The sequence below is a fragment of the Pinus tabuliformis genome, chromosome 7 (assembly GCF_031772625.1).
Source record: "Pinus tabuliformis cultivar Carrire ecotype Pingquan chromosome 7, CPIR1, whole genome shotgun sequence".
NCBI lineage: Eukaryota > Viridiplantae > Streptophyta > Pinopsida > Pinales > Pinaceae > Pinus > Pinus tabuliformis.
Window position 1 is genome coordinate 1,657,447,068 of NC_142293.1, and position 72,089 is coordinate 1,657,519,156.

The 72,089-nt window shown below is 36.9% G+C and overlaps 1 protein-coding gene across 1 annotated transcript; it reads left to right on the top strand.

The window, feature by feature from the left end:
* The first annotated feature begins 28,863 nt into the window (after positions 1 to 28,863).
* On the top strand, positions 28,864 to 39,780 carry LOC149254817 (thiol protease aleurain-like). Its single transcript, XM_089460230.1, has 8 exons — positions 28,864 to 29,173; positions 29,403 to 29,524; positions 37,426 to 37,538; positions 38,047 to 38,120; positions 38,250 to 38,514; positions 38,666 to 38,797; positions 39,162 to 39,300; positions 39,437 to 39,780. The coding sequence occupies exons 1-8, from the start codon at positions 28,983 to 28,985 to the stop codon at positions 39,472 to 39,474; spliced, it is 1,074 nt and encodes a 357-aa protein (XP_089316356.1). The 5' UTR covers positions 28,864 to 28,982; the 3' UTR covers positions 39,475 to 39,780.
* Positions 39,781 to 72,089: the final 32,309 nt, after the last annotated feature.

Here is a 72,089-nt window from a genome sequence, read left to right on the forward strand (position 1 = left end):
ACGCGTCAAACGGAGATCGTATGCCAAAGTTACAACCCCGGGAAGTTGATGTACCAACTTACCCAAAATGGGGCCCACAATTTGGCATTTCATCTTCTAGGGTTAGGTTTTTGGATGTTAAGGGTTTTCCATTGTTTCTCAACAATAAATAGGCCTTCGAGCCTCATTGTAACACAGTTCAGAGGCATGTAGCCGCCACATCTCTTCTCAGAGATAAGCTCATCGCCCTAGCTAGTCTATTTCCATTTCTATTTGTAAGCCTATTTCAGTATTTTACATTAATGAAATGAAGTATTATTTCCGCTACATCTCTATGTTTATGGTTATCTCTATAATTTGTTGCATTCCTGTTTAAATCCGGATCAGTGGTATCAGAGCGGTCTGCTTTTTTTTTCTCTGTTTTTCTTTGCATGTCCCCAACGAGGTCAAGATATAAGGAGTTAGGGCTTGAACTGGTCGAACCTTTGCAAGACTAGCCTCGCAAATCCCGACAGCCTCCCATGGTGGATGAAAAGAAAGACGAGGGGTCAGGAGATCCTATCAAAATATTGCTCTAAGAAGCCCTCGAGTGACAAAGGAACTCGATGATGGACAACTTTTCCCAGATCCTTCAGCGGCTACCTAGGGGCAACACATCGGCTTCCGACAGCTACTCTGGAAACGCCACACTGTTTAAGGTACAAGTCAACTTTGAAATCTCCATCTTCGAGGGTCAAATAGACGCAGATGTCGTAAATAAATGGTTAAATATTCTAGAAGGGTATTTTTCTGTTCATGAATATTCGAGTCGAGAAAAGATTGTTTTCACTCTTCTCAAAGCAGCCCCCCACGTCAAGGACTGGTGGGAAACCTACTGCGAGCAGAGGGATGAAAGAATAGGCTCACTATTTTCAGCCGCACCCACTTGGAATTCATTTCGAGATGCTGCAGGGAAGGGACCAAAATTCAAAAAGAGTGAAGGGATATTTACTTGAATGGTTTAGGAGGCATAATATTTGCTAAGGTTTTGCAAATGGGGTAGCAAGCTAAGTGGGCCTGATTGTGGGGAAAACTCCACAGTTAAGTGCGCTTGAGCCAGAGGTGATCTGGGATGGGTGACCTCCCGAGAAGTCCTCGTTATCGGGTGCAAGCCCCGGAAGTGATGATTGACGCAATGTGATTTATTTCACCAATTTCAATCCCACTTCTTCACCCCTGTGAGCATCACCTGATGCAATGAGTGCTAAGTGAACTATTCAAATCATGATAAATTAGTCACTTATGACTACCTCTCATGGAAATGGTCATACGTGAATGACTTACTTAACGCAGTTGAATCCCAAAAATGATATCTAATATAATGCACTGCGTAAACCCCTATACTTAAATTTAAAAAGAATGAAGGGATCTCTACTTGAATGGTTCATGAGGCACAATACTTGCTAAGGTTTTGCAAATGGGGTAGCAAGCTAATTGGGCTTGATTGTGGGGAAAACTCCATAGTTAAGCGCGCTTGAGCCAGAGGTGATCTGGGATGGGTGACCTCCCGGGAAGTCCTAGTTACCGGGTGCAAGCCCCGGAAGTGATGATTGACGCTATGTGATTTATTTCACCAGTTTCAATCCCACTTCTTCACCCCTGTGAGCATCACCCGATGCAATGAGTGCTAAGTGAACTATTCAAATAATGAGAAATTAGTCACTTACGACTACCTCTCATGGAAATAATTATTATTAATGTTATGAATTATTATATAATATTATTTTTTAAATATAACGCCTTAAAACATATTTAATAAAAATAATATATGGTTTTAGGGAACATGATAGAGCATGATCCAGTGTGTTCAACAATATTATTAAGCTCCCAAATCCATTTGGACCATGTCTTGTTGAACTCATTGTTTTGCTTGCATATGTTTTACCCTTCAAGGGTCTGTGGCTAACCCTCTGGTCCAAAGATTTGATTGAGACATTCTCGTGATTAAGGGATATAGACATGAAAACATATATCAGTTGTGTGGTAAGAAGTAGTCGACCTATTAATGTTAACAATTGTGTGTGCTAAGAAGTAGTCGTCCTATTAATGTTAGTGTTTTGGCAAATACAATTTCTAAAAATAAATAGAGTATGTTTAAAAACTCTAAACCTAAGCTATCTTTGCATTTTTCACATTATATAGCCCATCACCCATTAAACACAATAAACTATGAAGAAAAATATCTTTGATGTGTATAAAAAAGTTCAATTTTTATTTTGTTTTTAAGAAATGATTAAATATTATAAAAAATATAATATGACTTATAATTTTTACAAAAACCCAAAAAAAATTATAAATAATTTCATAGTCAGTAAAAATTAAAATAAATTGTCGGCTGGATGGCCAGATATCCAGGTATTCAACCAAAAAACAAAAAGATCAGATCAGCATGGAGTGCTCTGCCAAAATTTACTAGTTGGCAGGTTTGGTTAGAAAGGAACAGGAGGATATTCCGTAACAAAGCCCAGGATCATAAAATAGTAGCCAATTCAGTGAAATGCCAATTAAACGAGTGGTTGGAAGGCATAGGTGACGATTCAAATCTTAGTCAGCAAGACAGAGAGCTGGGTACTGCCCTTAAGCTTAGCTTCCATAAAACAAGAAGCTCACCCCCAGCTCTTGAAGTTTGGCAAATCAGGAAAAACGAGATTGAATTTCAGGAATGGCTGTCCAAACAATTAATTCCATCTCTATTTTTTGATGGAGCAGCTAAAGGGAATCCAGGGAAGGCAGGGGCAGGAGGACACATTATTATGCCAGACAACACTTCTTCTCATAATTTTGCCTGGGGTCTAGGCCACACATCTAGCATGCAAGCCGAGGCGCTGGCCCTCTTGCAAGGGGTAATCTTCCTCAAGGAGCTGGGAATACGGGAAGCTAATATTCTTGGAGACTCCCAAGTAATCATAAGAGCTATGGTGACCAACTCCAACCCAACTGATCTGCACCTAGCAAGGCTACTTACCAGAATCAAAAGCATTTCAAAATCCCTACACTTGACATATTTTCATGTACTGAGAACAAATAATAAAGCAGCAGACACCCAAGCAAACATTGCAGTCCACTTAGACGCTGGAACTATTCTCAGAAACAAGGATTCTCTGTGGGCTCCTATTCCGTGAAAAGACATGTTTTACTGTTTTCTTTTAAATCAGTTTGTCTGCATCTTTCATCTAGGACAATCAGCATCAAAAGAACATTTTGAAAATTGTAAAAAGAGGAAGTGGATAAGAGCAAAAGCCAATCCCCTCCTGGTAGAAAGGCATGCTGAAAATTGCTCCTCATTTTGTAACCGAATATGTGGCCATTTGCCAAGCAGATAATGAAACACTATAACCGTTCTTGTAAAAAAATTAAAATAAATTGTCTTTAACTTCATAAACGTTAAAACAATTTTCTTTCTTTCCTACCCTATCATAACCCATTAATATAAATATCTTAAGTAGATGCAATACAAACCGTGAATAGGGACATCACTGAGCCAATTACCCTTCCTTTATAAAAATATCATTAAAAATCAAACGTCATTGCACATGTACATTATTTTGTCATAATTACATTTCCAACACGCAACAAATTAAGAAGACTTTCTCTATGAAATTCAGCAAGTTGCACCGATGTTACGCGATGATATGATTCTACAAACATTTGTTTATATGAATATGAATCTTACACGTGTCAACTTCTAAAATGGTAGAAATATTCACATACTACCAACTTGAGCAGATTTTTAATATGAAATCTGACCAGTTGCAATTATGTTACGATGATAAGATTCTACTAGCATTTTTGCACGAATAAGAATGTTACACGTGTCAACTTCCAAAACAGTTGAAATATGGTGAAGAATGATAGTGATTTGAAAATAATAAAATAGTTCCAGCTGTCCCTTCCATACTTCAATTATTATACGAATTTGGCATTTATGAAGGTTTATATGCTAGCAATTAATGAATGATATTTCTAAAAAAGATTCCATCAGTATCTTTCACATTTTTCTAAATGAATTCTGACATTTAGAAAAGTTATACATTTTTGTTTTAGACATATTTTAAAAAGATTCCAATTATCTTTCTTATTTTTCATTATTATAAGAATCTAATAGAATTTTTATTATTATACTTGTCATTATTATAAGTAGCAGTTTTGTATGGACTAAGTATTATTTTTTTAATTTATTATTTTTAAACAATATTTAAGTTTACATATGTAGAATATTATTGGTTCAAATCTTTATCTTATTATGTTGGTTCAAATCTTTATCTTATTATGTGATGATGAGAGAAGATTGCAATGTATTTTATCATTAATTTAATTAATACAAAATATTGTAAAACTCACTCTCCCCTCTGTACTCTGCAACAATAATGATTAGTGTTTGTAGATTTTTGTGGGGTTAATCACGTGATTGTGTTGTTGAAAATTGCTCCACAATAGATATATTTAATTGTCGACGTTTCAGGTCTACAACAAGACCCATCGTCAAGTCATTTTCAAATATAAATTTTAAATGTACAAATGTGTATGGAGGCAAGTGCTTTCGTTTCTCTGAAGTCTAAACAAACATGCTAAATTACTTGCTACTAGAATATGAGTATTGGGCATGTTGTTAACTCAAAGAAACATGAGAAATTACTTGCTACTAGGTTAATTCAAAACACCCACATCATTGAAGTCTAAACAAACATGCTAAATTACTTGCTACTAGAATATGAGCATTGGGCATGTTGTTAACTCAAAGAAACATGAGAAATTACTTGCTACTAGGTTAACTCAAAACACCCACATCATTAAGGCAAAGGAAAGCGAAACAAAAGAGTTGATTCAAATAATTTATGTGTCGCTAAGATGTAGCTACTAGCTATTGGACATGACAACCCTCAAAGTTACCTACCTTCTTACCATTTTATTATAACTTTGTAATAGTATGTACTACAACAAACTTAAGATTTCATATATCCTAACTCAATATTTTGTTTATCAAAAGTATATTTTGTTTATCAAAAGTAAAATGACCCTTTCACAATTACCTAACCAACACATAATTATTGCAAATTCGTCAATTATATATCATATTTTTAACTCCACGACCGTTTTATTATATGAATGTATTGGAATTGGAGAAATTTTACTTAATTGGTAAATCTTTATAAATTTTAAAATATTGACTTTCATTTTATATATTGGTATTTAAGAACATTTTAATTTGTAATAAGTAACATATGCTTTTATTATATGAATTGAGTGGAACTGGAGAAATTTCACTTAATTGGTAAATCTTTATAAATTTTAATATATTAACTTTCATTTTAGATAAATTGTATTTAAGAACATTTTAATTTTTAATACGTAACATATGCTTTATAAAATTTAAAGAGAGATTTTGATAATGATATTTAAGATTTTGAATATCTAAAATATATATTTAGATTATAAAATAGATATGTTGTTATTATAATATATAAGTGTTTAATATATTATATTTTTATGTTAATAGATAAGTCTTGTTTTATTAGTATATTGATTAGTTGGTTGTTGTTTATATATATATATATAATTTAGGTTGTTATGAGTAGTTGGGTGGAATGGATGTTATTTTTCTCATTTAGATTCAAGTCTCCACTAGTGATATGATGAGTTATAATGCCTTGATAAATATTATTTTAATGGCTTTCTGTCTATGAATATTGTTGTATTGGTTTTGAGCCTTGTGAACTTTTAAGTGAGTATACTTGTGGGTTGGCCTAATACCAACAACCTCATTCTAGCCTTCGGGCTAAGAGGGAGATTGGTTTCTTTCTTCAAAAAACTTATATATAAGCATATTGTATGCAACTGCATAGCAAAATAACAAGTCATTCATGAGTAGCAAATTGAGTCTACATTTTTTACGGCATAGTTGAGAGTTACTTATCTCCTTTGGTCGAGATAAGTGGCAGACATCCATCAAAACTGAAAAATATATAGTCTATAACATATACTTATTAGATAACTTTTGGCTAACATTTATAAAATTTGAAAGAAAATAATTAAACTAATCATCTAAGATTATGATATCTGCAGTGAAATCTGCCCGATTCAGATCCAAAAGTTTCATTGGTGCTCCATATTTTTTTTTTCTTCAGAATATGTCATTGCCTTAGATTTTTTAGCTCCTCCTTGTTCCTTTGCCTACATTTCTACTAGTTGTTGCTTCAGTCCTTCAATTTCTAATTCCAACTCATATGTTTTGTTCCTCTCGATCATGACGTTGCACAACAGAGAGTCCAATTGGATTGAGAGGCTTTCCACCCACATGCATAGGATAACAATTTCCACTTTAGTTGACACTTCTAACCTGTCCAAATCTATCCTTGGAATTCAATCATTGTTTCCTTTATCTGCCATTGCTTTTGAAGGAGAAAAGTCAACATTTGTTGCCAAATTTCCCCAAGAGTAGACAGATTAATTTGTTATTCCTCCCAAGCTCTGCAATTCTCGAGAGCTAGAGAGATGTCCCTTTACTTAGTCATGATCTCCTTTTGATTTCCCAAAGAATAAGGAGGGGTTTTTCCCCTGCTATTCCTCCTTTGATACTTGGATTGATTAAGAGGGGTATCGACTTGATCATTATATTTATTGCACTTGTATTTCCCTTTGAGCCCCCCTACTCCCACGCCTTAACCTCTAATTGGCGATGAATGACATGAGGGAGCAATGACCTAGCACTATTATGATTGAGTCCCATCATCTTCTCATGGGTTTCCTTGTTTCGAGCTTTAGAATATCTCTTGCCATTCCCTCATAGTTATACTTCCATCAGGTTAAAGGATGATGCATAAATTGGGTATGACTTTGATTTATTGCACTATTAAAAATTCCCTTGTCCTCCCATGACTTATCTCTTTTGCGTGTGGTATGAGACCTATACCTACCACCTTTTATCCTTGACATTATTATAATGGTTATGGAACCGAGACCTCCCTTAAGGTTCCATTCACTCTCATTGTTCTATGGTTAAGGTTGATTGCTAAATTGCCAAGGAGTCAAACAAGGTGTTGAGTTCTCTTAACACATGCTTGGCATAGAAGATGGCAAAAGAAGGAAAAGTATTCATAGTTTGTTTGTACAAATATTTTGGTCTAAAGTCCATTGGAGAGATGCTAATGTTTACGTGCTTGATTATTGTTCGGTCAATTTAGTGTCCTAAATTGCTCTACATAAATTATCAATCCAGGTATCGTAAAATGATGAAGTGTAGTGCACTATATGTGCTAGATGGCCCTTCCTACTTCAGTGTTTTTGAGTTTTAAGTTGTTTTGGGGTTTTGATCTTTTAATTCCTAACAAAATCTTAAATCTATTGATGCTAAGAAAATAAAATGAGAGCTAAAAGTGCTTTAAGCCAAATTTGGAAGTAAAGTTTTAACTAAGAAAGTGAAAATAGAGTTTCTCTTCTTGCTATTATGATTGTTTCCAAAACATAGACTGAAAAGGACTTAAGAGCAATCAATTACAAAACCAAAATTTAAATGAGATATTAAAACTGAAAATAAGATTGCAGCTATCTATGAAATAATGGAAAGGAGATTACAACCACTATCTAGTCTATTGCAGAATTAAAACTTAATGAACAACTGAAAATGGAATTACAATTAAATGAAAAACTATGATTGAAAATGAAATTGCAATTAATCTAGCATAAAAAATAAATGAAGTGTTGCATCACTCTGCTATACAATTTTGGGAGAACTACCTCCTTGTGATAGCATTTGGAGGGATTCAATACTACATTGTTCTAAAAATGAAAATGAAATTTAAATGAAAGACTAAGACTAAAAGTGAGATTGCAACTAATCTACTATAACAGCTAAATGAAGTGTTTTATCACTCTACTATACAATTTTGGGAGAACTACCTCCTTGTGATAGCATTTGGAGGGATCCAATACTTCATTGTTCTAAGAAAAAGTAAACATAAAAATGTAGAGAAAGACTCATTCATAAATGAAATATTTCACTACTTAGTTTTAAGATGTACCATCAACTGAAAGGGCTTCCGGAAATATTCATTTACAACATGAGTTATCTAACTAACGACAAAATGGCATTGATCAGTCAAATTCAAAATCCAAAGACTAATGACAGTAAATGAAAGAAACTAGACTAATGGTCAACAAATCTAAATTACTCTATGCTACTGACATCAACTTCAAGCTGCTGATAAGAAACTAGAAAGTAATGAAACAAAAGAACTATTCTGTGCTAATGAGAAGATGACACAAGCTGCGTTATAAACGGAGTTAGAGAATGGTATGAACATCATGAAAAGAACACAGTGAATTTACAGTTAATCATGAAAGACAAAACATAAATAAAATATAACCTTGACCAATGCAGGGGCCCTCTGCAAAGGTCTTAGATTCTCAACACTTAATCAACACTTCAACAATGCTTCGGGTATCCATTGAAACAGAGAGCGAGTTCTTCAATCTACAGAGTGGAAATCTTAACTCAATACATAAGCAAAAACTGAACTTGTTCTACGTTCTCCACACCGGTATTTATAGGAAATTATACAACTGTTTTAAAGAGAGAAACAAGCTACAACAAAACACGTAGACAGGCAAGTATGCGGACTTCTTTTCCTTGGTTGCTTGGAAACATAAATCTTATGGTAATGGTTGTTGGATTCTGTTTGTGCAGGTGGCAGATGAAGTCTATGGCCTCAAGAAACCGCTTTGAATCCCTATCTCTGAGAAACGTGTGCAAAACAGAGTCCTGTTTGCCATAGGTTTCTATGTTTGACTTTCCTTTGACCAGCGTCTTCTTCGTCGATCTAGACCAAATGAATAGGACACGATCCATGCCCTGATGTTTTCCAAGCTACCCATGTAGTCCTTTTCCTCTATTGACACGTGGAACCTGCAAAAGCGTGAAAGTAGCTGTGGAACAGCCGATTAGCTGCAGAATGTGGCTGCGTTCCGTAGCTAAAAGACAAAAAATTATTCAAATAGAAAACATAAAAGTATAACCTGTAAATCACTGAAATATACTCCTTGAGGCAATATGTAATGGTTTTTTATGATAAGGATGCATTTTTCATGGAAAAATAGAGAAGGAAGGATGAGAAAAGTAGCTAAGGGAAAGACAGTTTTGGATCTCAACAATTATGTTGTTAGAATCACCCACAATTACAAGGGAATGAATGGATAATTGCTTTACCACGTTGATTCCCTGAATCAAAGTGTACAGTTTGCTTGAATGTTGTTCATTATGCCTAGGCTTCATAAGTGCCTAGTTTCAATTTGTCCATCATAGCCATAGGGTACTTGCCCACTCACCCACGCACCTAACACCCCTGAAAAAATAAAAGCATTTACTAACAATATTCCTTAGTACCCTTTTTAATTGTCTTATTAAAAAATGCCTTAAGTCAATATGTTTAAAATCTACACATCCCTAAATTGTTTTTATGATACAAATTTTCTTTTATACCAAAAAAATAATTCCATCTTGGTTGAGAGATGTGATTCACAACAATATATAAGTTCAAATATACCCCAATCTTATGTTGATATGGGTAGTGTTAGGGTCCTATAATAATAAGATTCATAATTTTGAATTGACTATGATTAAGTCTTGTAATATTGTACATACTTTTGCTTTCTGCAAAATGTTTTCCCATATTAAAAATAAAAAATGTAAAGAGGGTAAGTCCTAAAATAAAAATCAAAGGACTAAAAGAAAAGGATCAAAAAAGAAAATAAAATATGAACCCCACCAAAAAGAGATAAAAAATAGATTTTGAAAGTGATGCAAATTCAAATGCCACTACTTTTTACTTTGCCTTGCAAAATAAGATTGTGTGCAGCTTGTCAAAAATGCCACAATCCATGATGGTCAAATAGTTTAATCTTGATCCATTCATGCTTTAAATTTCATGCTGATAGATAGAGAAGAAAGATTTAGCCAAATTGTTTAATCTTGGCAGATCAGTAGTTTGGTAGAGAATAATAATGAGATCATCAGTTTAATCTGAGCCATTGGAAGTTATAAGATTAGAATTAGATAGTTTGCTTATCAAAGAAAAAGAAATAAAGGGCCAACAAGTTCAAATGCACCCAATAAATGAAGAGAAAATGCTAGGGTAAATAAAGGGTAGGTAAAAGAGGTTTTGGAATGCATAAGGTTTCTAGCTCAAATGCATCTTCATCATGATTAATCATGTGTTTCATGTGCAGGAGGAATTATCAAAGAAAGAGGACATTCACAAAAGTTGTATATTACTTTGGGTATTTACCCTAAAAGTTCTATATAATTTTAGGCCTGAATACTAAAGCTCATTCACTAATTTCCTCTCATTTCACTAAACCCCTTACATGTCTAAATTATTAATTTCCCTTCATTACCCCTTCATTACTTTTCATTCCCTAATATTTTTCCCCTTCTTAATTCCAAAGGACCCTTCCCTCTTCATTTCCCCTTGTAAAAATATCCCTTCCCATTCATTTTACCTTTTCCCTTATTTCATCTCATTTTCCCTTGTAAACCCACTAAAACCCCCTTATCCTAAGTTTAAAAAAGTTAAAATGTATCGGGCCCCATTGAAAAACCCTCCCTGATACCCTTTTAACTCATCCCAAATGTTTTTCTAAACACCCGCTCTCGTATTCCCCAACCCTTTATATTATTCTAACCTATAGTTTTTATACATTTATTCCCACTTTATATATTTCACCCTCCCACTATATTATATGCATCTGGGTTATAATCCTCCGTCATATAACCCATGATCCCCACTTCTATTTTAATACCTATCGCATCACTTATCCCCGGGTCCCGCCAATCAACATCCTGACTCATCCCTCGCAACTCCGCCATGCAATAACCCTCCGATCACCCACCTCCAGATCCAGCGGCCCGTGTCCCATATCGCGCACTCCAATATCCGACTGGTAATATCTCAAAAGCACGTGAGATTCACGGTTTTCCCCACCCACCTTTTTACTACGTGTAGCCCCACATTATATCACATCCTCTAAAAAAATACCACCATACCACTCAAAAGCGGTGTGATGAACCATAATACTGCTTCCTCACGTAAGATGAAACCGCCTACTATTTAAACTTAACCCCGCACCCAAAGGTTTACCATTGTTGTTTAAAAACCAAAAAGCTGCCCTTTCTATCCTTTTCACTGTTATTCTGTTGCAAAGAACCTCTACCGACCAATTCTAAAGCCCAAAAACTCTGCTCAATTGTTTTAACCCATTTACGACCAGAAGACGCTGCAGACTCCGATTTGAAGCAGCATAAAGACCATTGAAGCCTTAGAAAGCCTCCGTTGCCCCCAGAGAACCTGTCTGCATACCAAATCTTCGTTTTCCAGAAGTACCAAAAGGCCTATACTTAAGCTTTGCACAACATTTTTAATGAGTTAATCAATTAAACCAATTAAAAGCCTGGCCAACCTAAAGCAAGCCATTGTTGCATCCCAAACCCTTTGTTGCATACTGTATTCATCTTTCCAGAGGTCCTAAGCCTACTCCTTAAGCCAGATAGTGATTAATTCAATAAAATAAACAAATCTATGGCTTCCCAAAGCATTCTGAATGAAAAACCCCTGCAAACTCCTCACCTGAATATTGACCACCTCCCATTGGCCGACAAAGATTTCTAGATCAAAGACACAACCTCCCCTAACCATCTATTGAAACTCCACTGCCGAAGTAAAGTCAAATTCCTCAACCAGAATGATGATATTCAGTTATGGGAGTCTAATTTACCCAAATACTTGTTCCCACAGGTATACCAGTTCCCTGAAATCATCCACCTATGCCAACTCTGTTATATCCCAAGTCAAAGATCCATAATCTCTCCTAACCAGCAAATTTTATTCACAGTCACTGCAGAGTCAATAAATGAAATGTTGCAGATCTAGCCAAAGCCTAAGGAAACCCCATTTTCTATTGAAAACCTACTTGATCTGTACTTAAAGTTGGACCTTCCCAAGAGATTTCAAATTTTTCAGACTTTCATCCTAGAAGAGGCTCATATTCCTATAGATAGTCCTCCATACTCTGCCACCATTTTCTCTGAGAGGGCCAGACAGATTGTAACCATGTTGTCTTGTATTCTAGGATATACCACTGATGAACATGTAGATGAGCCTATACTTGGTTTCCTTTCTATTTTTTTCCCAAGCAAGCCTCCAGCTACAGTTTTCAATTTTGCCCAGTTCTTAGCAGACAAAATCTATGTTCAATTGATTAGATTTCCAATTGAAAGAATATTCAAATACTCTTCAGTATTGTTCCATATGTTTCTATACTTCTAGTCATAAATGTTTACAGTTAACATCCAAAAACTGGACACCAAGGGCCATCCTAGATCCGTTATCTTTTGGACATCCTTAATCCAAAAATATTCCACAGTTTTCAACTACAAGGAGTTCATTGATTCATTTGTTCACCCAGTGGTTAACATGCTAAACAATAGCAATCAACCCAGGGTCAGTGATGAGATAAAGAGAGTTTTGCAGCTGTCCAAACATAGTAGAATAGGGGATCGGTATTTATACCAGAACCACACTGAAATTAGGGTATATGGATGTCAGCTCACTCCCTATAAGCTGCCCAAATATCTCCCCATGAGGATATTTGCATTAGAGTATATCAGGCAGATCATAAATTCAGATGATGTGAACTTTCTATCAACGAGGAAGAAAACACAGTTTAAAATAAAAAACCAGCTTGGTCCTTTTATCTGCAATAATAGGGAGGTTGGAGTGGAAGCAGAGAGATGTTTACAAGAGATGAAGTTTAGTGATAGTTTTAAATGGCAGTATGATCTTTTGGGTGTCATAAACAAACTAAGACTCAAATTTAATTTCAACCCTTTTATGCATGAGTCCAAGCCAGAGATTGAAAAATATTCCAACCAATCAGAGTGGTTGGAAAACACCTTAATGGATATGGAGAAATAGATGGATAATAGTTCCATTCTACATACTCTAGCGCTACAGGATAGAAATACAAAAAGGACTAGGGAAGAAGCTTCTTGCTAAAACAAAGATACAACATATGCCAAATGTGAAATTATGTACAAGAAGAAGCCCAAGCTAAATCCTGTAAATGAGCAAGAAGAGACAGCTGAGACAATTGAAATCATTGATACTGACACAATGGTTAAAGAGAATACAGCTCCAGCAGTTTCAGAGGAAACTCAATAGCCTTCAACCTCTAATACTCAGATTATTCAAAAGCGGCATAGTATTGAAGTCTCTTCATCAAGAAAACCAATGGATAAAAAAAAGACATAAATGAGAAATATAAAGAAATCAAGTTAAGAAATGAGGCATTGAAAGTTGAAACCTATTCCCAATATTTCAAACAGATTCCTAGTGATCAAAATAGGTTACTTTCAGCTTTTGACCTTAAAACAGGGAAAATGCAAATGACCTTTTTGCAGCCCACAGTACAGCATCCTAAGTCATCAACGGATTACAAAAAGACAGAATTTGAAGTTTTGGCCAAGAGTGTTCATCCTATAAATCAAATTGAGTTTCAGAAGCAAGCAGGAGAAATGATATACTCAACTATGACCAACAAAGCTATGAGAGTACAAAAACTTCAAAATTCTCTAGAGAATATCACAACGCAATTTAAACTGGAGAAGGCATCCTCACAAGCAAAGGATAACATAATTAAATCACTAGAAGACTTGGTTATTGAGTTCGGCTATAATCCAAATGACATCAAGGCAGCAGAAAAGCTCATAAAAAAAGAAAGAAGACATTGCTGCATTGAAGAAGCAACTAAAATTGCCTCCTTCTAAACATCCATAGAACAAGGAAGTTCTAGAGAATCAAAGCCAAAAAGATGAGATGATGAGCCTCATTCTTCAGCTAAAAGCTCAATTAAAAGAAATGGAAAATGAGATGGATAAGTTAGTGCAGGAGAAACAGGCGAGCATGGAAGCAGTTACTGTCACTACTATTCCTATAGTTACTACAACAGTTCCTTCTACTTTGGCAGCTTCAGTGGCCACAATAGCTCTAGTAGCTACAACACTTCCCACTGCATCAGTAGCTACATCAACAATAGGTTCAACAACAACAGCAGCTCATCCTAATGATGAAGCAGATAAATTAATCAAAGCTATGCAGAATATGTCCATCCAAGCGAATGAAATAAATAGACTTAAGGAACAAATAAAAGATCTAGAGGATGAAAAGAAGTTGGCACAAATCATGCATAAAAATGAAACGCAGAAGTCAAATAGATTGACTGAGAGAATATAGAAGTTATAAAAAGAATTGACATTGAAAGAACCACTTGCCCAAGCAAAGCAGCAGCTATGGGCCAATATCATTAACTCTGTTAATGATATTTTGCCTTCTATACAAGTGATATTTGAGCAAAATGATTTGGTCAAAGAAACCAGTGAGGCAATTCAAAGGGTAAGAGTCGAACTTGGGAATAAGCCAGAAGAAGCTTCAAGGATAATCCAATTCCTTAACTCAAAGAACAATTATGAATTGCAGGAGCTTGGAATAGTTGACAGAACTAAGACCATACTAGAAGTAAAGAAGGTAATCACCAAGAGGAACCTTATGACACAGCTTGAGGAGAAATGCCAAACAATGGAGCTAGCAATAGCAAGGTTTATGGTGAAATTTGATGCTTTGAGGCAGAAAGGTCTACCTAATCCATTGGTGATTAATGACAGGTTGATGGCACATGAAGACTATGATAAGAAGATCAGAGAAGAGGCAAAAGAACAAGCCAACAATTCCTCCATGAAGGGGATTCCTACAGGAAAAGTTCTTTATCAGACTTTTGAGAACCTCTTTTACCTCCAACATGAGGTAAAACATCTCTTTATAAACAAGCCTACTTTTGCAAAATACACAGAAACTGATGAAATCTACAAAAGAATGGTAAATATTAAATTACCAAATGCAGAGCCTTGGGAAAAGTTGAATGATTTACTATGAAGATGAAGGTAAAACAAAGCAGTCAATAGCATTCAAGGTAAAACAGTAAAGAGTAACAGAGTTTAAAGATGAAAGAGTATCAGTAAAAGGCAGTATAAGAGACAGTTAGTGAGAAAGCAAACAACAAGAGAGAAAAAGCAGCATAATATCAAAGAAAAGCCAACAACAAACAATAAAAGAGGGACAGCTTGCATCAGTTACATATCTGTCTCTATCTTCTTGCATGAAGATATTTATTTTTCCTTGAATAATGCCTAAAACAGTTTAGGATATTTTGTAATAGTTTTTTGTATAAATACTTCATAATTTGAAGTATTAGGGATGGATTGCTGAACATTTCTATAGTTATATTGATCTAAGACCTAAGGGTTTATTGTAACATTTTCAAGTTAGTAGACTGGACTGATTAATAAAGGCATTGCTTTAAAGGATTCATGTGTTGGGCCACTTCAGTGAAGTATCTTTCATTTGTTAAATTGTTATTTTCTTAAGTATTTCACATACTTACATGTTTTCCAATTCGAATGAAATAACTGGAATGTTACTATAGAATTTGTTTAAGTACACTCTGCCTTGAACAATTATTCATTTTGATGGTTTCTTCTGATATCCAAAGTAGGGAATTCTTCATTGCTCCCTAGTTTCGATTGACCTCTTTCATTTCCCTCATTATCTGGTTTGAGAAATTCTTAACTACTCCTTGAACCCGATTGAAAAACCAATTCACCATCTAACCTAAAAGATCTAAATTTACTCAGCTACCTTTCCCTGTGAACACTATATTTAGAACTTGATTCAGTCCTATTTTCTTGACATTTGGACTCCATGGCCCAATGGTAAAGAGACATTTATCTATCCATCTAAATAAGTGATTCCACCACCAAATCAAATCAAAACCCAACCAAGCTTAAATAACTAGCCGAAAATCAATTAATCCAACAAACTTAAATAATCAAGAGAGATCCCTCTCTGAGCATCAGGAAGGCTAGATCCTAATCGCAAAAGTAGGTTTGTGGTTACCTCTATTATTTCTTTAAACACAACATGACAACCCTAGGGAAATTTTAGAGTGATAACATAGCAACGACCATACTGGGGAATCAGTCCTCAGTTTAATAAACCTTAAAGGAAATCTTAAATCTCATCTTCTCACCTTAAGGCCATTTTAGGGTTGTTAAAAAGTTTCATTAAAAAATTAAAATTTTGGCTTCCAAAAGAACATACTATACCAGGGCACATTGAGATCCAAACCGTGCTATAATTGTTGATAATCCAGACAAAATATTAAGAAAAAACAATAAAGTAGAAAGTCAAGAAAGCATTAGTCAGCTAATCAAAGCAAATTCACTTCCTAAAGAGTTATCAAACTTAGAGGATCTTCAATTTGATTTATCATTTGAGCATTCATTGTTTCGTACAAAATTTGAAGCTTCAGTTCATGATAATGTAATAGACCCTACTTTTTTTCAATTTATTGAATCAAAGAAGAATACTATACATCCTGATTTAGATCAACATGTTCTAGACACTTTTGACAAACTTGATGCTTTAACCTCAAATTTGATAAAACACATAGACGAATCCTATTTTCAATAGTCAGTTGAATTAGTTGCCCTAATTGCTGCTACTCCTAAGCCTTTTACCATTCCATCAGAGTCTGTAAATTCATCTTTATTTAGTACCACCTCATCTATTATTTCCACTACACTTCATTCCACAGAATCATTCATTCCCAGGCTTCATCTTCAGCCCAAAGTTTTATTTCCATCTCCAAATACTTCAAGTTCATTTTCTAACACTTCTACTACATTTTCTAGCACTTCAAGCTCATTTGTAAGCCCTTCAAGATCGTCTTCAAGCACTACCACTTTACCTCCTAGCCAAGATAGAATCTTAGCCATGGCTGCCAGATATGCTCCTTTGACCTTACCAGCTCAAGTACATGACCTGCCCAAAGACTACCAGAGTAAAATCTTTCAGTTTGATGGTACTGGTCAATATATTGCACAACAACTTGTAAATAAATGAATGATTACTTTGAATTACATGAAATTGATGAAGAGTATGTACATATGAGATTATTTACACGGACACTAGCAGGAGATGTCAAGAAATGGTTTAAATCTTTACCTGCTAGTCAGATTGCTGATTTAATTGTTTTCCATAGATTGTTTATCAATAGATGGGAAAGAAAGAAAAATCATTTACAAATATTGTCTGAATATGAAAACATTAGAAGAGCTCCTAATGAATATGTTCAGAACTATTGTACTAGATTTAACAATATTTATAATGCAATCCCTGCAAATATCAAACCTCCACCAGACTTAGCACTAATCAAATTTCCTGATGGTTTTGACACTGATATGTCTTACCAATTGAGAGAAAGAAACCCTCCAACTTTAGAATAGATGTAGAGTGATGCAGTTAGTGTAGAAGCTAACTTGTTGGCTAAAAGAGCTAGAATGAGAAATGAGAGGAGAGTTACCATTAAGGAAGAACCATCCACTTCAGATGTTAAGATAGATACTTTGGCTAAAAGTTTAGAAAATTTAGTGGATAGATTAGAAATTATGGAAAGAAAACCACAATGGGATAATCAACAACAAGGTCCTCAAATAAGAAATCCAAACTTTAGGAAGAATCCCAATACTGGTAAATCTAGAGAAGGGCCACCTGATCAACAGATTAGACCACCTTTCCAAGAAAACTATGTTGAAAGTTCTCACCAAAATGAAGAAGATGAAGACACTCAGATTAACTTAATGGGAATAAATGATGGTAATACTATTTTTCTTACCCAAGAAGAACAAGAATTATGCATGTTACAACAATTACAGTTAGAATCTGGAGAGTCCTTTGATTATAAACAAGGTTATGAATTTTCCATTAATGAAGTTCATAAGCAATATAACCTTAGGAGTAAGAAAAACACAGAAGCCCCTACTAATAAAACTGTCCAAACTCAGACCAAGAAAATAGTAGGAGCTCTTGCAACCAAAGTGCTGCAAATTCTCTCTAGGGAAACCCAAAAAACTTTCACTCCAAAGATTGTAGCCAGTCCAAAAATTGTAGACATTATAGATACTACTGTTAAAACTTCAGCTGATATTCAAAAATTAGTTGCTCTTAAAACTTCAAAAGATGTCCAAAAATCAACTGATACTCAAGCTTCAAATGCTATTCAGATTTCAACTGCTTCCCAAACTATTCCAAATCAAAAAATTGAAAATAGTAAAATAGTGGACACCCAAATAGAAACTGAATTACCAACTGAAGATAAGAAAGAAAAGACTACACAAACTCCAATTTCCAAGGAAGAAATCATTCAGTTAGGCAAAACACAGACTCCATTTAATATCCAAACTGAAATTGCCAAATTGAAAATATCAGTTCCTTTAACAGAATTGATAAAAAATGATTCCTACAAAGCCCAAATCACTGAAACATTGAATATAGATGAAGGAGAAGACTCTGTTAATCTAAACAATGACCAACTAGAATTAATATTTGGTCCTGAGGTAAATGGCAAACATGAACAAAGAGGTGTTCCTCCATTCTACATTAGCTTGACTATTCATGATCAAATCTTACACAACACTATGTTAGATTCAGGAGCATTTCACAATTTAATGCCTAAAGCAATCATGGAAACATTGGATTTAGATATAACTAGACCATACAAAGATCTTTTCTCTTTTGGTTTAAACATGTCTTATGCCACAATTTTAGTATTTGGTTAGCCCAAAAAGCTTTATAGATAAACTTAAGTGAAATACATGGTCAGTAGTACAGATAAACCACATAACTATCCTATTTATTCTGTACATTCTGATATGGATTCTTTCATTTTATGTAATTCAGACACTGGAAAAGACAATAACACGGTGGTAAAACAAGAACATAAATGACCTGACAGTGATAATATATTTCATGACTCTAGGTGGCACCTAGATTTTGATGGTTCAATGAACATATTAGGTGCAGGTGCAGGATTTTGGATTCATAACATGGAAAATAATCATTATGAAGGTCATGCCTTTAGATTAAACTTTAAATGCACAAATAACATGGCAGAGTATGAAGCTTTGATCTTAGGATTGCAAATTGTAAGAAACCTTGGAGCCAAGAGAGTTTCTATCATGGGAGACTCAGAATTAATCATAAAACAAATTAAAGGAGAGTATTCTGTGAATAATCATAGACTTAGCCAATACAGAGAAATTGTTCTAGATCTGATTAAATAACTTCTTGAAATTGATTTTGTTGTTATTCCTAGGAAATAGAACATGCAAGCTCACAGTTTGGCTACTTTTGCTAGCACTTGCAGATTACCTTTTCAGCCCAATCACCAATACATTGCAGAGGCAAGACACGGGCCTGTTATACCTGATAATCTGAAATACTGACATATTTTTTCACAAGATTCTCAAATCTATAATTTTATGAATGCCGAGGGAGAATTCCAAAGCTGTAACGTAGATACTGATTGTACAATAGATGACATCATAGATAGTGAGATAAATATATATATTGTAGATGTAAATGAACCCACTAAATTCACTAAAGTAGAAATAGATAACTTAGAAAAAGTTGAAATAGAAGAAATAGTTAATGATGATTATGAGATTTTAAATCTTAAAAATAACTTTTTGCCTAAGGGATTAGTCCCATTAGAAGATTTGTTTGATTCAAATGATGTAGCTAGAAAACAAAAAATGGAGCCTTTAAGATCAGACATAGAAGAATGTAACATAGGAACAGAAGAAAAACCTAAGCTTATTAAATTATCCAAAGCATTACCTCTCGCTGAAAATCTGAAATATATAAGTCTGTTTAAAGAATTTCAAGATGTCTTTGCCTAGAGTTATGAAGACCTCAAGTCTTATGGCACCAACATTATTCAACATAAAATACCCATCAAAGAAGATCAGAAACCCTTCAAACAAAAGCTTAGGAGAATTAATCCAGTTCTTATGCCATTGATTGAAAAAGAAGTAAAAAGGATGTATGAGGCACAAATCACCGCTAGAAAGAAAACATGAGAAATCAGACTCTATGTTGATTTCAGAAACTTGAACAAAGTATCTTTGAAGGATAATTATTCCCTCCCTAAAGAGAGTTATACAGTTGTCCAAACATAGTAGAATAGGGGACTGTATTTATACCATAACCACACTGAAATTAGGGTATATGGATGCCAATTCACTCCCTATAAGCTGCCCAAATATCTCCCCATGAGGATATTTGCATTAGAGTATATAAGATAGATCATAAATTCAGATGATGTGAATTTTCTATCAGTGAGGAAGAAAACACAGTTTAAAATAAAAACCAACTTGGTCCTTTTATTTGCAATAATAGGGAGGTTGGAGAGGAAGCATAGAGATGCTTACAAGAGATGAAGTTCAGTGATAGTTTTAAATGGCAGTATGATCCTTTGGGTGTCATAAACAAACTAAGACTCAAATTTAAACTGAGCCCTTTTATGCATGAGTCCAAGCTAGAGATTGAAAAATATGCCAACCAGTTAGAGTGGTTGGAAAACACCTTAATGGATATGGAGAAACAAATGGATACTAGTTCCATTCTACATACTCCAGACCTACAGGACAAAAATGCAAAAAGGACTAGGGAAGAAGCTTCTTGCTCAAACAAAGATACAAAAGATGACAAATTTGAAATTATGTACAGGAAGAAGCCCAAGCTAAATCCTGTAAATGAGCAAGAAGAGACAATTGAGACAATTGAAATCATTGATACTGACACAGTGGTTAAAGAGAATACAGCTCCAACAGTTTCAGAGGAAACTCATCAACCTTCAACCTCTAATACTCAGATTATTCAAAAGCAGCATAGTATTGAAGTCTCTTCATCAAGCAAACCAGTGGATAAAGAAAAAGACATAAATGAGTAATATAAAGAAATCAAGTTAAGACATGAGGCATTGAAAGATGAAACCTATGCCCAATATTTCAAACAGACTCCTAGTGATCAAAATAGGTTACTTTCAGCTTTTGACCTCAAACCAGGGAAAATGCAAATGACTTTTTGCAACCCACAGTACAACATCCTAAGTCATCAGCAGATTACAAAAAGACAAAATTTGAAGTTTGGCTAAGAATGTTCATCCTATAGATCAAATTGAGTTTCATAAGCAAGCAGGAGAAATTATATACTCAACTATGTCCAACAAAGCTATGAGTGTACAAAAACTTCAAAATCCTCTAGAGAATATCACAACACAATTTAAACTAGAGAAAACACCTCACAAGCAAAGGATAACATAATTAAATCACTAGAAGACTTGGTTATTGATATTGGCTATAATCCAAATGACATCAAGGCATTAGAAAAGCTCATAAAAAAGAAGAATGAAGACATTGCAGCATTGAAGAAGCAACTAAAATTTCCCCCTTCTGAACATCCATAGACCAAGGAAGTTCTAGAGAATCAAAGCCAAAAAGATGAGATGATGAACCTCATTATTCAGCTAAATGCTCAATTAAAAGAAATGGAAAATGAGATGGATAAGTTAGTGCAGGAGAAACAGGACAACATGGAAGCAGATACTATCACTACTATTCCTACAATTACTACAATAATGCCTTCTACTTTGGCAGCTTCAGTGGCCACAACAACTTATCCTAGCGATGAAGCAAGTATATTAATCAAATCTATGTAGGATATGTCCATCCAAACCAATGAAATAAATAGACTTAAGGAACAAATAAAAGGTCTATAGGATGAAAAGAAGTTGGCACAAATCATGCATAAAAATAAAACACAGAAGTCAAATAGATTCACTGAGAGAATATAGAAGTTAGAGAAAGAATACACATTCAAAGAACCACTTGCCCAAGAAAAGCAACAGCTATGGGCCAATATCAGTAACTCTGTTAATGATATTTAGCCTTCTATACAAGTGATATTTGAGAAAAATGATTTGGTCAAAGAAGCCGGTGAGGCAATTCAAAGGGTAAGAGCCGAACTTGGGAATAAGCGAGAAAAAGCCTCAAGAATAATCCAGTTCCTTAACTCAAAGAACAAGTATGAATTGCAAGAGCTTGGAATAGCTGACAGAACTGAGACCATACTAGAAGTAAAGAAGGTAATCACCAAGAGGAACCTGATGACACAACTTGAGGAGAAATGCCAAACAATGGAGCTAACAATAACCAAGTTTATGGTGAAATTTGATGCTTTGAGGCAGAAAGGTCTGCCTAATCCATTGGTGATTAATGACAAGTTGATGGCACATGAAGACTATGATAAGAAAATCAGAGAAGTGGCAAAGGAGCAAGCCAACAATTCCTCCATAAAGGGGATTCCTACAGGAAAAGTGCTTTATCAGAATTTTGAGAACCTCTTTTACCTCTAGCATGAGGTAAAACATCTCTTTATAAACAAGCCTACTTTTGCAAAATACACAGAAACTGATGAAATCTACAGAAGAATGGTAAATATTAAATTACCAGATGCAGAGTCTTGGGAAAAGTTGAATGATTTACTATGAAGATGAAAGGTAAAACAGAGTAGTCCAGAGCATTCAAGGTAAAACAGTAAAGAGTAACAGAGTTTAAAGATGAAAGAGTATCAGTAAAAGGCAGTATAAGAGACAGTCAGCGAGAAAGCAAACAACAAGAGAGAAAAAGTAGCATAATATCAAAGAAAAGCCAACAACAAACAATAAAAGAGGGACAACTTGCATTAGTTACATATCTGTCTCTATCTTCTTGCATGAAGATATTTCTTTTTCCTTGAATAATGCCTAAAACAGTTTAGGATATTTTGTAATATTTTTTTTGTATAAATACTTCATAATTTGAAGTATTAGGGGTGGATTGTTGAACATTTCTATGGTTCTATTGATCTAAAACCTGAGGGTTTATTATAACACTTTCAAGTCAACAGACTGAACTGAGTAATAAAGGCATTGCATTACATGATTCATGTGTTGGGCCACTTCAGTGAAGTATCTTTCATTTGTTAAATTGTTATTTTCTTAAGTATTTCACATACTTACATGTTTTCCAATTTGAATGAAATAACTGGAATATTACTACAAAATTTAAGTACACTCTGTCTTGAACAGTTATTCGTTTTAATGTTTTCTTCTAATATCCAGAGTAGGGAATTCTTCATTGCTCTCTAATTTCGATTGACCTCTTTCATTTCCCTCATTATCCGGTTTCAGGAATCCTTAACTGCTTCTTGACCCCGATCGAAAAACCACTTCACCATCCAGCCTAAAAGATCTGAATTTACTCAGCTACCTTGCCCTGTAAACACTATCTTTAGAACTTGATTTAGTCCTGTTTTCTTGATATTTGGACTCCATGGCCCAATGGTAAAGAGACATTCATCTATCCATTTAAATCAGTGATTCCACCACCAAATCAAATCAAAAACCAACCAAGCTTAAATAACTAGGCTAAAATCAATTAATCCAACGAAGGTAAATCATTAAGAGAGAGCCCTCTCTGAGCATTAAGAAGACTAGATCCTGATCTCAAAAGTAGGTTTGTTGTTACCTCTATTATTTCTTTAAACACAACATGGAAGTATTGCTTCTTACCTACAATCATTCCTACCACCAAAGTTCACATAGTCAAGGAAAACACCTTGATAAGAATATTTATTTATTTTAAAGATATTTACATTTAAGTTTTTATATCTAAAATAAGAATAAACTCTCATGAGTTTCATAACAAACAAAACATGGAATGAGAGGTTCTGTCACTTTGCTAGATTAAGGGGATTGAAGATGAACAACACTTTCTTTTAAATTGTCCTTCTTATTTTGACATTTGATCTATTTTTCAAAATATTGATCACATCACCAATCTTCTTGACATTTTAAATCAATGAAACTATGGTGATATTGAAATGCTTTTTTTTTTAAATATTTTTCAACATAAAATAAAATGTTAAATAATTCCTAGTAATATATTACGGTCTTAAGATCCAATAAACCATATAGATATTAAATAGTGTTAATCATCATCATCAATTAAATTTTATGATTAAGCTATTTAGCATTTTTTCTCATTTACTTTATAACTAGCCTAATCATATAAATTACGAAATATTCCATTACTTTGGGTTGCATGTCTCAAGGATCCAACCCAAAAAGATCAATCTCGCCTTTACATACATAGTCAATGAAGCTATCACACTCTGTGTAATTTTGGTGATTGCAGAGTACTTTAAATAGTTACAGTAAATTTTGTTTGTGAAGATAGACGTGAACGGTTATAGACCTTGACTATTTTAGATGATATTTTCTGGCTTTGATACAATTGGCGGTATCCAATGAAAACCAGAAAAATCTCTTGCTTTTTTCACTAGCCTTGCTCATGATCTTTTCTCGCTCATTAGTTATGATTTTTTCTCGCTGATTAGTTATTCATGGAAGGTGCAATACTTATTATGTTCATTGAACCTCAACTAATTTATTTTAATTAAAATTTTTAAAATATTTTCCTCATAGCTGGTTCTGAAATTAATATGAAATTTTCATGTGTGAATACAATTATGAATAGTTTTTGGAGTTTAAATTTCTATAATTAACTTATTTTTTTCACACAAATAAATTAAATTTCAGAAATTTAATTCTAAAATAAACACATTTATGACATAATTATATTGATATATGTTTATTTTGGAATTCGACTTCCATGATTTTAATTTAATTATTCATAATTATTAGATGGATAGTAGGGATTTAACCTCAATAGAATATTCCAGAATATCAATATAAATATTAAAGCTTTTCTTTCTGAAAAAAAAAGGAATATTCTAGAATATTATTAGTAGTTTACATAAATCAAACACTAAGGTTTATTTTCAAAATAGTTATACCATTTTTACTCTTTTATTTAAATTCATTAATTAAAAAAACATTATATGAAATGAGTTATGATTTCAAAGATGTGGTATTGAGTATTTAGCGATAATATTGTAACAACACATATTTATAATTAAAAATCTCCACAATAAAATTGAGATGAATCTCCATAATTAATAATCTTGTTACATGTGTTTTTTCAATCTATATATATTAATTATTTTTATCATTAATCACTGTGATATTATTTTAAATAAAATTATAATTTTTTTAATTCTTATAATTTTTTTAATTTTAGTAATTTAAGATATAAAATTTGGTTAGTGTTTTAATGTTTATTAAGATTAATAATATATTTATCATCTATTTAATTTATATATTTATACTAATTATACCCCGTACTTTTTAAAAATAAAATTATAACTAAATATTATTAATAATTTTTTTCCTTTAAATAAAATTAATAAATAAATTTTTTAATGACACATCATCAGCGTGACATCCAGCTGTCTGTCAATTTACTTTTTGGTTATTAGTGAATAACACATCATCCACCACTTATGATCCGTATAAATCTCTGCGTTTTGCTGTCGTTTATAACGGTAATCTTAAGTTTTGGGCCACCCATCATCCCGACTGCAAAAGCACGCTTGACCTTGAGGAGGACACATGCGAATCGGTCCATTGGTTTAGATGTTTTAATCATAATTCGAGCACATTTAGAAAGGCCGTAGTCTTTAACGCGACTTTTTGAAAGCCTTTCTGGCGATTTTTTCTGGTGAAAATCCGGCAGTGATTTATTGAAATCGAAGTTTGATAACTAGTTTCTGCACAATGAAAGCGTCCCAGGGGTTTTTCAGGGTGCTGAATCCGAATATGCAGTTAAAAAACCATTTTAACTGCAACAAATCATGATTTCATCTCAATTTCTTCCGCCGGATTCCGTCACCGGAGTCTCAAAAAGTCCCATTATAGACAACTCCTAAACAAAGTGAAAGTATTGGGCGACATTTAATTTTGAAATTGTTAAATACTAAACAAAAAGAAACATAGATCATGCAATACTGGACAAAACTTAAATCACAATTTTTTTTTTTTTTTTCATTTATTTTAGTTGAATTATTTTTTGGGTTGAGTTAAGAAGTAAAATTGTTTTTGATTTACTAAGAATTTGTCATACTCAAATGTAAAGATACAAGGTAATGATACAAAGATCCAAAAGCATATGGTAGGAGTGAAAATCTATCTTCTTATTGATCACCAATGTGTTATTTCAAGTGACATGGTTTTCCTTGAATAATAGTAATGAGCCATCCTGTTATTTCAAGTGCCATGGTTTTCCTTGAATAATGGTAATGAAACACCTAGATAGCAGGCAATGATGGTTGTACTCATTGCTGATTGACAATTGAGTTATGCTAGGTTCTGCCACCTTGGAAAAAATATATATAATATTTTAATAAGGAAATAACTATGACATACTTACTATGTTTAGTGGGTGTATAATGCCACATACTTTGTTGGATATAATGATAATGTGACACATTTATGTTAGTGACAATGATGCGTTAATGTTATAATGCTCATACATGGGTTGTCATATCACCTTTGCAATAATGATCATACCCTAGTGTATAAATTGTCTATTACTTCAAACCATATAAACTATTTATCCAAAAGGGGTCATAGGTGCAATGGGTCATCCTAAATTTGGAGGGAAATGTAGAATCAAAATTTACTTGGGGAATCTGGAACTTCGTCAAATAATAAAGAAAAAGCCTTAGCATTGCAGAAAATGCCTCTTTATCCTTAAATATAAAGGGATTTCAATTAGTCAAGGTGGTAAGATACTTAGATTTAGCTCAGGAACATGACATGCCAAATTTGATCATCATTAATAAAAACGACCATTGTTATTTCAATTGAAGTGAAGTTGATATGTACCTTATGCTTGTGGCAATGAAGGTTGACATTGCTAAGAGAATGCCTCATAAGGAGGTTGATTAGTTAGAGCGTTTGGAGATATATGTAATAGCATGAAACAATGATGTAGCAAGTATTTGTGGACTTCCTTCACCATTGTTGTAACCTTGTAAATTATATCCCGCCAAGAGGGTCAAGGTGCAACCCATCTTTGATTCCGCCACCTACTGATAAACAATATGAATGCAACTCTAATGCAACAAGTTTGCGAGATCCTTAAATTGTGGACAAAGACATCAGTCTCTACAAAAGAATGTAAATGCTTTCATGGATACATACACCATTTTGCAACAAATATTATGGTCTTGCAATATAGTAAGTAAATGCTTCAAACGCTGAATAAGTAGAGCACGCAACATCATAGAATATCTTAGTTTTGGTGCCTCTAAGGAAGATGTTAAAAACCGATTAGACCAAAACATAATTTAATGTATTGGCCAACAAGTTATGTTGACATGCAATTTTGGATCCAAAAAGTATTCGCTAACAAAGCACTATGGAAGGTCACCTAAATTGCCCACTCATGGGGATTTAGCCCTATGTTATTGCCATTAATCTACCAGTGAACCAAATCAAACAACCAATCCCACCAATAAAGCATGGAAACAAGAAACAAATTCTGCTCAAGATGGCATGTTTCTTGACTATGCATAAATCTCGAGGCTTGTCCCTATCTAATGCAACCATAAACATTGGTAGGTTGAATGACAAAATTTATCCTTCACAACAATATCATTCACCGAATCATAAGTAGGATTGTAGATATCACCCGAACATTTAGCAAACATGAAAACCAATGAATGCAAAGCATTAAGAAAGAAAAAAAATCACATTTAGATACTTTGTGAAATTAACACATTTGACCTCTTCTGAAATCAATAAACTTCTTCCATGTATCTTTTCCATAATTACATATTCCATATATGAATGCACTCTATGACTATGTACTATGTAGACCATATAGATACACACCAAATGTTATGGACTCCTTTTGGTTTTTATAATGCTTCTAATGATGTCCATTTATAATTCATTTCCTAATATATTTAAAACATGTTATTATATTTTATGTCACTAGCATAAAATTATTAAAACACATTTGACCTCTTTTGAGATCAATAAACTTGTTCCATATATCTTTTCCATAATTACATATTCCATATGTGAATGCATTCCATGACTATGTACTATATAAACCATATAAATACACACCAAATATCATGAACTCCTTTTATTTTTTATAATATTTCTAATAATGTTCATTTACAATCCATTTCCTTATATATTTAAAACATGTTATTATATGTTGCCATTAACATAAAATTATTAAAACAAATAAATATTTATTTTAAACCACAACCTACATAAAAAAATCCATAATTTACTTTTTTAATTTATGTATGAAAAGTTTTTTTAATGTATGATATTTTTTCCCCGAATATATAAAGTTTTTAAATAAAAAATTGAGAATTTCTAAAATAATAAACAAATTCTCAAATAAAATAACTCTAATAAGAATATTCTAAATAAATTTTATGATTAATAATATGTATTTGCTTCTTGAAAATCACATCAATCATATTAGGTAAAGCTTTTGGCATTTTCATCTATCCACTTTAAGCCCATGCCAATAATATTTATATTTATATAGATAATATGAATAATTAAACAAATGATAATTATATATTCTCTTTTACTTTCTTTCTTTTTAAATATTAAAAAGCTGTTGGAAATCTCCCCTTTTGGTGCAACAATAAAATAACAAATGACACACTGATTTTTCTCCGAAATGCTCTCACAGAGTGATTATTTTAAAAACAGGGCCCCACCTGGAAAGACTTTATAACACCCGCTGCAAATTTTCTACGAAATTACCTAACACTGATTAGTTTAAAAATGAGAGGATCCCATATTAAAGGGAAAATACAGCCAATATTACCAGAAAAACAAAAGCACTAGCGTGCATGATCGGATGGCCCACTTGAAAAGACTTCCCGACTTGGTGATCGTTATACCTACAGATTCCTTATGAACCCTTCGCTATATTAACAGATACGAGGGATCTACCAGCTCTCCAACCAACCCACCTCATTCTTTCTTCACCACCGATCTCGCCTTTGCTCTGTTCAGAGGTTTCAACAGTCTCGCCCGCCATGGCTCGCGTCCTCGCCATTGTTCTGAGCACTTTGTTTTTGCTGGCCGTATCTGTATCTGCTGCCAGGTCGTTTGAAGAAACGGGGTATATTGATATGGTCACTGACAAGATCCAGAACCTGGAGTCCAATTTCGTTAAAATCTTGGGAACCAATCCCAAGTCTCTACAGTTTGCGGAGTTCGCTGCCAGGTCTGTGATGTGATTTATTCAAATGGTTCTGATAGCTGAGATTTCTTATCTTATCTGTGTCTGATTGGGTTTTCTTGTTTTGTGTTAGAATCGCATTCATGGCCGCCTTGTAGCATGTACTGTTGCAATATGAATGGGAATAGATAGTTATGTATGGGGGTATTGAAGAGGTCGGTTAAAAATTGCATTCAGTGAAAGTTTGTAATACTTTTCTTTCAATCTTGTGCAGATATGGCAAGAGGTACGATTCTGTCCATCAGCTTGTGCATAGATTCAATGTTTTTGTGAAGAACGTGGAGCTGATCGAGTCAAGAAACAGAATGAAGCTTCCTTATACTTTGGCAATAAATGGTAATTTCGCCCTCTTTTACAGTTGTTTGCATCTGTACTGAAAATCTGGATAATAGTCTTAAAATTGGCGACAATTAATCACATAGGCGTTGCTGAATCCCGTCGCAGTAGGATATTATTCATAGAAAAACGCGGAATGACTATGGGGGTTTTTAAAGCCCCGGTCGTTAGGAGAGTAGGGGCTTTACGTGGCGCTTAATCAATTGAAGCGTCAGGAGCAGTAGAAAAGAATATTTTTGGGGCATTTCTCAGTTCCACTGGACAGGGAAGAAGGGCCTGTATATTCTCACAGCTGCCTATATGGACCAGCTGACACTTGGATAACTAATTTTGGTTGTATCTAAATGAATGGTTAATTCCTGCTTTCCTAAAACTCAGCTCAGCCCTTCCTTTTTCATGCGAGAGACAATCTGTGCCGGCCAGAAAACTAGGGCAGAAAGGGGGGAATGTTTTTGATCTGCATGCCTGAACCGGAGTTTGGGGCGAGGCGATTAATAAGCATGCATCCCGCGTGTAGAATTGAGATTGCAAGGCGGAGACACGCCCGAGGTCCTACGAATCGAACTAAGCCTGGGTGTGAGCTTGCAAGGGTATATGCACCAGAACCCCCAAAGAGATTCAACCTTAGCTGTGTACTCTAAACCTAACTTGGATCTTTTGTTAGGCACTTAAGTTTCATTTAATAATCATACGGGGAATAGATATGTGAGCTTGCAAGGATCTAGTTAGAAGGTAATTGAACAAGCATCTATCCTCATGGGGGAGGCTGCCAACTCTAAACATAACTTGGATCTTTTGTTAACCACTTAAGTTTCATTTAATAATCATACGGGGAATAGATATGTAAGCTTGCAAGGATCTAGTTAGAAGGTAATTGAACAAGCATCTATCCTCATGGGGAAGGCTGCCAGGCTTTTTGGCTTTTTAAAACATCAAATAAATTGAGATTATTAAACATTCAATTTTTTTTTTAATGCTGTAGTCTAATTTTTTTATATTTATTTTTGTTTATTCAATATTTTTGAAGTCCTAATTTGTTTTTTGTTTTTACGGTATATTATGGAGTAGGGTGTAGTTTAATTTATAGAAGAAATGGTCTTTTTCATGATCATTTTTCTGATTAATTTTAATCAAAATTTGACAGATTTTTAAAAACTTGAGTTTAAATTGTTTAATCTGCATAATTCGAGTGTCCAAGTGCCTTGGGGTTTTTCAAGGTGCTGAATCCATTTATGCATTCAAAAATGTATTTTAAACAACAAAAAATCTTGAAATTGTATGGTCAGATTTTGATGAATTCTGGTGAAAAAAGCTATTTCAACTTTGACTATGCCTTTTAATAGTGCATCTATTCGTCATCTATTCAAAGTTTTATGAGAGTTTAATTCTTTCATATTTTAGGTTTTTGGGATATTTTTTTTATCAATTTTTTCTAAAATTTTATGGGAATTTGTTGAAATGACAAGTTTGAATTGTAAAATATGCGTAATCCAAATGGTTAAGAAGTTTTTGAAAAACCTAAATCTATTTATACATTAAAAAAACCTATAAATATAATAAAAAATTATATCACCAAATTCTAATAAAAAAAATAAAAATAAAACAGTTAAACTAAATTTATTTTCAATATAATGTTGAATTTTCAAAATCACAGATTCAACGAAATAAACCAAAACATAAAATAATTAAACTAAATCTATTGTTAATATAATTTAGAAAATCCAACAATATAGAATTAACTTCCAAATCCAGCAAAATTGAGCCAGAAAAGATAATAAGAAAGGAATGGTTAACCAGAGATTTATATGCTAACTCTGCCTACCCTGAATAGAGGACAGATCGACTCTAGCAGCCTAGTTTTAGCAACTATCATTTAGGATTTTCTTTTGAAAGAGACTGGATGAGTGGTAAAAGTTTTATAGACTGCCTCTGCCTGCCTTGAATGGAGGGCAGATTCACGGTACCAATCTAGTCTCAGCAACTCTAATTTAGGTATTTTCGAATCCGGCATCATTTCCTGTAATTGACTTGCAGTCTCTAACACTTGTTACACATATTTAACTGTTTTAACTTTTAACCTATTTTCAAAAATTTCACTGTTTATGAGATCATCAACTTGGTTGTGTGGTGTTATCAACCAAAAAAAAGATTTGTTATTTTGTAATAAATTTAGAAATTTATTATTTTTTTATTGTAATAAATTTTAATATACAATTGGTTTTTGGTTTTTTAATTAGATTCTAATTTTTGTTTTTTGAAATAAATTTAATTTTTTTTAATATACAATTGGCTTTTTAATTAAATTCTAATTTTTGTTTTTTTAAAGTCTTTTTTAAAGACGAGAAGTCTGTAAAAAAATTTAGTAACATTGTCAGCCGTTCATGGCTCCATGAACTATAAACGTGGTTGGGTGTTAATGATTCAGGATTTTAAATGTGGTAGGTGTTAATTATTGAGGGTATATTAATTAGGATTTGTTTAAGTAGGTGATGATTTCATTTGAACTATGGTTGGGTGCTAATGATTCAGGATTTTAAATGTGGTAGGTGTTAGTTAGTGAGGGTATATTAATTAGGATTTGTTTAAGAGTTTGAAGATTTTATTTGGATGATAATTTTTTTATTGGAATTTAGTGATTTAAAAAAAAATTGAAATTGAGAGTGTTTGAATTGTTTTTTTTAATGATGAAAATAGATTCAGCAGCCTCAACCGCTAGAACACCTAAAATTTTAAAACTTAAGAGCTGTAACCTAGATTTCTAAATATTTCCTTAAAACTCTTGCGAAAAAAATCACTCTCTTTTCCAAGGGACATCCTCACCTATTTAGACTAGGGTCCAAGTTTCTTTTTCTTTAATATGTATCCTTGAATTATGGGTGTTGTATTTGTTGTTAAAGACATTCCATATGGTTAAAGGGATTATATATAATTAGGCGTAGTCCAACTAATAGAGAAAATGACTTCTTTTTTTCACATTTTTTCTGGGTAATTTTAACCAAAATTTTGCAGGGGTTTTTAAAAGTTTGAATTTAAGTTGTTTAATCTGTAGAATTCGAGTGCCTAGGAGTTTTTCAAGATGCTGAATCCATTTATGCATTATAAAATACATTTTAAACAACAAAAAATCACATTATTTTTTGAAATTATTTTACCTGTAAAAAAATCTATTTTTTCTATAAATTAGACTCTGCCATTGATAAGCTATATATTTTTAATCAAAATAATATAAAATCTGTATATTGTATTGGGTTTTAATTGTTTATTTATATTTTTTATGGAAATTAAATTTTAATATGAGATTGTTTTTACCATACAATTATAATTAAAGAAATTTAAAAATCTATATTTGATATTAAATATTATTAAATTTTAGTTTAATTCTAAAATAATTAATTATATTTCTTAGAAAAATTATATTTTTAAAACTTTCCTATTATAAAATTTTTAAAAATATTTAAAATAAATTAATTTTATTTTATAAATTTAAACAAATCTTTCTTAAAAACCAATAAATATTGGATAAGTAAAGTTTTTCCAATCTACACTCATAAAGTACATTTTAAACCAAACAAATTCTTGAATTTCGAAGAAATTTGATAATACAATAAATAAATAACATAGTGAAATAAAATAATACTAATTGTTTTTATTGAGATTTTTTGAAAGTGTTTTTGGTTAGTTTTTTGGTTTAAAATATTGTAGGCATTTATTGAAATCACAAGCTTGATGAGTAACCCCTGCACAATCGAAGTACCTTAAAGGTTTTTCAGGTTGCTGAATCCATACATACAGTCAAAAGACCAGTTTAAATAACAAAAATCAAGATTTCACCTCAAAATTAGCCGCCAGATTCCAATACCAGAAAATCCAAAAAAACACATTTAACAAAATTCCAAAATAATATTCTTTAAATTTAATAATTCCAAAAATAAATAAGACAGAAATAAAATAATATTATTTTCCTTATAGCTTCATCGGCATCGGTAAGCTTTTATTTTTTGCTTAAATTAATTTTTTTGAAAATAAGAAATACCTTATCTTTTGAACCTGGGATTTTATATATTAATCTAATATTTAATTAAATCACAATTTTAAAATAAATTTATTTTTAAATAAAAAATATATAATTTTATTATTTAGATAATTTATTGAGGATGAGTTTATGAGCATTTTTTTTTTAAATAAGGAAATAATGTGAAAAAAAATCATTATTGTTATTATAGGTTTTAGGCTGAACTTTAATAGTAATGGCTTTTTTATATAGGGTAGTAATTTCTGTATTCATGTTCCTGTGATCCGTAATGAATTAAGCAAAGTTTTTCGGTAAAAATCACATATGAGAAATTTTTGGCCTACCCTTTTGAACCAAGAAGTGTAATTCATCATCAAAACCAAATAAAAAGCAGCGAAGCCTTACATAAAAAACAATATAAAAACATAATTTCAAATAACTCATGTATTTCAATTTATTAATGGATGTCTTACACTCTTAGCCATCTTACAAGGAATAAATGAAAAATCAAACCTCAAGGAATTCACCTCACCAGCCGTTTGAATTTCTGGTCTTTGGGTTTTCTACACCTTGGTCTTATGATATATCCATATTATGAAGCTTTCCTTGCTATCTAATGCGTCGAACCTTTCCTGGGTCCTCTTTGAAACCTCTCTGGATGAATTTTGAATTTAGTGCACGAAGCAACTTAGAAGAAAATGACTCATACGTTTTCAACACACTGACAGTACCATGAAATTCAAACTGCTAACAACACCCGTCAAAGCTATTTGCAGTAAGAAGTCACACTGGTAATACATTCTTTGCAGCACAGAACTGAACTGCCGTACTGAACAGAGCTTAAAATTTCCCCAAAAAATAGTCCATTTTATGTGTTGAACAGGATTGATTACCAGCAAACAGGACAGACCTTTCTGCAAACACAGATTATGCCAGAGAAACCAGTAAAACTGTGTAAATCAGAAGTTTAGCAAGAAGATTCATCGCAAGGAAAGGCATATTTCAGAAAACAAAAAGAACGTTGCTTTAAAGTTAATTCAACTAGAGAACAATATACAGAATTTTGGTTACAGACATAAACAGTCGTCTTGCACAGGGAGCTGGTAGCAAGGATGTCATATTCAGTTGTTGACTGTGTCTTGTTGTGACAGCATCCTTCACGGGTTTGTAACTGCTGGACTGTTACATGTTACACGTTACACCCACGTGGTTTCATCTTTCTTTTAATACGAATCTTTGTTTTAGTTTTTATATGTTGGTGGTATTTTTGAGTGGAAGTGTCTACCTGAAACTGAAACGCTGGACAAATATCTTCACCAACTCACAGTATTAACAATATCCAGAAATACACCACCCTATATGATTATGGACGGTGGAAGCATATATTTATTAACTTATTACTGATCCGACCTCCATTTTAGTTATAGATGGTCTCCATCAACACTTCCATAGGTGTCACTGACTATGAGATTGTGCTTTACTAGTTCTGTCTTGAACTGTTCTGATTTTTTTTTAAGGGAATGTGAGACATCTGCTAGCAATTTCTCTAGTTCTTCATTCACGTCTTCCGAGCCGTCAACTTCAGTTGCTCTTTCTGCTTTTCCTTGTATGGTGCAGGTTGTGCCATCATAAGTTTTCTGTTTGCACAGTTCTTTGCAAGGAGCTTCAGATGCAATGCCCAACATTCTTAGTCAGTGTGGTGATTCTTGTTACAATTATTGCAATGTTTAAAAGTCTTTTCTTCATCTGCATCATGCTTTCCCTGTGGCATATGAAGGGACTTTTTCTACTCCTTGGATGTCTGCATATTCTTCCCTTTCATCTCCACACGCAGGGCTTCGTGCAAACTTCATCTAGGCACCGAACATGAAATAACTCAAGCTCTTGTTCAATGTAGAGAGATGCTATCGTTCTAAATACTTAAGCACGACGAGAAACTTCCTCGAAAACTTCCAGCAAGGTAGAATATTTGTGAAACTCGACAGTGTCTTCATTCACTTCCTGCCCTAATTTCCGTCATAGGTGCTGCCAATTAACTTGAAGTTGCCTTCAATACACACTGGGTAGAACATTTTTGCTTAACACTGTTTTGAAATCTTCTCAATTTACTACTGACCTTTGTCTTGCCTTAGTTGGTGCTCACAAAATTTTTCTCACCAGAGCAAGCCTCGATCATTTATCTGTAGTCAGGAAAATGGATTTTCTGATTGTTTGAAGGCCTCGGCAAGTGAAATATACTTCTATCTGCCTTAATCAGTCATCCAATCTCTCGGCATCAATAGCACGGTCAAAGGGTAAGATATCAATCTTAGCTTCTACCTTAAAATAACTAGAAAGGGGATTACGTACATTCTCTTCTTCAGTAAAGGGTTCTCCTTCTTCATGCTTTGGCTCTTTCCCTGCAGCCATACCTTTCTTCTGAAAGGTCCACCATGGGACATTGTTTCCTGTAGGGACTCAATGTTTGTCTCCATGTTGGAGGATCTTTCTTCAAAGTCATGGTCCATTCTCCTCGACCGGCTTCATTCTATACCCATATACACCTCCTCTCCACTGGCTTAGTGCTAACTTATTGTCAATACTATCCACACGCTTAATCTGGTACTTTCTGTGGGATATGGGTCTCTGATTCGGGCTTACACTTCTAGGACGCAATGCTCCGATCCCCAAACTGATCCGTTTCTTGACACCTTTCAATACAGTGACTGTACCATGGAATTCATACTGCTAACCACACCTGCCAATGGAATTTTCAAATAGGAAGGTACACTAGTAGAGTGTTTGCAACAAAGCACGGAACTGCCCTACTCAACAGAGAGTTAAAAAGATTCTAAAGAACGGAGCATTTTTTTGTGTTGAACAGTAGAAAACAGGGCAGACTCTTTCCATAAACACCGATCCATCACAAGGAAACTATATTTTAGAAAACAGAAAGTGCTTTATTCATCAGGAGAACAATTTACATAGTTTTTAGGTACAGAGAAATACAGTCGTATTGCAAAGTTGCACCCTAGTGTTGGAAGCAAGGATTTCATATTATGTTCTGGACTGCGTCATGTTGTCACAGCAGCCTTTGCTTCCTTTTCCCTATTTCTGTCCCTCTTTGCTCCCCTTTCGCTGCTGGAGAAAATGACAGGTTAATACATTGAGAATGACGACTCAAGGGCTCGACAGTTACATTCACGTGGTTTCATCTTTTCTTTTAATAACTAATTCATTATTTATTTTTAGATCCCAATACAGATCAATGATAGTGCCATGTGTTTGTTTCATCGATAGTAGAATTCTATCGTAAAACTACCCATATCAGATATTCCTGCTAACCACATTCCACAATCTGGTCAGAAATGGAAAAACCCATACACCATGGCCAGCAGACCAGGAAATATATACAAAGAGTGCTAGGATATATATAAGTAGAATATCAGTCCACTCGAGTGCTAGGATACCATGATATTATTTCCAAGCTGGCCCCAACATTTAGTAGATGTAAGTGGGGGAAGTACTAAAATCTGTGAACCTATTTCAGCCAAAGATGGAATGAAATGAGTTGAACACGCTTGATAGAAGTAACAAAAGACAACCAAAGCAAGAATACTGAGTAGGTCATTAGAAAAGACACTACAAAAATCAGGGAACCTCATAAAAAGATATTGTGGAACAACATATGATTTGACAAAGCAAGAATACTGAGTAGGTCATTAGAAAAGACACTACAGAAATCAGGGAACCTCATAAAAAGATATTATGGAACAACATATGATTTTACAATGCACTCGTGTCATGATGTTTGTTTCTTGGGTTCATCAGGGCATACCTTGAAGGCTTTATTATACTAAAACTGAAATGAAGTTGGAACTGATAAAGTATATTGAACAATCTTGTGCAGAGTTTGCTGACATAACATGGGAGGAATTCCATGGACAATATTTGGGTGCTTCACAGAACTGTTCGGCTACCAACAGTAACCATAAGTTGACGTATGCCCAGCTTCCTGCGGAGGTAATACAATGATCCTCTTGATGATACTAAATAAACTCATTGCAAGTAATGAAAGTTTTCAAAGCCTTTTTATGTGTATATCTCAGTCTTACTGACTTTGTCTAGACATATAAAACTATACATTCTGTTTGGAGACTTTTATAGTGGATATAATCTATAGAGTGGTCTCGTCTTCCATGAATTTCGTGCCTATTTTTAGGCAACCTATTTCTTTCAGAGATAATTTCACCATATGGGCAACCTATCTCTTTAGGAAATATTTCACTCTATGGGGCAACCATATAGGTATACAAGGGAATGTTAAAGACATTGTAAATATAAAATATCATATTTTTTTGCACCAGAAGGTCGTGCCAAGATAAACCCTTTCAACTGTGTATTAGATGATTGGATTAATCTTCTCTCTTCCTTCTTTGGCGATTGTAATGTGAGGAATCGTAAGAATATTCAAGTGTTATTTTAATATTTTAAAATATGTTGTTGCTTGATTGGACTGCTGCGCTAACAGAAAGACTGGAGACAAGAAGGCATAGTGAGTCCTGTAAAAAACCAAGCCCATTGTGGTTCCTGCTGGACATTCAGGTAGATGCTCAACTCTATTTTAATCCTTTTTATAAATTAAGTTAATGATTCAGAAACAGCTAAATTTTATGATCCACTGAGAATTCTGGTAGACCAAAATCAAGATGACAACTTGATTGAATATTGCAGCACTACTGGAGCACTAGAGGCTGCCTATACTCAGGCTACAGGAAAGACTGTTATCCTGTCTGAACAGCAGCTGGTTGACTGTGCTGGAGCATTTAACAACTTTGGTTGCAGTGGTGGACTGCCATCCCAAGCATTTGAGTATATCAAGTACAACGGAGGGCTTGACACTGAGGAAGCCTATCCTTACCTGGCTAAAGATGGTGTTTGTAAATATGATGTAAACAATGTCGGTGTAAAGGTTGCTGATAGTGTCAACATCAGTTTGGTAACTTCTGTCACCCTCATCAGATTTGCCTTTATTGCTGAGAATGTAGCTTTGCTTTATATTTTGTTCGACTATTTGTTGATATATGCAACTATTTCAATTAATAGAATGGTGAAGTAAATGAATTTTATGCTGGACAAATGATGTACAGGGGGCAGAAGATGAGCTCAAAGCTGCTGTGGGTCTAGTTCGCCCTGTCAGTGTGGCATTCCAAGTTAATCAGGAATTTCGATTTTACAAGGAAGGAGTCTTTACAAGCACAACTTGTGGTCAAGGCCCAATGGTACGGGGAAATTCATCACTAATGATTAAAAATATTTTTTTTATTCAAAAGAACATTCTATACAAAAATATAGTTCTAGATTCAAATCTAGAGAAATCTGAATTCGTTGAAGCTGATTGTCCATTGCTTTATTTTTACTGAAACATCCAAAGTATAGCAAACTAGGCAAAGGATGATCAGTTTTACCAGGCTAGTTATATTTATAATCATCGTTGCGAAATCCTCGATCTAAATAAAGGATGTCACATTGTGGACTGTCTCCTGTCTAAAACATCCCAACTTTATGCCTCGTGAGGCTTTCAGGAAATGTTTGTGAGGCCACTGTCTGTGAAAGAATTAAAGTGGGTGTGAACTTTATTTGCAGGATGTCAACCATGCTGTTTTGGCCGTTGGGTATGGTGTTAGTGAGGAGGGGACTCCACACTGGATCATCAAGAATTCCTGGGGAAAGAGCTGGGGTGTTGATGGATACTTCAAGATGGAGTTAGGGAAGAATATGTGTGGTGAGTTATTTTATGTTCTTTTTGTTTATATATTGTATTCTTTTGCTCATGAATCTGCATCTTAGAGGCTTTTCATGCGAGGCTTTGCACACGAAAAGGAAATGTGATAACAATATTTTGGATTGTGTTTCTGCAGGTGTTGCAACTTGTGCTTCGTACCCTATTGTTTCTTAGAGCCTCACGTAGTAAATATGTACTATTCAAGGTTTGAGAGCTTCGTCAATTAGGATGTACAAAAACAAGATGGACACGATATAATGCAGAACAGGTGCAATATATAAATAGTGTATGGAAGTTTCAGTCGTTTAGAGCCATGAGTGCTTTTGTAATTTTTATACCAAGACTGTTTAGTTGCTAGTAATCATATGATTAAGTTTGATACTATTGGATGTTGCCTTGTGTATGTTGATGACAATACAAAGAGTACATGTATTGGATTGGAACACTGTATTTTAATTAAATTTAAGATATTCTAAGTGATGGAGGACTAGCTGTCAATCAGTCTGTTATGAACCATGCACTTTAGAAATTATAAGAAGTCAAGGAATACAATCCAATTCGAGGGTGGACCTTCTTTTACAATGAATACAATACAATACTAGACATGATGATTCCAAGAGTAGGTCTCCTTGGTGTCTGTGTAGGAGACAAAGTGTGTAATTGTAATGAAGAGTACAATAAAAAGTTCTAGCTTACATAACAATATTAATGTAATAACTCAATATCTTGGGCTTAATAAGAGGGTTTTAAGGTTAACATGGGGTCTTCACATAGCCATTTATTCTGTTTCTATAGACATGATACCACAGGTACATGAAACATTTTATGCTTCATGGCAGAAAAATTTGGTGTTACTGAAACATTTTATGATACATGGCAGAAAAAATAGGTGTTAAGTTATTTTTCTATTAGCTTGTCACAGTTAGAATATTTATATTTGTATTCCATTCTTTAGAACATCTGTATATTGGATTCTTTTATTGATTGATTGATTTGTTATTATAAAACTAAACTGGAAGGAAAGCTATAGATTCTGAGCTTTAATTGTAAAAAATAATGATCACCTGAGGTTTAAAGCATTTTAATTTATGAGGATCTTTACTGGCTGTGAAAAGATTCAATATTTTATTTCGAATTACTAAATATATTAGTTAGAAAATTTGATAATTACATTGTTAATCCTTTTGTCTTAAGAACAGCAGAGTAATATTTTCAAAACATACCTGAGTATAGTAACAGTTTCCTCATGAAAATAATCTTCATAATGTATACATATGGACAAGCATGCACATCTGAAATAGTTACACTAAAAATGACAAGTCTTATGTTTAATTGTGTGTATGTTGAGTGTCCACGATTATGAGCCTTCCATGTTGGGTTGTTGTTTAAGCCTAATGTTTAAACAATCGTTGTACTTTTTAAATACTAATTTCTTTTCATAGGAAAACACTCTCAAGCACAAGCATAAAGAGAAACATGTTGTTGGGAAGTCTTGACCCCTGGTGGAGCATTAACAGCGCCCTGCTTTCACAAAATAATCATCATTTTGATTAAATGAACAACATATCCCAAACAATAAATTGAAAATCAGTTTTAGAAGAAGGTACCAATATTGCTCAAGCTCAGATGTTTCATGCAACTTTGTCTGCCGAATATCTATAAGGTGTCCTCTGCATATGTCACAATATTATTACTTGAATGGTGTATTCTCCTTTAGAACCAAGGAACTGTTGCTTCAGATATCAACTTTGTTATTAAAACCATTTCAAATATATGCTTATATATAGTATATACATCCCAAATTCCTTGTGGCAGGGCAATCTACAAAAGATGTTTCAAATTTCAATCTATCGACAGTCCCACAGCAGGCACACATTGGCAAGTATCCCACTTTCATAAAGCCTACCTTTCACTGCCTGACGTTGATGGACAATCCATGAATTGATTGAAATCTGTACAGTATATCCTTGCAACCATCTCTAGAGTTGGGTTATCTTGCCATAATTTGCTTCAATTCCTCAATGGGAAGGCTTGTTTCAGATCCCGTAGGTTTCTTTCCAGTATGCTGCTTTGGAACCAAAGAACTATTGCTTTAGATCTTGACTTTGTTATTAAAACCGTTTGAAATGTATGCGTATATATACATCCCAAATTCCTTGTAGAAGGGCAATCTACAAAAGACATTTCAATCTATCAATTGTCCCATAGCAGACACATATTGGCATGTATCCCACTTTCATAAAACCTACCCTACACTGCCTGACCTTGATGGACAATTCATGAATTGGTGTGAAAGAGATTTCATTTCCTCTAGAATATATCCTTGCAACCATCTCGAGTTTTCGATTATCTTGCTATACAATTTAACTTCAATTTCTCAATGGGAAGGCTCGTTTCAGGTTCCATATGGATCTGTCCAGTAGGAACTAGGCTGGTGATATATTATTAAAAGAATTCATGGGAAATCTAGTGGAATTGCACTATGTTCACAATTAAGAGAATTTAATTGAAGTTTCCCACTTCTTGAATTAGGGATTAGGGAACTTGTGCTTAGGTATGTGCAAGAGAATTCATTTCCTCTAGAATATATTCTTGCAATAATTCAAGTTTGGGATTATCTTGATATACAATTTAGCTTCAATATCTTAATGGAAATGCTTGTTGCAGATCCCTTATGGATCTGTCCGGTAGGAACTTGGCTATTGATATATTTATTCACATAAATTTCAAGGGAATTCCAATGGAATTGCACTATTTTAATATTTGCAATAATTTATTTGAAGTTTGTTGAAACTTCCCTATACATTTCCATGTGTTTCCTCAATGGTTTTCTTAATAGCCCTAAGGATTTTGGACACTTAATAAGTGAGGACCATAGAGGTAAGGCCTGGCTTCTTTTAGGGCACATAGAGATGATTCAAATGGCTTTTACCATTCTCTATCATTTTACAGGAGAGGTGATTTGGACAGTAGCCTGGGCCATTGGCACTACGATAAATGAAATCGTGAGTGAGCTAACTGGAACAGTCCAAAATTTGTATCTGACCAGCAGAAACTTCCCTAGCCGTGGTGAAAATGCCTGTATTAACATCAAGTTATGTTTGAGACATTTGCTTCACCAACTCAAAATAAAAATAGACAAACGTGAATTTCTCCTGAACACTTTCATTTGAATTGTGTAAAAGTGCTTGACCACCTTATTGTTGTAGGCATGTAACGTTCTTTTTCAAGATAAGCTAGTTCTTGCAATATAACGTTTTCTTTTGTTTTACAAAAACTTAAGTAGTCTTGGCCTTATTCAACACGGTTGAATTAATGTTTCAATTTTTGCACATTTATGAGGATAGCTCCCTTTCTATGCATAATGAATCTCACCATTAAGGTTGCAGAGATCTTAATTCCAAAGTAATTTCCAGGTAAGCATCAAGTACAAATCGTTCAATCCTATTCTGGTTGTCTTCACATATCTATTCTTTCTTGAGAATATATAGCAGATAGATGAAGCGACCTATGCTACATATCATATTTGTTTTACCGATACAATAGAACGTTAGTGGCTATTGACTATTTATTGTAGAAATTTCCATATTGATACAATAAAAGGTTGGTTGACTTGTCCAAGGTGCTCCTCCTTGTTCAAAGTACTACGGTCCAAGATAGGTCACCTCTTGGTGCATCCTCTCATAAGAGAAAGTCACCTACCTTGGGAGGGATCCAACAACGGTTCACTTGTGAAGGAGGGCTTGAGACCGCCAAAGTGAATGGTCATTCATGAAAAAATCTCCTTGCCAACGAATGAAAGGCTTATTGGCTTCCCAAGGTTTCCACATACATTGTGAACCTTGAATTTTAAAATGGGGTCACATATGGTGTATGTGATGATCAAGTAAATCCATTTCATACAAAGTGCTAAGGATTGCATATGCACCTTAATGATTCTCAAACCTCCTTGGTTATTTGGTTGATGACAAAGGTTTTGTTTTTCACAATGAAACTGATTTTCCCCTCAAAGTTCACTCAAATCAAGGGTTTATCTTTCTTTGATTTTAATGTACAATGCTAAATAGGTGGAATAATAAACTTGGGTGATTGCTAGTACCTTGGGGTATATATGGTAATAGGTTGGTAAGCAGAGAGTTTTGGTAATCCATTTAGCCACATGTTGTTCTACTTTTTGCACTACAAACTACTACAGTTCTTTAAGAGAGGCTTCAAACGCAGAAGGAATATCTCAAAACGTGAGGGTCTTACCCCGCTAGATCCAAACTCAAGTAATGTTCCTTCACTATCTAGTGAGTAGGTCACAATTTATTGGTAGTGTTTCTTTTAGCTAAAACGTGGAACTGAAGGCAGGCTAGAAAGTATCTAGAAGCATTCAATGGTATTCACATATGAGACTTCATCTTCTTTAATAATGAAGAAGTCATCAATGAAATCCCATTAATCAATTGCAAATCTTTTTGTCTAGGTTCAATAATTTTGTAGATGGCCTCCTTCTAGCTTTTCACTATAAGAGACAACCTAAGGCTTTTGCTTCTATGACATGGTTTGCTAGGGATAGAGGGAAACCTTGTTTGATTGAACGATCTATCATTGGACCCCTCGTAAGCTAGGTGACCTCTTGGTGCAACCTCAATCAAGAGGAGGCTGACTAGCTTGGGAGGGTACCTATAGTGCTTGTTATGGGATTTACGATTGCAGACAAAAGTATCTCCCCTAGGTCGGTGGCTAACCTAGAACAATAGAGAGGCAAGGAACACAATGCTTTTCCTTAAAGTAAATAGATGACGGAGTGAGGCCTACCTAGAATCTTTCGCACACTTCACTCCTTTAGCTTGGAAGCTCCAATTCCAACTCTGAATGCCAAAATTAGAATTTTCACAGTTAGATAACACAAGCGAAGAAACTATGAGATCTATGCCGTATCATCTAAGTACTTATTCAATAGATCAACACGGTATTGAAATAAGTGAAATAACAATATCACATATAGGAAAACGATGAATTCTTTACATTAATATAAATGGAATGAGATTACAACCATAAGTAGCAGCTGATCTTGTAGAAGAGCTCCTCCAAGTTGTTGACTCGTCATTTCCTTGTCACAATATGCACCTCCAATCACCTTAAATGCATGAGATGATGACCACTCACTACAACAGCATAAGGGCAAAATTACTCTCCAAAAGCCAACCCCCAACCACATAGAAGGTTGGGAATATTTAGAGAAGTAGGGTAAGTTGGGTGTTCTTATCCAATTACCAATCTAAGGTAAGAGATCCACCTTTGATAGAGGGATAAGATCAAAGGATAAGTGGTGAAAACTCCAAAGTAGAGAAGGACATGATCCGAATGTTTTATCCAAGGTAAGTAGTTGAAACAACTTCTGGAAACTCCTAGAAGAGGAAGCTTCCGGAATCCTGATCATTCTCCCAGATGTAACACCCTCCTCCCACATCTACCCAAGTAACCGGCCTGCCAGGGTAAACATGCGACGAGAGACCACTATGATATGATTTGACCTCCTAAGTCATGTTAAGGAAGTGGAACTGATGGAAACACACCATACAAACATTCAACATCAGCTTTAGGACTTTCAAGAACCAACCCAACACTTTAGACAACTTGCCCATGGGTCCCACTGAACTTTTGGACAACTTAAGCCTCACTGGCTCTCATGCTATAAGCATGACAACGTACAGAAACCCAAAGTTTCTCTCACAAGGTTGCCTGCTAGTGTCCAGAGACTCATTTGTTGGACACGAATTGTCATTGATGTCAATATGGCAATATTCAAGGAGTAGACAGAGCCACCAAAGGAGCAAATGGAGACGAGAGGAGTAGATAGAGAAGAGAAAGCACAAAAGGAAGATAAAAATGAAGATGCAACCCTCAACCAAATCATGATAAGGTCATCATGCCTTAGCTATCCAGAGTTGGGTGATTTTGATTCGCTTGTGTGCATGTATCCACGCTGCAACATGTTGTGCATATAGGCCACAGGAGACCGTGGTTGTTGCATATAAATAGCGGGATCCATAGGTTTCCCAACAATGACTCCACGGGGCGCAGAATGCTGGTTGGGTAGATAATAAAAAGGGAAAGAATTAGCACCACACAGAGCCAAAGAAGAGGAGCACACAGAGCCATCGGAGCCATGGAGGAAGTAGACAGAGTTATCAGGAGCTATCGGAGGAGCAGTGGACGCGTTTAACAGAAAACAAACATGAGCCGTCAGATTTCCAGCGAAAAGATCCGATGGCTACCGGACGATAAAGATGCACGCAGGTTAACGAGAGGGATGCAGGCCGTCGGATCAAGGCGCGGTGGATATAACGGTGATCGGACGCGGAAGTCGCGCGGAGGTTAACGACCGGGGAACAGGTGGTTTCGCGGGCGGGCGGTATTCCCTGCACCGCCTACGGAGCAACGACAGTATTCGTATATGACTGCGCGATCCAGTTGTTTCGCAACACGTGGCGGACAAAAACCACCGCCCCCACGGGTTAACGCGCGCGCAAGTCGCACGATCGGGGCTTGCGACTACCGTTAGATTTTGCGATGGACGCGATCAATGGTGGGAAAGAGAACGACGTTTAATGCACGTGAAGAAAGCAATAGAGACTGTCGGATCGCGATGCGATGATCGAACGGTGCGGGTTCAATCGCACGGGTTTCCGTTTGATGTGACAGGAGAACGGTGGAGTAGTTTAACGTTGTCGGATCGCCTGATGAATGATCGGACAACATGTTTAACTTCACGTTTTTTTTATTGATCTGACGTGGCATGTGGGACCTCTATATGGCTATAGCCTCGTTTATATGGTTTCCGTGAAGTAATAAGTTTGTGAATAATGATTGGAAAAATGAACGCTGTTACGGTGTAACGTGTAATAATGATTTCTCTGAGTTTTTTCCCTTTGGACTTCTCTTATGAATTTATATATCCATGGAGTATCAATGAACTCGAACAGCTCAGAGGAAGCCACAACGACTGTGGAGGGAAACCGAAGGATCAAGCGAGGCAGAGGAATTTACATCGACCAAGGAGGAAACCAGAAAGGCGGTGGAAAGTGGAAACGACCAGTCAGAGGTGCCTGAAACACATAAAAACATAAACAAAAGGTGAAGTAACGTGAAGGTATGCATAATCTGTAAGAGAGGAAGCCGAAGAACAGGCAAGAGGCAGGAGAGACCAGAGAAGCAGGAGAACCGGAGAAAGGCAGAAGCTTAGCAAGGTTGGGTGCAAAAAACTGCAGCAAAACAGTTGATACTAAGATTGGGTTGGAGCCCAAGAGGTTGGAGCCTCAGAACTGAACAGGACTAAAGTCATTAGGGGTAGGTACTCCTAAGTGCAGAACCACTGCTAAACAGAGTTGGTGCTCTGGAGGTTGGAGCCTCAATGAAGTCCAAGTTGGAGCTTGGCAACTATTCACAATCAGATATATACTTATATTGTATTTATTTCATTATATTGTCTTGAGTTTTAATAAAAGCATTTATTCCAGCTGCTGGTTTTTGTGTTCTGTGTATACATATACATATCTATATATGCTTTGACAATCACTAGAATAAAAAAAAAATTAAGAAATATTGATTCACTCCCCTCTCAGTATTTCCAACAATTGGTATCAGAGCTGGCTTCTTCATACTAGCCTAACAGCTTGAAGAAGGATCCGCAGCCATGATGAGAAATCATGAAGCATCAGGAAGACCTCCTTTGTTCGATGGCACTAACTTTGGTTTCTGGAAGAAAAGAATGACCTACTACTTAATGTCCCTTGGACCTGAAGTCTGGCATTTTGTTCAAAATGAATACAAAAATACTTCCACTCTTCCAACAGACCAAGACGAGAGGAGAGCCTACATCGCAAATGCAAAGCCCATGAACTCCATCACTAGTGGAATCACTGATTCCGAGTTTACAAAAATCATGCACTGTACCTCTGCTAAAGAAATGTGGGAAAAGCTAGTTGGCCTATACGATGGAGACTCAAAAGTAAAAAAGGCAAAGCTTCAAACTCACAGAAGACAATTTGAAAGTTTGAGGATGGAAGATGAAGAAGATATTGCAGTGTACCTCCTCCGAGTAGCTGAAGTGGTAAATTCCTTGAAAGTATTAGACGAAAAAGTTGAAGAAAGTACCATTGTTCAAAAGGTATTAAGGTCTCTTCCAGACAAGTTTGACTCCAAAATAAGCGCTATAGAAGAAGCAAAGGATCTAGATACCCTCAAAATGGATGAACTCCATGGAATTCTCACTGCCTATGAAATGAGGAATGGTGGCCCAAGCTCCAAAGATGCAGCATTCAAGGCCTCAAAGTCAAAGAAGGGGAAAGAAAGGAATCACTGTAGTGATGAGTCAAATGTGGAATCCGAATTGGATCAATTTGTACGAAAGCTGAAGAGAGGATCTAAGCTTAAAGGCAAGTATCCTCTTATCTGTTTTAAATGTGGAAAATAGGTCATTATGCAACAAAATGTCCACATAAACATGACAGTGATGATGAAGGAAATTTTAAAATAATGGCACATAAAAAGAAAGGGTTCAATAAGAAAAACTACTTCTCCAAGCAAGATGAGTCTAATGAGGATGAATTTATGGTCATCAAAAGGAAATCAGATGAGGAAAGCAATCATTATGAAAGCCAAGAAGCATTATTCATGGCACTCGCAGATGATGATGACTCAGGGCTGGAAGGAAATGTAGATGAACTGTTAATAAGTGCCATTTAAGAAAATGAGAAACTACGGAACAAAATCATTTCTCTCAAAGCGGAAAACGAGGAAATAAGAAGGAGAGAAGATCTCTTGGAAGCAAAGCTTAAAGAAAAGGAAGAGACTTGTGAAGAACGCGAGACCGAAATAGTATCTTTGAGAAAGGAGTTGGAGCAAATTAAAAAGGGCTGTAAAAGCTCTCAAATACTTGAGACTATTCTGAAAAATCAAAAACCTCAACATGACAAGTCTGGAATAGGTTTCAAAGGAGAATCCTCAAGCACTAAGAATAATGCAAAAAGCTATGCTGATGCACTTTCTTGCAATCCAAAAGATGAAAAAGTATGTTATCAAAAGTGCATCCCAAATCCCAAGAATGAAGAGAGAGTTGCTCCAAAGAAGAATGTGGAGTCGAATCATGGACACTACAGCAAGTACAAACCTGTACTCCACCAAAGGCCCATCGCAAATCCGAAGAACGAGGGAGGAGTAATTCCCAGGATGGAAATCGACTCAAATCGTGGTTGCTTCAACAAGTACAAAACCATCTTTCTTGGACACTGCTTTCACTGTAAAAACTTCAGTCATCAAGCCAGACATTGTATGGCTCGCAGAAGTGAAAAGACAAAGCTAAAGGATAGAATAATCAACTCATATGCCCCCAAAAGGCAGGGACAAATCAAAACCTTTAATTCATTTGATCCCTTGACCAAATTTGATCTGATTTGCTCTTTCTGCTACAATAATGGACACTATGAACAAGACTGCCCACTCAAAGGAAGAAAGACGAGTAGCAAGAACTCCAGCATGGAAAAATGCGGCCTGGCTCTATATGCTCAAAATAATGGAAACCAGTGGTTTATAGATAGTGGGTGCTCCAGACACATGACAGGAGACAGAAGGAAGTTTGTCTCACTGAGCAAAAAGGAAGGGAATGTGTCCTTTGGAAGCGGATCTGGCAGAATTGCAGGAAAAGGAACAGTTACTCTGATCAATGGAAAAGGAAAAGCTCAAGATGCTCTGCTGGTTGATGGACTCAAACACAACCTCTTGAGTGTCAGCCAAATCTGTGATCAAGGACATAAGGTTGTTTTCAGCACCAAAGACTGTGAAATAAGGAACTCTGCCTCAGGGAAACTTGTGGCAAAAGGGGTGAGGACACCAGACAACATTTACATTCTGAACAAGATTCAAGAAAATAAATGCTACCTGAGTCAGACAGATGAGAGTTCGCTGTGGCACAAGCGGCTTAGACATACAAGCTTCGAAAATCTGATCAATATCAGCAAGATCAAAATTGTACGAGACATCCCAAGACTGTTCAAACCAAATCAAGCAGTATATGGTCCATGACAACATGGAAAGCCGACCAGAATCAACCACAAGACAAAGGAACACTCTACATCGAAGCCCTTAGAGATCATCCATGCTGATTTATGTGGGCCAACTAGAAATCAAGCACTCCAAGGAGAAAGGTACTTTGTGTTATTTGTTGATGATTATACTAGAATGATGTGGATATATTTCATAAAGTATAAATCTGAAACTTTTGAGTGTTTCAAGAATCTAAAAGCCCTTGTAGAAAATGAAAAAGATTCAAAAATTAAGTGCCTCAGAACAGACAAAGGAGGAGAATTCACATCAAACGAGTTTAGTGAGTTTTGTAATATTCATGGAATCAAAAGGGAATTCTCGGCTGCCAGAACACCTCAGCAAAATGGGGTAGTTGAAAGAAGAAACCGAACAATCCAAGAAATGGCAAGAGCTATGCTATTAGCAGCAGACTTACAGCCTAGATTCTGGAGAGAAGCAGTAGAGACAGCTGTCTATACATTGAATTGAACTCAATTAAGACCAAAGTGTGAAAAAACTCCTTATGAGCTATGGAAAGGAAGACCTGCTTCGGTGAAGCACTTCAAGATCTTTGGAAGCAAGTGCTTCATAAAAATAAATGATGGCTCACCCGGAAAGTTTGATTCTCAGGTTGATGAAGGAATTTTCTTGGATACTCTACACGGAGCAAGGCTTACAAGTGCTACAATTATCGACTGAAGAAAATAATGGAAAGCATTGATGTAAAGGTTGATGAAGATCTCCCGGAAAGGGAAATTGAAGAACATGAAGATGACTCTCTCATTGAAGAAGAAGAACCTAAAGAAGAAGTAATAGATGAAGAAGAAGAAGAAGAAGAGGAAAGAGAACCACCTAATACCCCTTCAAAGATGAAGTATGTCCAAAGACATCATCCAGAAGAGTAGATCATTGGCGATAGAGATGAAGGTGTGCAGACCTGAAGAAGGATATCAATCACACCTAAGAGAAAAGTCATTGCCCTCCTATCTATGATAGAACCAAAAATATTTGCAGAAGCAAGTAAGGATCCTCATTGGGTAAAAGCCATGGAAGAAGAAATGTCCCAAATTGAGAAGAACAAGACATGGGAGCTGGTACCTCGTCCAAAGGACAAAAACATAATAGGAACCATATGGGTGTTCAAAAATAAAATGAATGAGGAAGGACAGGTTATCAGAAACAAGGCAAGACTTGTCTGCAAAGGCTATTCACAAATTGAAGGAGTTGACTTTGAAGAGACATTTGCACCAGTGGCCCATATGGAAGCTATTAGGATGTTCTTGGCATTTGCTTGCTCAAGAGGATTCAAAATCTATCAAATGGACGTGAAATCAGCATTTCTAAATGGGGAACTCAAGGAGGAAGTCTACATGGAGCAGCCAGAAGGTTTTGATCTAACAGCAGGGAAGGACTTAGTTTGTAAGTTGAAAAAGGCCTTATATGGGTTGAAACAAGCTCCTAGAGCTTGGTATGCAAGACTGGATCACTATTTACAACAACAAGGCTTCAAAAAGGGAGTGGCTGGAAGTAATCTATACATAAAGACAGATCAAGGTAGGTTACTAGTTGCTCTTGTTTATGTCGATGATATAATTTTTGCTAGTAATAATGATGAAATGAGCCATGAATTTTCTCAAAACATGTCAAAAGAGTTTGAGATGTCAATGATAGGAGAGTTGTCCCACTTCCTTGGACTTCAAATATCTCAAAGTAGAGCAGGATTGTGTATATCTCAAACCAAATATCTAAAATACATGCTCAAAAATATGCAATGGAGGATTGTGCACCCATGAGCACACCTATGACCACAAACTGCAAACTGAGCAAAGATGATGACTCCCCTCTAGTAGATGCAACTCATTACAGGTCAATGATTGGAGCCCTTCTATACTTAACAGGTACACGACCAGACATAATGCAAGCAATAGGAATGGTTGGAAGATTTCAATCTGTTCCCAAACAATCCCATTTATTAGCTGTAAAAAGAATTCTCAGATATCTGAAGGGAACTTCTAATTTCGGTCTTTGGTACCCAAAGAACCCAACACTGACTGTAACTGCATACACCGACGCTGATTGGGCTGGAAGTATAGATGATCGGAAAAGTACTAGTGGAAATGCATTCTTCCTAGGAGACTGTTTGGTATCCTGGCTTAGCAAAAAACAATCATCCATATCATTACTCACAACCGAAGCCGAGTATATTGTTGCAGCAGACTGTTGTACTCAGATACTATGGATGAAGGAAGCTCTAAAAGATCTCGACATATGTATAGATCAACCAATTACCGTTTATTGTGACAACACAAGTGCTATCAGTCTCAGTGAAAATCCAGTGATGCTATCAAGAACCAAACACATACCAATCAAGTATCATTTCCTCCGTGAGCAAGTAGCTGAACAAAACATCGTCCTGGAATATATCAGTACAAATGAGCAGATAGCTGATATTTTCACAAAACCTCTTCCTCGAGAAGCATTTGAACATCTGCGTCAAAAGATGTGGGTTATTTCTTTATCATCACTCAAGTTCATTCATAAAGATGTAGTAGGACAGGGGGAGCAGTTTGACAGGGGGAGTTCGTATGCATTCCTGTGCCATTGATGTCAAAAGGGGAGAGAGCAGAAGAATATTACCATCAATAACAAAGGGGGAGATTGTTGGACACACATTGTCATTGATGTCAATATGGCAATATTCAAGGAGTAGACAGAGCCACCAGAGGAGCAAACAGAGAAGAGAAAGCCCAAAAGGAAGATAAAAATGAAGATGCAGCCCTCAACCAAATCATGATCAGGTCATCATGCCTTAGCTATCCAGAGTTGGGTGATTTTGATTCGTCTGTGTGCATGTATCCATGCTGCAACATATTGTGCATATAGGCCACAGGAGACCGTGGCTGTTGCATATAAATAGCGGGATCCATAGGTTTCCCAACAATGACTCCACGGGGCGTAGAATGCTGGTTGGGTAGATAATAAAAAGGGAAAGAATTAGCACCACATAGAGCTAAAGAAGAGGAGCACATAGAGCCATCAGAGCCATGGAGGAAGCAGACAGAGTTATCAGGAGCTATCAGAGGAGCAGTGGACGCGTTTAACAACAAACAAACATGAGCCGTCAGATTTCCAGCGAAAAGATCCGACGACTACCAGACGATAAAGATGCACGCAGGTTAATGAGAGGGATGCGGGCCGTCGGATCAGGGCGCGGTGGATCCAACGGTGATCAGGAGCGAAAGTCGTGTGGAGGTTAACGATCGAGGGACAGGCGGTATTCCCCGCACCGCCTACGGAGCAATTGTGGTATCCGTATATGACTGTGCGATCCAGTTGTTTTGCGACACGTGGCGGACAAAAACCACCACCCCCGCGGGTTAACTCGCGCGCAAGTCACGCGATAAGGGCTTGCGATTACCATTAGATTTCGCGATGGATGTGATCAACGGTGGGAAAGAGAACAGCGTTTAACGTGCGTGAAGAAAGCAACAGAGACCATCGGATCGCGTTTAACGGTGCAGGTTCAATCGCACGGGTTTCCGTTTGATGTGACAGGAGAATGGCAGAGTAGTTTAACATAGTCGGATCGCCTCATGAATGATCAGACGACAGGTTTAACTTCACATTTTTTTTGATTGATCTGACGTGGCATGTGGGACCTCTATATGGCTATAGCCTTGTTTATATGGTTTCCGTGAAGTAATAAGTCTGTGAATAATGATTGGAAAAATGAACGCTGTTACGGTGTAACGTGTAACAATGATTTCTCTGAGTTTTTTCCCTTTGGACTTCTCTTATGAATTTACGTATCCATGGAGTATCAGTGAACTCGAACAGCTAAGAGGAAGCCACAATGATTGTGGAGGGAAACCGAAGGATCAAGTGAGGCAGAGGAATCTACAACGACCAAGGAGGAAACCAAAAAGGCGGTGGAAAGTGGAAACGATCAGTCAGAGGTGCTTGAAACACATAAAAACAGAAACACAAGGTGAAGTAATGTGAAGGTATGCATAATCTGTAAGAGAGGAAGCCGAAGAACAGGCAAGAGGCAGGAGAGACCAGAGAAGCAGGAGAACTGGAGAAAGGCAGAAGCTCAGCAGGGTTGGGTGCAGAAAACTGCAACAAAACAGTTGATACTAAGATTGGGTTGGAGCCCAAGAGGTTGGAGCCTCAGAACTGAACAGGACTAAAGTCATTAGGGGTAGGTGCTCCTAAGTGCAAAACCACTGCTAAACAGAGTTGGTGCTCTGGAGGTTGGAGCCTCACTGAAGTCCAAGTTGGAGCTTGGCAACTATTCACAGTTAGATATATACTTATATTGTATTTATTTCATTATATTGTCTTGAATTTTAATAAAAGCATTTATTCCAGCTGCTGGTTTCTGTGTTCTGTGTATACATATACATATCTATATATGCTTTGACAATCACTAGAATAAAAAAAAATGAAGAAATATTGATTCCCCCCCCTCTCAGTATTTCCAACATCATTTAGTTAGTGTTATGCCAGTGTCCCTGGGATTTGAGCTACTTTTTTCAGGCCCAACGCCCAGGTCAATGCCCAGAATTGAACCATCTCTTCAAAACAATTAAATAACTTGGAAATGGCAGTGCTAAAGCAAATACTTGTTTAAGACCTTGACTGGACCCTTACTAGCCATGACAGACATTTCGTCAAACATATCACGAATTTGTAAAATTACAGGTGTAAATAATAGTGCTAAGCATAAGGGTCTCATACTTAGCTGAGAATTGCTAAGAACCATTGATGCCTCAATACATTAACTGCCATTCCATCCATTAGGTCATAAATACATTGATCATTCAATTACAAGTAAAAACATGATGAAAGCCATACATGATTGCTGTCATAAAACACATACATAACCAACATAATAGCAATAGAAATACTCATGAAAGTACAACCATATAGACCACATATAATCCATCAAAATACTCATAGAAATACAAGGAGAAATAACCTTTCATTAATGATGCAAAATCCAAACTCGAGATAGGACTTCTACATTCCACTTGACCGTAGAATAGCTGAGCCAAATCTCTCTTCAGCCATTCACCCCCGTGCCATATTCCAAGCATGAATGTGGGATCTCATAGAACACATCAATAAAAACTCATCCAGGGCTTCCAAAGGCCATCCACCTCAACCCATCAAACAATGATTCCACCTCACAGTCAGACATCACAAAACCATCATCAGAGTGCTCTCCATCCAAGCCTTCCAGGGCTTCCAGAGTGTTTGTTCCAACCAAGGCTTCCAGGACTAGTAACTCAACCCACAAATGTCGTTGGGCTTCTAGAGCATTTGTCTAACCAAGGCTTCCAGGACTAGTAACTCAACCCAAGATGTTACAGGGCTTCCAGAGTGTTTGTCCAACCAGGTCTTCCAAGAACTAATAACTCAACCCAAACTAAGGAAACATGAGAACCAGCCAAAAACAAATAATGAAAGTAAACCCACAATCACCATGGCTATCCAGAAAATGGCAAGGCTAGACAATCCACTATCAATCCAGACAATCCTCCATGCCAATGACAGACCATGACAAAGAATCCACATGCATATGCCATGCATGCCAAAACTAGTGAAGAAATCATATATACAACTTGATAGCTGCAAGCAAATCTGATGTAGTTGTTGATCCCAATGCCCTCTTGTGCTTTCCTGCTCTTTCTTTTCCTTCTTTCTCCAAGAATCCAAGTATGCCACACCCACCAAGAGTGCCCTAAGAAAACTCTAAGTCTCCAAAAGAATGAGAGAGAGGGAGAGAGAGAATAATGAGAGAGCTCCAAAACTGAATTGACAAAAAGGTTACCAACTGATCTTCAGAAGCCTTTTTATGAATGAGGCCTCTATTTTCTTTATTTTCCATTATTTTCCTTCATTTTCCTCCTCACATGCAACCTGTGACCTTTCACCTCCTTTTTATTTTAATTTCCATTATTTTCATAAATAATTGTGCCAAAAATGCCATTTTCCTTTCCAAAGCCTTATCCATTGCCTTTGCCAATTTCCTTAGCCATAACCAATCACAAGTGATCCCTATCACTAGGATTTTGCCCAACATTCAACCTGGAATAAGTGTCCCATTGTCTGTGGTTATTATTTTCCCTTTATTTACTTTTATTACATGGAATTTTCACCAAGGCTGTTACAAAACCCTCCCCATTGGGGGAACACCATCCTCGGTGTTCAATAACACCTATAACCACAAAACTATTGTAAGAAAAATACTCTGTAAATGGAGCTTTATAACTTAGCTTGATGCAGTATTTACAATGATCAACCTATTGAGAAGCAAACCAACATGAAACATAACAACACAACATCATCATGATATCACATCCATACCACTTATTGGAGCTTTATAACATAGCTCATGGCAGTATTTACATCCATATACATATGTACATATAGAAACATCACCAAAACATATACCAAGACATATACCAAAACACCATACCAAAATTGTTTTGCCTCAATCGACAAACAAGGAAGGATACATAGTCCGCATCTAATCTGCCATCTCCAATGTAGCTTCATCGGGCCCAAAGTGCTTCCACTGCACCTTAACTTGCTCGATTGCTCAGTTCCGCAGCATGATCACCTTTTTCTGCAATATACATTGAAGCTCCGATTGAAATTCTCCATCTAGTTCCACCTGCAATACAGACCAGTCAATCACATGATCAACATCTCTAACATACTTCTTAAGTAATGACACATGGAAAACATCAAGGAATTTCACTATCAGAGAAAGTGCAAGTCAATAGGCTACTGGCCCAATCCTCTCAATAGTGTTGAAAGGTCTACAAAACCGTGGTGCCATCTTGGCACATGATCCAATCCGCAAGGAGATTTTATTCAGTTTGATGCGCAAGTACACTTGTTCCCCAACCTGGAACTCCTTGAACAACATGTTCTGATCTACATAGCTTTTTTCCCTATCCTGTGTTGCCTTTAGATTTTTCTTTATAACTTGCATTTCTTGTTCCATGTCTGTCAACATGTCTGGTCCAATCAATACCCTGTTAAACGAATCATGCCAACTAATAAGAGTATTGTAACTCCACCCATACAATGCCTCAAAAGGACTCATCCTCAATGACTCCTGATAACCATTGTTGTATGTGAACTCTACTAAGGGGAGATACTCTTCCCACTTCTGCTACTAATGCATCACATACATCCTCAACATGTCTTCTAATATCCTGTTGACCCTCTTTGCCTGTCCATTTGTCTGTGGACGATAAGCTAAACTGAAGGCCAACTCTGTGCCCAAACCTGCAAACAACTCCTTCCAAAACTTGGAAGTCAATTTCACATCCTTGCTTGAAAAAATCTTCTTTGGAACTCCATGCAATTTGACCACATCTCTGATGAATACTTGTGCTACATCGCTAGCTGAGAATGCAAACTTCACTAGAATGAAGTGTGCAACCTTTGTCAACCTATTCACAATAACCATGATGGAATCACGCTGTTTCACTATCCTTGACAACCTTGTGATGAAGTCCATGGAAATGACTTTCCATTTCCACTTTGGAATCACAATTAGCTGTAAAAGTCCACCTAGATGCTTACATTCTTCCTTCACACGCTGACAATCAAAACATCTAGCCACGAACACTGCTACATTCCTATTCAAATTCGGCCAATAGTAAAATCTCTTCATTGCTGTCAGTGTCTTTTGATAACTTGGGTGACATGAATATGGTTTCACATGAAACTCTTTCAATATCACCTTCTTAAGCTCATTGCTGTGCGACACATATATCCTATCTTTGAATCTAACCAATCCATATGCTGTAAGGAAATAGTCCACATCATGTGCACCTACACCTGTACCACTACCTGTACATGTACTTGTACCACTACATATACCTGCACATGTACCATCACCTATACCTATACATGTACCATCACCTGCACCTGTACTAGTACTCTGTTGTAACCTGTGCATAATATCCATATATCTGACATCTTGCTGACTTACTTGCAAGATCCTATCCTGTAGATCTATTCCATAGGAGATCATAATTGCTAAGTGATTTACCTGTATCTGCCTATTAAGAGCATCTGCCACATTGTTTCTCTTTACCTTTGATATACTTGATCTCAAAATCAAACTCACTGATCCTAGCCAATCACCGAGCCTGCCTACCATTCAGATTCGGTTGGTCAAATAGATATCGCAAACCACTTTGATCACTCATTAATGTGAACCTCCTACCCAGAAAATAGTGTCTCCACATCTTCAATGCATATATAATCACTACCAACTCAAGATCACGTGTGGGGTAGTTTTGCTCGTGCTCATTCAGTTTCCATGACTCATAACATACCGCTTGTCCATCCTGCATAAGGACTCCACCAAGTCCTTTCTTGCGAGCATTTGTGTATACTACAACATTAGGGGTATTTTTAGGTCTAAAATGGGCCTCCTAGGGAAATTATAAAATAATAGTGGAAATAGTAAAACAAGATTAGATTACATCATCAAATTTTAGAGAGAACAAAGAAAAAAATATTTTTTTTCCAACTCATATTTTCAACTTCTCTCCCTATGGATTTACTCAAATTTCGAGCAAAAACACTCATTGTATGCAAAATTTGATTCCTCATCCAAGGAGTACTCATATTGCATAATTTCGATGGACCCTACTACATGAAAAATGAGAAATACATGAAAAACGTGATTGCAGGGTCCATCGAAAGTATGCAACATGCGTACTCCTTGGAAAAGGAATTAAATTTTGCATCCAACGAGTACTTCCGCTCGAAATTTGAGTAAAACCTTAGGGAGATAAGTTGAAAATACAAGTAGAAAAAGTAGTTTTATTATTTTATTATTTTTGAATCTTTTTACTTTTTTACTCCAAAAATAGTCAATCATCCCCCATGGTTTGTTTGTTTGTTTTGTTTTGTTTTTTTTTTTTTTTTAACATAGTCGGCCGCTGATTATATTCTAAAAAGATTTGGGAGACTAAGCTCCCGAGTTACATGATTGAGGCTCATAGGCTGAGCTTGGAGGTAGATTGAGTTACAGAGTTCTCGTAGTCTATTGTCATTTCTGACTTGAAGGAAGCAAATGCAAGTGTAGATTTTGCAGAACATCCTAATCTATATTGATGCGGCTAATCTGGCGAGCCATTGACTCATCCGGTTTTCTTTCCACTTCGGCGTTCTTAAAGCTGGAAGAGCTAGTGCTAGGTGCATTATGCTTCTCCAGCATGTATTTAAGAATTTCAATTCACTCTTGAGCATGGGCGCACCAATTGGATAGGTCGTTGAACTTCTCCTGGAGAGAGGAGACCTTATGGAGGAACAAATTAAGATCAACTTCATATTTTTCGTTGGTCATCCGAGCATTGGTGTCAATTTTCGCATCCAGGATTCTTTGGTATGCTTTGATCTGTTCCAACTTTGCTTGGAGGTTTACACAATGTAAACAATCTTCATTTCGAGCCATCTTGGAGTCCTTAGAACTATCCTGTTGTTGAGCGGAGAGCGGGGGTCTGCTACGATGAGTAGGGGTTGCTCCTGCAGATAACACAGATATAGAGCCGACGCTATAGACAAGCAGAGAAATAGGGAAGTGGGAGAGGTTAACTTTCTGGGGAGAGAGAGGAATGCCAAAAAGACTGTCACTGCAGGAGGCACAAAAGGAGGGAGCAGAAGAGCAATTGCAGAAAAAGGAGATAACAGAGGCTGTAGTGAACTTTCTATAGGATAGAGGACAAAAATTGAGTGCAGGAGTTTGAGACCTCAGCTGCTAATTTCTGAAGTGCAAAGGGGGGATCGATAAAATGAAAAGCGAATTGATGAAGAGCGGAATATAGAGTAGAGACCAGCTGCAATGAGGAGGAGAAAAATCCCCGATTAGAGCAAAGATGAAATCGTGATAAACAGTGATAACAGAAACAGGGAGGCAGAGGAGACCATTAGGGGATGAAGCAAGAGAGTGAGGGGGACTGGCACTGCAAGAGGCACTAAAAGCGGGAGCTGAGGAGCAGCGGATGACGAAAAAAATCACAGAGGCGACAAAGGACTCTCTGATGAACAAGGAAATAGGGAGATGGGACTTTAGCACCAGAATGCTGAAATGCAAGAGGGGTATCGGGTATATGAAGAATAAGCCACGGGAGGTGAAGGACGAAATCACTCGGAGAGGGAGGGAAAAGTCATGGAGGTCACGAGGGTGACCAGTAATTGAGAGGACAGAGGAGGCAACAGGATTTAGGGGCAGAAAATTCGGAGGCAGAGAGTTGACAGAGGCAAGATTGTTTTGGATCCTTTCAGGATGCTCCTTGAAGTTGCTGTAGGGGTCGGATTTGAGAACACTGTCACAAGTCATGAGAGAAATCAAGGGAGACGATGATGGCATTCCACATTGTTGCAAAGGATATTCCCTTTGGGTTTGTTGCACACTCGGTTGGCACATTTATCGGCTTCTTTGTTGAAGGCACAGAGAACATGGAAGAATCAGAGGTCCCATTTTTGGCAAACTAAGGCTTGGCATCTGCTTATTGTTTGTTGGATGAAAACATTAGAAGCTTTATGCTTACTGATCATAAGGTTGATAATGGTAGCAGAATCTCCAAAAACCATCGCGTTACGAATACCAAGTTCTTGAAGTTGGATAAGCCCTTGATAGAGAGCAAGTGCTTCTGCTATGTTATTAGATAGTGATCCCAATCCCCACTCAAAGGATGCAATGGGATCTCCATTGGGATTATAAATGACTCCCCTTGCCCCTGCCACTCCCAGATTGGATTTGGAAGCTCTGTCAAAGAAGAGGGAATGGGAATCACTGTTCGTAAGCCATTCTGAGAATTCATCCTGACTAACTCTAATTTTCCAATTGTGACTAGGGATGCTGGAATGATGGCTATAGATGCTTGATGTTTGTATGCCCTTGTTGTTGTCTATTAAGCTGCTGATATAGTCTCTTTCTTCTACACAAAGGCTGGTAAGATCAATTTCCTTTGTGTTTTTGGTAGCATTGGTTTTTAATGCTAGACTTTTGGCTTTGCTGCATAAATGCCTAGTGATGATCTTTGAAAATCTTGCGATTCCTTGTGAGCCAAATTTTCCATAGGAGGGCATAGGGGAGAGCATCCCATACCCTTTTAGCTATGTTGTGTTTCTTATGGTGCCAGGAGTAGCTCTTCTTCCATTTGTTTAGGATCTCACCGATGGAATGCTAAGGGTTCCAAGTGAGGGGGCCAGAAGGGGAGATGCCATTCCAACAAGAGATTGCAAAAGGGCATGAGATAAATAGGTGCTGGATAGTTTCTTCTGCCTCTTGGCAATTTAGGCATCGGGAGGGTCCATAGGAAAAAGTTAACTTTGGGGATGGCCTCTGACTTCCAAACAGTTTTTCAGCACATCCAAGGAGGAACAGGATAGTCCCCACTGCACAAATAATGATGACTAATTTGGATTGTGTAACTAGAACCTGTGGGATCCCACTGGAAGCCATCAATGCCATTTTTAATAATTGGTGCAATGTTGTCAAGATGAACTTGAAGACTGTCACTGCTATTTTTTAGATTTCTAGGAATGGGAGGGAAGCTTCATCCCTTCCAGGCCTCCGTATTTGTGTTCTATTGTGAGATTTGATCCAAATAATGTATTCCTTTGTTGTGTAGGAAAAGGAGAATTTGGTCCGTGCCTGGTTGATTGCTAATGGGCTGGTTCCCCATTATCTTGTCTGCTCCAATGTTGATTTTGCTGCCACCTTTGGGAACCTTAGAAGTATTTTGTGCCATGAAGGGGATATCTTTTTTGTAAAGTTTCCAAATTTTTGTGCTGCTTTTGGCGGGTATTTCTCTTTCTAGTAGCTGCTGCCTTGGACTGCTAAGATATTTGGCTTCGAGAACTCGTTTCCACCAAACTCGCTGTTCATCAATTAATCTCCATACTATCTTGCCCCTAAAGGCTATGTTTGTAAGTTTAGGAGATCTGATTTCAAGTCCTCCACTTTCCTGGCGTTGGATCGCTTGCTTCCAGCTAACCAAGTTGAATTTTTTCTTTTCATTTTTCCCTCCTTGCCAGAGGAAATGCCTAAGGATGCTCTCCATTTTGTTGTGAAAAGAGGCTGGAGCCTGTATAAGAGTGAATTGATAAAATGGAAGAGAAGAGAGACCAGATTTGAGGAGAACCAATCGACCTGCCGGATTAAGCCAAGTAGATCTCCATTGCTGAACTTTTCTTTTTAATTTATCAAGAATTGTATCCCAGATTTCAGCTCTTGTGGGTCCTATACTCACTAGTATTCCCAAATAGTTGAAGTGACCCCAATTTAATTTGCAAGGGACTCCAAAGATGTTGGCTATGTTGTGGAGAGTTTGGGTTGGTGCATGCCAGCGATATATGCAACTTTTTAGGTGATTTATCATGCCTCCAGAATATCTCATGTATTTTTCCAGAAGACCTTTGAATCTTCGAGCAATAATTGCATACGCTCCTCCTATCAACAAGGTGTCATCAGAAAATTAGGAATGGTTGATATTTTTAACTCCATCTTCATATTTTATGCCAGTTATGAGGCTAGCCCGCCTCTTGTGGTCAAGGGCGCAACTGAAGGACTCAGCCATCAGGATAAACAGGTAGGGGGAGAGAGGACAACCTTGCCTTAGTCCTCTTGAAGATTGAAAAGATGGTCCAGGCCTGCCATTAACAAGGGGGGATCTCCAGGGTCCAGTGATATAAGCTCTAATGAGATCAAGGAATGAAGCAACAAAACCCATTTTTTGAACAACGACAAGCAGAAAAGAATGTCTGACCCTATCAAAGGCATTCGCCAAGTCTAGCTTCAGGATGAATCCATTTTCATTCCTAGAATGGCTAGAGTGAATTGCTTCTTGAACGAGGAGGATGGAGTATGAAATTTTCCTATTTGCCATGAAACCACCTTGGTTTTCAGATATGAGCATTGACAGCAAAGGCTTGAGGCGGGCTTCTAGGATTTTAGTAAAGATTTTATATGAGGAGTTGCAAAGGGATATGGGATGGAAACGAAAGAAGTTGGTGGGTCGAGTCTCTTTGGGTATGAGGGCTAGATGGGTTGAGTTTGTGTAACCTCCCATTTTTTTTTTCCTCTGAATCCATTTCACCAATTTGGTGAGATCTTTTTTAATAGTTTCCCAATGCGCTCTATAGAAGCAAATTGGGAAGCCGTCTGGTCCTGGGGCTTTGTTTGGCTGGAGGGCCCAGATGGCCCCTTTGATTTCTTCTTCCTCTATATCTCTGTTTAGACTTTCATTTATTTCAGCAGTGATCTTATTTGGCAGATGCTGCAAAAGGTCTGCATAATCTTCTTCTTCTCCTTTTTCAGTTAGGAGTTCTTTATAGTGATTTGAAGCAGCTTGTTTGATGGCAGCTTGGCTATTTTGCTGATTGTCTTTACTATCTGTAATAGTTGTTATTTTATTTCTGATTTTCTGAACTGTGGCTTGCTTGTGGAAAAAATTCGTGTTTCTATCCCTGCCCTTTAGCCATAACTGTCTTGATTTGATCCGCCATTTCTGTTCCTCTTCTCTTCTGATGCTATATAGCTGGCTGTAAAGGTTGTTTTCCTGAGTTTTTCTACCTGTTGGTATTCTCTATTTTCCATTGTGTTATGGAGATCTTCTAATTTAGCTTTTGCCTCTCTTTTTTTCACTTCCGGTTCTTTGTAGTGGGATTTTGCCCAATCCTTAAGAGCATGTTTTACGTTTTTGAGTTTACTTTCCCAAATGAAACTTGGGGAACCTTCAACGTGCTGTCGCTAGATTTACTGTATAAGATCTTTGGCTGCTGCATTATCGTTCCAAAGAGGACTGTATTTGAAGGAAGAGGTCCTAGGGGGTAGTGGGATTCGAGGGTCAATGTAGTAGGGTAATGGTCTGAGGCTGCAAAAGGTAGAATAGAGGCATGAGCAGTAGAGAAGGTGGATAGAAGGGTAACATTCACCAGCACTCGATCTAGCCTTTCCATGATATTGTTTTCTCCCAACCGACGATTGTTCCAAGTGCATTTTTGGTTTTTTGGAATTACATTTATGAGATCACCATGCTGCATTATATTCTCCAGCTGATTTCTAGATAGATTTGGGGAGAAGCTTCCCCCTCGTTTTTCATTAGAATGTAAAATGAGGTTTAAATCTCCCCCTAGAATAATGTTGCTATTATCTTCTTCCTCTATATTTTTGCTGAGAGAGTCCCAACATTGCTCCTTATCTCTATAATGATTAGGAGCATAGACATTGTAAATAACTATCTGTTGATTGCTCGAGTTGTTCTTCAAGACAATTTTTATCCAGTGCTGTTCTACTGTTTCTGCTGTGTTGCTCCAATTAGTTTGATGCCAAAGCGTAGCAATTCCCCCAGAGGCTCCTCTAGACTCACAAACACATCCTTTATATTGCTTATGTTGTGCAATAATTTTGTTCATTTCTAGCTGTCCCTGATTTGTTTCTTGGACTAATACAATTTCTGGCTTCTCTTGATTTATTAGGTCTTTTAAGGCATTTACTTTGGAGGGGTACCCTAGTCCCCTGCTGTTCCATGAGAGGATTTTCATCATTTCAAATGAGGTTTGCGAGGAGTTTCTCTCACTCCCTGATCCTTATTTACTAAATCATTGTCTATTTGTCCTAAGATATAGGATTCTATGGGGTTCTAGATGCCCATTGCTATATCTTTCTGGGCATTTTCATCTCTGTGTTGTTTTGCTGACTTCCTTCTAGGCTTCTTTTGATTGTCTAGAGTAGCACCATGTTCCTTGGAGTTGCTTCTAGTGATTCTGAGAGGCGGTGGGTCAGGAGGGAAGGAGGAGGAGATGATCAGAGGGAGAGGGGATTCAGAAGGATCAGATTAGATCACGGGAGTAGGAGTGTCTTTAAGAGGGGAGAGGATGTGGAAGGAGAGGAGGGTTGAGGTTCAGGTTGGTGATCAGGGTTAAGAGAAGGGAGGGATGATGAGGATGGGGGATTGAGAGGAGGATGAGAAGAAGGACCAGCTTCAGGATTTGGTTTGGGGTTAGGCGCAATTTTCTTTTTTTTAACTGTTTCCCATTGCTCTTCTTGAGGGATGTTTTCTACATCAAGATTTTTAGTACAACGATTAGAAAAATGGCCATATTCGTGACATACCTTGCACTTGAATGGAATCTGCTCGTAATCCAATTGCTGAATGTGAATCCAATCATCTACCTTGAGTTTGATGGCTTATGGCAGTCCTTTGCCCAGATCAACTTCTACACAAATGCGAGCACAAGCTTGCATGTTGTCCTTAGGCTCACTTCGATCAATGTATTTTCCTACAACATCTCCAATAGGACAGACTGATTTGTCTCCCTAGTAGTGAAGGGGAAGGTGAGGTAGCCGGACCCAAACAGGAACAACACTGGGTATGTCCAACTCTGGATCAAAGTCCGGAGTCCATTTATTGAGATATAATCCTCTTGAATCCATGAAATAGGGCCCATTTCGGAAGATTAAATCCTTATCGTCTTTTGTTTCAAAATGAAAAGTGAAATACCCTTTCCCACAAAATCTAATGGAGATTTTTCCTTGAGTTTTATCTGACCAGTTCCTTTCCACCCATCTCTGCACTGTTTTTAGAGATGGCCAGAGCCTAGTAAATTTCCCAATGAGTCCTCGTTCTGCTAATGCAAGGGCAGCCATGCGAGGCAAGGTTGGAGGCAAGATAACTTCCTGTAAACCATCAAGTTTTTTCACAAATTTGGAGACTGTAGGGTGAGGTCTTTGAGGCGGCAACGATCTAACCAAAGCAGAGAAAGCCTGCTAAAGAGCGGCCTCCTCCAGTGGAGCCTCCGGAGGGGCCATGCCAATGGGCCGAAGGCTATAGCAGAGAACACAGTCAAAGGTAACCTAGTAGAGCGCGCGTGGAATTTTCGCAATCATCCCCCATGGTTAACATCATCATCTTGAATCCTATTAGTTCTTATAAATTTTATTTTGGTTGTAAATTTTTCTTGGGAGACCCATTTTAGACCTCAAAATTCCCCTAATGATACTTTGTCTGGATATGAAATCTCAACACTAGTGCATATGTCAACAACTGCTTGAGCTACTCAAAACTAGCCTCACACTCCTCTGTCCATTCAAACATCTTACCTTTCCTTTGCAATGATGTGATATGATAAGCAATCTGTGAGAAGTTTTTTATGAACCTCTTGTAATAACCTCCCAAACCCATGAAAGATCTCACCTCATCCACTTTCTTAGTAGCTACCCCTCCATGATGGCTCTTATATTTTTTGGATCCATTGCAATGCCTTCCTTGAAGACAACATGCCCCAAGTAGTGTACCTCAGTCTGAAAGAAACTACACTTGCTGAGCTTAGCATACAACTGATGCTCTCTCAACAACCTCAACACTACTGCTAAGTGCTCAGCATGCTCCTCCTCGTTTTTAGAATATACCAATATATCATCAATGAACACAATAACAAAATTATCCAAGTAAGAATGCAACACTCTATTCATCAAACACATAAATGTAGTTGGAGCATTAGTTAAGCCAAATGGAACTACAACAAACTCATAATGCCCATACCTAGTCCTGAAAGAAGTCTTGTAAATGTCCTTTTCTTTGATGCGTACCTGATGGTATCGGGATCTCAAATCAATCTTAGAGAACACTACTACTCCCTTTAGCTGATCGAACAAGTCATAAATCCTCGGTAATGGCTACCTGTTCTTGATGGTCACTTTGTTCAACTTCCTGTAGTCAATGCATAACCTGAGAGTACCATCTTTCTTCTTCACAAACAATACTGGTGTGCCCCATGGTGATACACTTGGCCTAATGTACCCCTTGTCCAACATTTCCTTCAATTGCAACTTTAAATCAACCAACTTAGGTGTGCTCATCCTGTAAGGTGCTTTTGATGCTGGAGCTGCCCCTGGCACCAACTAAATAAAAAAGTCTATTTCCCTGTGGGGTGGCAACTCTATAATGTCCTCAGGAAATACATCCTTGAATTGCTGTAAAATTGGGTACCTTCTCAACACATCTATATCCTCAACTTCATTACCCTTATCACTAGAAATGTGCACTGCAAATAACTTACACCCTTTCTCGCGGCTACGCTTTGCTTGCATAACTGTAACCATCCTAACTGGTGTAGCTTTCTTCTTACCTTGTAAGACTCCTGGTTCTCCATTTTCATCACATACTCAATGGCTTTGTCATAACAATCTACCTTGGTTCTATGAAGATACAATGATTCCATGCCCAACAACACACTGTATGATCCCAACGGTAACACATTTAAATGTGTTGCGGTCAACATACCATTCAAATCAAATGCACAAGCTCTCACCCAATTATGAACTCGCTTCCTCGTACTTGTAGCCAAATGCACTAACCAAGAATATGCATGCAATTCTTTATTCAAACCACATTTATCCACCAAGTCAGGACTAACATAGATATAATTAGATCTAGGGTCAATCAAAATAGAGATAACTTGATCATAAAGCTTACCGTCCATATTAATGATAAATGCCTGATGCTCTGCCTGTTTGTTATCCAATGTTGCATAAATATGTGGAATACTCTGATCAACATCCCCAATAGTCTGTGCCTCCTGTGCACTGTATATCTGAGGTCTACCACCATGAATCTACGGACAATCTCTCCTGCGATAATCCTTGCCACAAATCCAACACTCTATAGGCTTCCAGCCTGTCTCCTTGTTCTGTTCTCTTGATCAGAATCTTTGTCCTCTATCTGATGCATTAAACTTCTTAAGTGGTGCAACATTCTCCTTGTTACCTGTATCCTGAGGCCTTGCTCGTTTTCTGTCCCATTTTCCATGTTCCTTGCGTTACCTTTCTAGTCTGGCTTAGTCTCAGTTTAGCGCTTTAATTTTTCATAACAATTCCTTAGCTTTCGAATAGCATCCTCCAATGATATAGGCTCATCAAACTCAATTCTATCTTTAAATGCCATCGGTAACCCACTAATGAACCTATGAATCTTGGCCTTTTCCTATGTGAGATAAGGCACATACCTCAACAACTCCAATAATCTTCTAGTGTACTCATCATCTGTCATGGAACCCATCTATAGCTCATAAAATTATTTTTCTCTATCATCAAAGTACCTCTCTGACAAATACTTCTTCTTGAATAGCCGCTCAAACTCAGTGCAAGTCAAATCCTCTTCATGAATGCATCTAACATTCTTCACATCTTCCCACCAAATGTCTGCTTTACCTTTAAGACTGAATGTAGCCACTCTAGCTTTCATGTTCTCTGAATAGTCATGCACTTTGAAGAATTTATTCATGCCAAACAACCATGACTTTGCCAAGGAAAATTTTAAGGATGGAAATTTATTTTAAAGTTTAGAAACCTTGGCGAATCTTTTTAATTCCTAATATGAAAATTGTAAAATGTTTGGTGATATTTTTATAAAAACATTCAAAGTTCTAATGATTTTATATAGCCTTTATAAATTTTTGGTGATAGTCTCTATAAAGTTTTGGCGATTTTTAATGTAAAATAATTTTATCCTATAAAATTTTGGCGAATCGATTTTAGGAAAAATGGAAATTGGTGAATCTCTTTTTTGGAAAAAGCATGGAAAATTAGTCCATCTATGAATATTAGCCCATAAAATTTTCCATGGCCTCTGCATCTTGTGGTTTCTTCATCTTTCTATCAAATGTTGGTGGCTTTGCTTTCTTAAACTCAACTGATAATTATCTCCTATCACTCCTCTTATAAGGATGATAACGATGCCGATCATGATGCCTATATGAATCAGAACTAGAATAATACCTGTGTCTATCCCCTCTCCTATCCGGATATTCCAACAATCTTACATCTCTAATTGTGTCATCTTTATCTAACCTGTTACCACCATGCTTCCAACTACCATATGGCCCATTAGTTCTATCCTCCTGCTCATAGCTGATCCGATGTGGTCCCTGTAGCTGAAAATCTGACAAACTCTAAAGTACCATTGCATTTACCTCTACTTGTTTCTCCTGTGCCTGCATGATTATGTCATTATTTGCCTTACAACTCATTATTTCTTCCTTTAAGCTTCTCAGTGTAATTGCCAAATCGGAAGAGTTACCAACACTATACCGCTCTTCAGATTCATAGAGAGAGTCTCTATAGTCGACCATCTTGCTAGCCATTTGATATTTCTTCCTGCAAGGTATATCATGTCAGCTAAACCAAATCACAATAAACCAATGTACTTTAGCATAGATAGGGGAGGTGATCCAGGTGGATGTTGGTGGCCACCCACCTATCCCATTTGGATCCCCACAACTGTCTCTTTCAGTCTTTTCAGTTTCCTAAATTGTAGCATAGTTTACTATTTTTAGCAGTTTTTCGGGTCCTGAACTTCCGGAGCCGTTTTGAGGCCCTAAACGACGTTTTTTTGGGAATCTGGGGCAACATGGGTCCATGGATCGATGTTGCCTCCCAAAGTGGTAGTACTCGGATAGATCTTTCTAACGAGCTATCGTACGCGTCAAACGAAGATCGTATGCCAAAGTTACGACCCCGAGAAATTGATGTACCAATTTACCCAAACAGGGCCCACAATTTGGCGTTTCATCTTCTAGGGTTAGGTTTCGGGATGTGAAGGGTTTTCCATTGTTTCTCAACAATAAATGGGCCTTCGAGCCTCATTGTAACACAGTTTGGAACAGTTCAGAGGCATGTAGCCACCACATCTCTTCTCAGAGATAAGCTACCATCGCCCTAGCTGGTTTATTTCCATTTCTGGTTGTAAGCATATTTCAGTATTTTCCATTAATGAAATGAAGTATTATTTCTGCTGCATCTTTGTGTATATGGTTATCTCTATAATTTGTTGCGTTCCTGTTTAAATCCGGATCAGTGGTATCAGAGCGGTCTGTTTTTTCTCTGTTTTTCTTTGCATGTCCCCAACAAGGTCAGGATATAAGGAGTTAGGGCTTGAACTGGTTGAACCTTTACAAGAACAGCCTCGCAAATCTCGACGGCCTCCCATGGCGGATGAGAAGAAAGACGAGGGGGCAGGAGATCCCATCAAAATCTTGCTCGAAGAAGCCCTCGAGCGACAACGGAACGCGATGATGGACAGCTTTGCCCACATCCTTCAGCGGCTACCCAGAAGCGACGCATCGGCTTCCAGCAGCTACTCGGGAAACGCCACGCCGTTTAAGGTACAAGTTAATTTTGAAATTCCCATCTTCGAGGGTCAAATAGATGCAGATGCTGTAGATAAATGGTTAAATATGCTAGATGGGTATTTTTCTGTTCACGAATTTTCAAGTCGGGAAAAGATTGTTTTCGCTCTTCTCAAAGCAGCCCCCCACATCAAGGACTGGTGGGAAACCTACTGCGAGCAGAAGGATGAAAGTACAGGCTCACTATTTTCAGCCACACCCACTTGGAATGACTTCCGGGATGCCATCAAGGAGCAGTACTACCCTGTTGGAAGCTATGAGGACAAATACATCAAATGGACCACACTGCGGCAGGGACGAGACCAAGATGTGCCGGATTTCACAAACATTTTTCATACCCTTCGCACACAGTTGGGTATCAAAGATACTGAGCTGCATCTGGTACTCAAATACCGCGGCTGCCTACATAGATACATCCAGGAAGAGATGGGGTTCTTGAACATTTCCTCACTCGGCACAACATACCGATACGCTGTCAAAATCGAACAGAAGTTCAAACAGAAGAAGCGAGACTTTGGATCTGCAAATCCGAAGCCCAAAGGACAAAGCCAAGGCGGGGTGACCCAAGACAACCCGTCGAAGCCGCAAGAAAAGAACAACACCACAAAGCCGAAGAAGGACATAGGAAAGTGGTGTGAGTTCCACAAGAGTCCCACTCATAACACAAGTGAGTGTGGGACCAAGCAGTCGCTCGTGGCTGAGTTGAAGGCTTCCGAATCAGATGCATGTTCTGACCCTGAGCCAGAACCCGACAAGGGGAATGGCAAAGGGACGCAGATCATTGATGCGGATCCCAGCGCCACTGTCGCCACCGCCAAGATCCAAAAAGATGAGCCCGAAAATCCAGAGGAAGGGGAGCGTCTTTTCCACTCACAGATGTGGGTGAAGGGTTCGCCGCTACAATTCATTGTCGACAGTGGCAGCCAAAAGAACCTCATTTCAGCAGAGGTCGTGAAGCGGTTGGGCCTACCGACTACACCGCACCCGCAGCCGTACAGTATCGAGTGGCTTCACGAAGGACGAGATTTGAAAGTTCGCCAGCAGTGCCGCCTTCCCTACAGCATCAAACCCTTCATAGACGAGGTATTGTGTGATGTTACACCTCTGGATGTTTGTGATGTATTATTAGGCCAGCCATACTTGTGGAGGCGACATGCTGTGTATGAGTCAAGGTCTCGTGCTGTCATTATTTCTTTGAATAATTCATTATACAGGATACCGGAGGTAGCCCCACCTACCGCCACATCTTTGATCACTACCAAGAAAGGCAGCAAACTCATATCACAGACCAGGAAATTCATCTGTTTGGTTCACTCCCAAAATAAGGGGAAGATCGTTGCTACATCCATGACCCTTGCAAAGGGTTCCTCCATGCAGCAGCAACAGCAAAGGGATACGGTCATGAAAAAACACAGGAACAACTTCTCCTCACCCACATGGGTACCACACAAGTTTTAGGTGGGCAACAAAGTCTGGTTGCATCGACAGAAAGAACGCCTTACCAGAACCCATCAGAAGCTCAGACCACTCCGACATGGTCCTTACAGCAGTACCAAGGCTATGGGGAACAATGCTTTGGAGCACATCATTCCTCCATTTCTTCGCCTGCACCAAATGTTCAATGTGGACCATCGTCGACCATGCTTCCCACCATCACTGCACACATCAGAGATTGCAAGACAAGTTCAGCAGATGGAGGAACTCAACGCAATGGGGACCATTGCTTCCTAAGGGGGGAGGAATGATCCAGGTGGATGTTGGTGGCCACCCACCTATCCCATTTGGACCCCCACAATTGTCTCTTTCAGTCTTTTCAGTTTCCTAAATTGTAGCATAGTTTACTATTTTTAGCAGTTTTTCGGGTCCTGAACTTCCGGAGCCGTTTTGAGGCCCTAAACGACGTTTTTTTTGGGAATCTGGGGCGACATGGGTCCAAGGACCGATGTTGCCTCCCAAAGTGGTAGTACTCGGATAGATCTTTCTAACGAGCTATCGTACGCGTCAAACGGAGATCGTATGCCAAAGTTACGACTCCGGGAAATTGATGTACCAATTTACCCAAACGGGGCCCACAATCTGGCGTTTCATCTTCTAGGGTTAGGTTTCGGGATGTGAAGGGTTTTCCATTGTTTCTCAACAATAAATGGGCCTTCGAGCCTCATTGTAACACAGTTTGGAACAGTTCAGAGGCATGTAGCCACCACATCTCTTCTCAGAGATAAGCTACCATCGCCCTAGCTGGTTTATTTCCATTTCTGGTTGTAAGCATATTTCAGTATTTTCCATTAATGAAATGAAGTATTATTTCCGCTACATCTTTGTGTATATGGTTATCTCTATAATTTGTTGCGTTCCTGTTTAAATCCGGATCAGGAGGATACCTTGTCTGCAAGATCAACAAATTAGTGTGATACATGTATACCATAATCATAATAGCATATAGAAACTTAATACATAAGCATATGATCATGCAATCGTCATTCTAG

Coding starts and splice junctions, on each gene's coding strand:
- LOC149254817 (XM_089460230.1), top strand. CDS start 28,983: ATGGCTCGCGTCCTCGCCATTGTTCTGAGCACTTTGTTTTTGCTGGCC. Junction 29,525..37,425: donor TTATACTTTGGCAATAAATG/GTAATTTCGCCC, acceptor AATCTTGTGCAG/AGTTTGCTGACATAACATGG. Junction 38,515..38,665: donor ATAGTGTCAACATCAGTTTG/GTAACTTCTGTC, acceptor AATGATGTACAG/GGGGCAGAAGATGAGCTCAA.